At 29.6% G+C, this 72,089-nt stretch overlaps 2 protein-coding genes, 1 long non-coding RNA gene and 1 pseudogene across 3 annotated transcripts in view; 1 reads left to right on the top strand and 3 right to left on the bottom strand.

Moving 5' to 3' along the window:
- LOC129307877 (gamma-glutamyl peptidase 5-like) overlaps positions 1–612 on the bottom strand; it is a 1,387-nt gene extending 775 nt beyond the window's left edge. Inside the window, exons 1-2 of the mRNA XM_054948816.1 lie at positions 196–612; positions 1–39 (exon numbers count right to left, since the gene is read on the bottom strand). The exon at positions 1–39 is cut by the window's left edge and continues 315 nt beyond it. Coding sequence (XP_054804791.1) covers positions 1–39; positions 196–519 — 363 coding nt within the window. The 5' untranslated portion in view covers positions 520–612. The remainder of the gene's footprint in view (positions 40–195) is intronic.
- A 22,518-nt stretch (positions 613–23,130) lies between these two features.
- LOC129309573 (uncharacterized) lies at positions 23,131–33,537 on the top strand. The gene is made up of 3 exons (XR_008592930.1): positions 23,131–23,543; positions 23,679–23,826; positions 32,147–33,537. It is a non-coding gene; the product is annotated as an uncharacterized LOC129309573 (long non-coding RNA).
- Positions 33,538–36,061: 2,524 nt separating this feature from the next.
- Positions 36,062–41,435, bottom strand: LOC129308850 (putative GDP-L-fucose synthase 2; annotated as a pseudogene).
- Positions 41,436–41,489: 54 nt separating this feature from the next.
- On the bottom strand, positions 41,490–43,576 carry LOC129309251 (S-adenosylmethionine decarboxylase proenzyme-like). Its single transcript, XM_054950737.1, has 3 exons — positions 43,435–43,576; positions 43,162–43,312; positions 41,490–42,922 (listed from the first exon to the last, which is right to left on the bottom strand). The coding sequence occupies exon 3, from the start codon at positions 42,872–42,874 to the stop codon at positions 41,702–41,704; it is 1,173 nt and encodes a 390-aa protein (XP_054806712.1). The 5' UTR covers positions 42,875–42,922; positions 43,162–43,312; positions 43,435–43,576; the 3' UTR covers positions 41,490–41,701.
- Between the last annotated feature and the right edge of the window lie 28,513 nt (positions 43,577–72,089).

Raw genomic sequence — 72,089 nt, 5'->3', positions numbered from 1 at the left:
TGCTCTTCCCACCCTTCCTCCCAAAGCCCTGCAAAGTACCTGCAAAACTATCTTGTTAGGAACAGGGAGCGATCATCCGGAAACGAGATAAGAGAACAAATGAGTAATAATAGTAATAAAAGGACACTTAAACATCCTAGCATATCTGATATCTGATTACCGACTAATCTGGGTTTAGGAGATTTGAATTGTTACCTGGTGGCCGAAGCAGATGCCGAGGACATTCTTGTGCATGGCGTCGAGGGTTTGAAGGAGGAGGCAGAGTTTGAGGACCCAGAGGTCATTTGAATGAGCGTCATGGGCACTTCCGGTAACTACAAAGCCATGGTACTTGTGAAGCTGAGTGAAGTCTGGGAATTCTCCTTCATACACTTTGAATAAATCCCATCTCTGTCCTTCTTCTCCGAAAGCTTCCATGTACACGTTCAGGTATCCTCCATACACTTTCTTCACATACTCCGAGTCCTTAGCTGCCTGCAGAAGACCGAATCGCCTTTCATCTCCAACCTTCATCTTCATCTTTTCTCAATTCAGCAGGATCTGATTTAGAAAACAAAAGCTTCAATGGAAGAAAATATATAATGGTTAGAGGGAGAGTATAGAAAGAAAGAAGTCAACGATTTTGGGGCATGTTTTGTTTGAAGAAGGACAAGACCTTATATAGAGATGACTTGCTTGCTTAATTAGTTTCCGGTCATCAGTAGCTGGCTAGTGGAATTGTTGTGGGTCCCTATCCATAAATTATAAAATTAATTAACAAAATGAAATTTCTTTTATGCTTATACTAACAGCTGTTGCAGATCTTTTATTTTTCTCATGCATGTGAAATGCTTTGCTAAAATTAAATTAGCCATTTTTTAGAAAAATAATAATTAAATGCTTATTTGCAGAATAATCTACTGGTAATAAGGGAAAGAAAAATTAATTCTCAAAAGTAAACTTGGAAAAAAATTTGATTTAAAACATATTTAATAAAATAAACTAAATTTAACTAATCCTCTGAATATATATAAAATAGTAGGTAATTATCACTAAATTATTAATAAACATATGATATTAGTACAACTTCTATTTGATAATTCCGTTGACAATTTTTTTTTTTGGAAGCAAGTTTGAATGTTTGATATCAGTAAACTATTTGAATATACTCCCTTTATTTAAAAATATAATTGAATGTTACTCCCTAATAAAATAATTACCTACTTTTAAACTAATCCTATCTTTTTATATTTATCCTTATTAGATACCCTATAATAAATATAAAGTCATTGTTAATAGAAGCACTTTTGAAAAACAGACAATGATTAAACTTCAAAAAATGAAAAATACTTTATATTTTTTAATATCTAATTTTTTAAAAAATATTTTATATTTTTGAATGAAAGAAATACAACAAACAAGCATTTTGAAACATCTATGAAATACAAAAAAAAAAGGCATTAAATATAGAGAAAATGACAAAAAAATTCATTTAAATTATGTTTCCCTCATCAGGGAATTATAAAAAATGATACTTTTGCCCTTTATTCATATTAAAAAATTCACAACTTTTCATTTACAATTTTTGTTTATATATTAATAAATTTTTTTTCTAAATTCACAATAATTTAATAACTATTCACAAGTCTTGATCTGCAAGTCCTGGTGTGCGTTGAGTGTTGAAAATTCTCAACTTTTCATTAACAACTTTTATTCTTATATTAACAAATTTTATCTCTAAATTTGCAACAATTTAATAGTTATTCGCAACTTCATATCTATAGATCTTGATATATATTAGGTATTAAAAATTTGTAACTTTTCATTCATAACTTTTGTTCCTATAATAACAACTTTTATTTCTAAATTCACAACAATTTAATTGTTATTCGCAACTCTGCATCTGCAAATCTTGATATACATCAAGTATTGAAAATTTGTAACTTTTTATTTACAACTTTTATTCTCATATTAACAACATTTGTTTCTAAATTCATAATAATTCAATAATCATTCACAATTCTACATATGCAGGTCCTGGTATGTATCAGATGTTGAAAATTTATAACTTTTCATTTACAATTTTTGTTTTTAAATTCACAACAATTTAATTGTCATTGGCAACTCTAAGAATTTTTATTTTATTTGAGGACAATTGGATCATTTTTTTTAACTCCCTAATGATAAAATCTCACAGGATTCCAGGAGAATTATGTCATTTCATACGACTAATTTATCATTTACATAATTTAAATAAATTTTTCTATCATTTTCCTTTAAATATATTAATGTTTCTGTTTTTTTTTTTGGACAAAATATTAATGTTACTGTTAAAGACGCGGTGCTTTGAATCTTTGTGACTTTGCCCTTGGATACTGCGAGCGCATTATAATTCACGTGCTTATTCCAAGGATAGCACGTGGCCTATTCAATTCCAACCACCACGCGATGAAATAATAAATAACTCCAATAATTAACCGGAATTGTCTGAATTGTTTTTCACTAATTTAACGTGTTTCAAAATTGTTGGTTTTTTTAAAAAATAAACTGTTTAAATATCGAATCTTTGAACAAAATAATAGTCAACCCGCGGGCGATATGAGAAGTCAAACGGATTATAAGAAGATTCGACTTTAGTACTCTGTGTTAGTAGTATTTGGCCAAAAAAAAAAAGGAATACTGGTGTTATTTGGAGAGAAATTAAAATTCAATCCATCTGGATTCTGACTTTATTAATATTTAATTATAAGACTAAAAGGAACATAGAATTAAAAGTAGAAATGAATAAAATAAGTAATCTTGTAATTCATGGAAAACGTGCGTTGCACTGCCCGTTTGGTTCACAGAATTAATGCTAATGTATTGTAATGCAATAATAGGGAATAGAATATAATGTAATGTAATGTTAGTTACATGAGTTTACTTGGTATGAAATTTGGGAAATGGTAAAATAAAATCTATTTTAATATTTTGTTAAATTCAAATAAAATTAAAAATACAAAAATACCCTTTAAGAAAAACCTCCCCCTGTTATCTTCACCACCATCGCCCTTGCACAAACATAAGCCACGGCTTCCTTGCACAAAAAATCAGAAATCATACATACAACAACAATGAAGCTTTTGAAAACCTTCAAAAGTTGAGCTTAATTGAACAAGTGCTGTTGTCGTGAATTAGTTTTGGTTCAAATGGTGTGGTGTTGTTGATGGCGGTCGCCAATGGCAAGGAGTAAATGTCGTTGCTGCCAAGGTTGAGGAAGGAGGCACACCAAGAAGGAAGTTCAAGTTTAGTGATAATGGGAAGGAAGGAGGGTGAGGTTGTCGATGGTGTGTTGCGGCCTTGCACAACGATGAAGATGAGGAGGATAGAAAAGTTAGAAGGCAATGAGAATGGGGATTCCATAAGTCTAGTAATGTAATCCCTAATACATCATTTGAAGCAATCCCTTTTACATTACAATGGACCAACCAAACAATATGAATGGAAAGAGTACATCAGGATTACATGTTATTCTCTTGCAATGCATGCATTGAACCAAACGGCCCATTAATATGTTGAAAAAGCAACAACAATTAACAAGGATGAATTTTGATCGGCTAAATTCTGTGATAAATTAATAGTATTACTCATTATGTACTCCCTCAATTACAAATCTTATGAGACATTAATCAGTTGATATTTTGAATTATTGAAATATCATGGAAGGGGTCATGATCTTTATTTATAATTAAAAAATGAATACTCATTTTATTTAAAAATATAAGATATTTTTAATTGAATAACACCCCAATTTGTTAGTTGTAAATTATTTGTAAATATATATCATCTTTTTGTGTTCGTTTTTATTCAATAGTGTGTCTCACTTAAAGGTGAAGGATTGAATGATTTAATTATTAAGGGTATTCTTAAAAAAAACTCATTAATTACACATTTAAGAATATACAATGTCTTATATTTTTTAACATTTAACCTAAGAAAAAATGATTTATATTTTTCAATAGGGGAAATAATTGTTAAAGTAAATAATAGAATGTAACTCATGAATTTAAGTAAAGTTAGTTTCTAATTTAAATGAATGTTACTTGTGAATCTATAGAAAGTCAATTGTGAATGGAAAAATAATTTTATGAACGGATGAGACTTAGGTATTTATGCATGTGTTAATTAAGACGAGTAAGTTTTTATGCATGTGTTAATTAATACTCCCTCCGTCCTAAATTAACAATTTTAGAAAAGATTCAGCATCTCAAAATATGACACATTTTGACAAAAATAAGGATTCATTAATTATATTTTTTTAATATTACCCTAGAGTATTAAATGAAGGACATTTTAAAAGTTTATTTTTTTGTCTTGAAAAAAAAAAACAGGTTGTAAAGTGTATTTAATGAGTTTTATTAGTATGTGAGATTTTGTCTAAAAGTGTATTATAATTTAAAAAGGAGGATGTAATATTAATAACAAGAATTTGTTATGAAATACATAATCTATAAAAAAAGTCATATATCTTCATTTAATAAATACTTTAACTATATAAGTTTTTCCCCTTATGATTTATGTATCATTAACTTATGAATTTTAAAGATAGTCACTTGTGAATTTTAAGAAGGTCATACCAGTACAAAATTTATCATTTACAAAAAACTTTTTACATGAATTAAAAGGTACTCTCTATTAAAAGTAGAAATAGTGGCATTTTTATAATATTTACTGCCATTATAGGTGTAATACCTCTATTAATTAAACACATAGTTAGCATAGAAATTAACCTTAAGGTAAAGATTCATTCTAACTAATTAAATCAATAATAAGAAATATCATGAAAACAAAAAGATTAATCTTGGCAAGATAAAAACTCAAAAGGTTAAGTAAGGAAAATGTTGTAGAGATAAGATCACATTGATTATTTAATCTCAAAGCCAAGTTTAAAAGATTATTTAAACACTATAAATTAAATTAAAAAGTATTCGAGAAGCATGAATATCAATTAGAGTTAAAAACAAGTTAAAATAAAGTGAAAAAGATTATGTTTGCATAACAAGGGTACTTAGCTGCGGCCAGAGCATAACAAGCTATGACTAACACTTTTGGTAAAGACTTGGCTATAGCCAATTCCCTTTTGACTGTAGCCAAAAGCTCTCGGCCACCTTTTAGCTACGGCAAACATTCTTTAAACCGCGGCCAAGACTTCATGACAGCATCTATCATAACAGCTACCAACCATGAACTTTCGATATGCATAACTTTTGACTTAGACCTCCAATTAAGGTGATTCAAGTGCCCACACGCCAAAAATTTTATAATCTAACTAATAATTTTGGTTTTATATCAATCCGACATCAAATGAAGAATTTGAAGACCTAGAACTGAAACTTCACATTTTTACCTCTAAACCATCAATAAAGTGTCCAAATTCCAAATCATAAGCCATTAGCCAATACAAGGGCTTGAACTACACTCAATAGTCCTAATACACTTGTCCAAATGGTCATAAGCATCAAATCGCCCTTAATACAAGAATTGACCACTCAACCTCTATAAGACACATAATGAGGGGGTAAAAATGTATATTTTTGCATTCAAACTAAATAATCACTCAAAATATGTAAAACACATTTAACTTATTAAAATATACTTGTTTAAGCTATCTTGGCCCACTACCGTAGTCAGTTTAGGGGTTGGGACCCTACTATGGCCAAGACAATCCAAAAATGCCTAAGATTAAAGTTTAAGGCAACAATTACAAGTGAATTTCAAATAAACATAAATCAATATGAAAAACCCCTAGTGTTGGAAAAATAAGGTCAATTACACATATATTAACTAGAGACTTTACAAGATAAGCTCTAGTTCTTCGGCGTCAATGCCTTCCCTTTTTCCTTATCCTTATCATCTCCTGTAATGATATTAACAAACATGAGTGAGATTAAACAATCTCAGTAACCAAGAAACTTAATTAAATCATATTAAAGTGTGGCACGTATAAACAAATAAATCAATTTATATCACATAAGTCAATCATACATTAATCATATTATAACACAAGATAGTATTCCACATGATCAATGCATCTACCTTATATCTTATGACTAAACCCATAGGCTAACAACTCATAAAGGTCTATTCTGTGCAATTGGATTAGCCTCGCTCTCCAATTATGAGGGTTCACCTAGCTAAAGGCTCCAGTACTCACTCTTAGACCATGGGTTCTCCTTACTTGAATTTCAAGATGTCATAAGTGCTCGACCCCTACCATCCAATTCAAGATCAATGATATTGAGCATCGTGCCTGACCCATGCTATACCCGTAGGTTGTTGACAATATTAAGCACATATAATAATGAAATATGCCAACCACTGTGCACAAACTTAGTAAAGGTCACACCACGTTGATTTACCATTCTAATCTTCTACTGTTTTAGGGTGAACTCTCACCCATCATGATCATGCAAGCTCAGTCAACATATATAAATATATATTCATACATATCTTAATAACTCAACATATTCATAAACAAAATTTACAGGCTATCACGTGGCCATAAAGCATTTTTATCACTATTAGGCTTGTTTATCGAATAACATTAACTCAAAGTTATTATATTAATGAACTTGTCCATATTACCTATCTCAAGCCAATGATAACTCAACATAACTTACAGTTGCAAACATTATAATGTACAATAATTAAAATTTTTAGTTACCTCAATTCTTGATTTACTAACCAAAAAGTACCCATGAATATTAAATAGAGCCTCAAATAAGCTCAATAGCACCAATAATAATCAATCTACAATCAAATACACCAATAGTCATTAATGACTAATTATTCGTAATTAACTTTAATCAAAGCCTAAATGCAAAAGTCCTATTGTAGTCATCTACCCACAACCAAATATAATTTTAAGTTCCATTAGTTCACTTAGACTTTTATTAGTCTAATCAACACCATTAATAAATCATAATCTTCCTAGCTCAATAGTTAGCTCTAGGGTTTACTCCAAACCCCACCTTGAATTCCCAAAACAATAATAGCATCATAATTTAAAAGTTAGACACTTAAATAAACTCTCATTAATCCCATTAAAGTTAGAATTTTAGGTAAACTCACAACTCATTTTTGAATTCCCAAAGAACTACCCAAAAACTATGGTGAAAATGCACAAGAGAGGAAGACGAGAGGTTATAAGTACTTATCCAAGTGATTAAAACCTCCAAATAGACTCAATTAGATGTTTACAACAAACCCTAACAAAGCCCTTTTCATTCTCCTTTGAACTCCTACTCAAAGCTCTAATTTTTTAATCTAAAAAGCAAGTCTGGCAGCTTAAAAATCAACTCTTGGCTATAGCCAAGGATTGAAATTTCAAATTTCAGACATTGTCCATCTAATTAAGTCAAAATATGGCCCAATACCACTTAGGGTCTAATTCTAAGTCATAATTAGAATTCGATATAATCATTAGCCATTCATACATTATTATTATTATTATTTAGTCCAAGTTAACTTTCAATTGTCTAATTTATCTTTAATTACTCAATTATTCTTAAGTTAAATTTTCTGAGATGTTACAATAGGACTTTCAAAATCAAGTTACATTTAAACCGCTATAGAAAATACTTTTAACATTGAGTGTCCATTAACCCAATGTTAAAAGTTTTAAAAATTAAAAAAATAAAATATAATACTTTCAACTTATTCATTATTGAAGGTTTAAAATTTTAAAAATTAAATATAATACTTTCAACAATAGGTGAGCTAGCACGAACCGTTGAAAGTATTCAAAATTATTAAAAAAGATAACGCATGCCACACCCTTATCTTCTTCATCAGTCTTGACCCCTTGAACTCCCTCCCTCACAGCCTCCCTCCCCCAATTCCCTCCATCTCGTCCCCCTTCCCCCAATTCTTTCCCTTCGTCTCGACCCTCGTCCCCAACTCCCCTCCTCTCGACCCCCCTCCCAATCCTCTAACTCGCCTTCCTCCCTCCTCCCCCTTCCCTCAGACTTCTCTCTTGGTGTGTCGGTCTTCTTCCTCCTTCTTTCCCCTTTATCCTCTAAATAGCTTGATTCTCTTTCTTTTCTTTTTTATTTTAATTTATATATTAATTATTTTTAATTTTAGTTTAATTTATTTTTAATTTTTGTTATATATTTCAGTTAATTACTTTTAATTATTTTTACATATAATTACTTATTGGAAATACTGTTAATAATTGCTTAATGCCCTAGATTATTGTATGCATGATCAAATTGTTGTTGTTTGAAATGTTTAGGAATAAAATTATTATTTTTTTTCTTGTAAATTTTTTTTGGATGTCTAATTTTTAGGAAAAAATATGCCAACATTTTGTTAGCTTCATTCTTTTCCCTAAATTGCTTCAAATTTAGTTAGTATTGATATTAAAAAGCTAATTTTATTATTATTTGATTTAGTTAATTACTTTTTTAACTGTAATTTTATACTTTAATTTATATGTTGACATTGTAGATCCATTCTCTGAAGAAAAGGTTGACGATATCCTCACACATTGGGCACAATATTTTGCAAAAGGCATGTAATATTTAGGTAGTTTTTTAAAAAAATTGTATAGGCCATTTGAGTTTTATATAATTTTTATAAAATTTTATATTAAAATTTGGATTGTTTATATGCACTGGAACTGGCTTGCTAGCTTTAAATTACATAAAATATTTTTATTTTTAGGAATTGGGAAATAAGTACAAATAGATTAATTTTTTTAAAAAATACTTTTAACAACAATTGTAACTAGACTTTTAACAGCAGTTATAGTCACAATTGTTGTTAAAAGTGTGACTTTTAACAGTGGTTCCTTCAATAACAGTTATTAAAAGTCTCACCTTTTTTTCAAAGATTCAAACGAAGGGCAGCTTTCAACAGTAAATTTAAAATAGCTGTTAAAAGTTATGACAGTAGCGATTCTATAACCGCTATTAAAATATTTTTTTACCTATTATTAAAAGCCTATTTTATAGTAGATCACTAGTCAATTTATGAAAATTTAACTATAAATGCATAGATAGTCTCATAAATTTATGCAACATTACTTGTGATTTAGGGATAGTTAATTATGAATTCAACGAGTGCTACTTGTGAATATACATACATACATACATACATACATACATATATATATATATATATGAAATATGAATCGTGGATGGATATAGCAGTCTTAATTATAAATAAGTGATTTTACCTTTTTATGTTTTTGAGTATCCATTCATAATTAAATGACTTTCTATAAATTTACAAGTAACTATTCTTAAACACTACTAAAAAAACATATTCATAACTGCCAAATCTATCACTAATATAGTGATTAGTAATGGACATGCCGGTCACTAATATGATGTCACTAATTTTTAGGTCATGGATAGTCATCCATCCCAAAGATCAATTATCTTTCAAATTACACATGCCTTAGTGTTTCAGAGAGTGAAAATTAAGAGTTGTCTATATCTAATATGAGTAGAAAAGGAGTTGTAAATTCAATTTATTACTTTATTTTTTTCAAATTATAAGATACTTTTAGGAGAAATTGAAAATTCTAAAATATAAGATACTTTGATAAAAATAAGAGTTTATTAAAGATATTTTTTTAATTGTACCCTTCTCATATATTCTCACTGATTAGTATTATTTCACCAATGAAGGATTAAATGAAAGATATTTTAAAATTTATATTTTTCTCATCAAAAAGTAAGGTTATAAAATGAATTTAATGAATTTTATTGGCAGATATAATTTTGTTTAAAGTGTCTTATAATTTGAGATAAAAAGAGTATTATTTTAGCATTGGATACTACAAGCAACCTTCCTTTTAGAAATTTCAATAGGTGTAGGAAATCAACAGAGAAACTTCCCACAAGTAATAATTTATTATAACATAGACAAAGACTTTTGAAAACATAATATGGAAACAGACCTGTGAGCTGTAAAGAGAGAAAAATCTAACAGTAAAACTTTCAAGCCAAAATTTTATTCAACTAAAAAAATCATGAAACATTGTAGAAGTGAAAATGAAAAAAGTTTCAACCACAGCTAATAAGATAAATGGCTGTTTGGGACTTCAAGAAACTGAAGATGACACTTTAGTCTAGTCACATTCAACTTTTTCTTGATTCAAGTCCCTTGCTATAATGCTCCAAGCCATGTTTAAGTGCATTCGAGTGTAATCATGTTTTTGGGGGGTCATTATCATGAATTCGTCTTGCTACTATACTAAGCTTAATAGGGATCAGAGTCTTTTGATTTTCGGATTTCAATCTCCTCCTATAACAGTAGAGACACACACACACACACACACACACAGCGCGCGAGGACAATAAACAAGTCACATGTTTTTTTTTTTTTTTTACTCGTGTGATAATCAGAGATGTAAAGCTTATTTTTTTGTCCCGTTTTTTCCTCTTACATACAGAAAGAAGTCTATGCTGCTGACATGTTTTCTATGTCTGATGATATAAATGCAGCATCCTATAGAAGAAGTAGAAAAATCAGAATAAGAACGGTATTTGCATATGCATAGTTATCAGTGCTTTTTGGTTAAACTTGTGGGATTTGACTGTAAATTATATGAGTTTGATGCATCCGAGCTACATATATGTAGACTTCAAAAGCTCATTAAATATTTTATTTCCATAAAGAAACTAACTTTCCTTGGTTTGTCACTCTTGGATTACTTTGCGTTGGCGTTAATTATTGTTTGGTGATAGCTGGATTGGATTTGCAGACTAGGGTTAAACACACCAATCTCAGAATTCCTTCAATGAATCACAACCATTACTGATGAATATCTCAATGTTGGAATATACATAATATTTTACTCTTTTAGGGTGGATTGACCTTTGTGTGTCCTTTTCCTTTGTGAAACTTTTTTTTTTTTTGGGAAAGCAAATGGGACTATAAATTAACAAAACTAACCAGAGTAAAAAGAGAAAACTACAAACTAAAAGAAAACCCTGCACTTTTCACCATCCACCACTCTTTGACAACTAAAAAGTTTAATGGTTAAAGGAGCCAAAAGAAACAGTACTAGCAGATCCAAGGTTTAGAACATTAAAAAGTGCTGTGCTATCATTACAAGAAAAGACTAAAGAGAAGTTCCAATGTGGAAGTGTCATTTCTCTAATGTCGCTCAGAATGTTGGAGCAACAAAAATGAGCATTTGTATTACTATTCCTAATGATTCAATTGTACGTAGCTTTAAGCACAGTGGACAATGACTTCAATATAATGATACCCTTTAGCCCAGCAAAATTGCAGACCCCTTTGTAGCACACTAAGTACTGCACATTCACTGGAGCTATGGTGTTGATTGCTATGTTCCCGAACTGTTGACTTATGTCACAATTTAGTGACCCATAATTAGTGAAGGGTTAACTAGTATTTGTCACAAAATATGGACTTTTAAAATAAATAGTAATGAATTTTATTATTGGTCATTAAACTTATGAGTGACATTTCATTGATTATTTTAAAAATTAGAAGTATTTGGTTAAAAATAAAGATCAGGTTCTTTCTATGACATTTCAATAATTCAAGGCCTTGAATTGTCAATAACATCTTTACTTTGTCTATAGTTATTATTTTTCCTATTAGTTACTCCCTCCAATCTTATACATAGAATTGTCAATAAAGGCTGAGTTTGTTCTTATAAATTCAGTCCATGTAAGTCCAACTTTTAAAAGCTCAAGTCCATAAGTATACACATCTTGAATTGACCATATTTTTAAAGCTCTGTTCTCATCTATAAGGTTTAGGGGTTTGACGTTCGAAAGCCAACATAATATTTATTTTTTATTTTTTATTTCAAATTTTTAGTTGTGTTAACACATGTAACAAACACAGCGAAAGGAGAGGTTCCTTCATCAAAACGTTACATTTGATTATATGGTTTATTCTTAATGAATCCAGCGATCGATTCCTGGAGGTGTGTATGAAAAAACATTATTTGAGAGAAAATAACCCTTTAAATGGTATTCAAATTTCTCGAGAGATTAGTTTCATGGTAATCATAAGAATAACTTGAGCAACAAAAAAATAAAATTGGCCCAACAAAGTTAAAAATATGGCCAACAATCATGTATATTTTATTATTTAAATATGTTATGGCTAGAAAGAAAGATTCCCTGGAATTAAATCAAAACATATAGAATCACACAATTCTGTAAAGGAAAAATAGTGCAAGTGTCCAACCGCCCAACTAATTAGGATGCTTCTGAAATCTGAATCGGCATGAAATTTAAGGCTATTGTGCGTAGATATGGATCATAGAAACAGATCACATATCTTGACTTTCACAATCAATAGTAATTCCATGCCAGCTACATCTTCATGCTAATTAATTGTTATTGGAAAAAGTTTTTGACAAAAAAAAAAGTGGAATAAGAAAACCAATGAAATTTAAAAAAAAAAAAAAGGGATTCTGATTACCATAAAGTCCCATGACGAAATGTATAAAATGCTACTCTCAAGTTTCAGATCCCTTATTTATAAATATGTTTTATGTACATTTATCAAAATGTGTTTTTCTTTTTTTTTTAAGGGAGAATTGCACTGCAAGCCCTAAAACAACACAAAATGTCACTTTAGACCCAATACATTTTGATATTACACTACAGGTTTAAAGGCCCTTGTTTCAAATTTTCTTGAGAGTGAAAGTATAATTTTTTCCTTATGTAATTTAAAAACTCATATTATGTACAATACAATGTCCATAAATGCACAATATGATATCTATGGATACACAATACAATGTTGACTATATTTATTTGCATGTACAACACGATATCCATGGATGCACAACACAATATTCATAAATTTTTAAAACAATGTTCATGTATCTCCACGCATAGACATTTAGTTGAGAATACATAAACAATTTGTTATACATCCATAAGATTGTGTTGTATATTGTGTATGTCGCTTATTATTAAGCTTACTGATCAATTAGAAATGCATGAATATTATGTTGTGTGCTTTCACTCTCAAGAAAAATTATAACAACGGCCTTTGGGCTTATAGTGCAATAACATAATCTATTGAGCCTACAATGCATTTTTTGGCTCTTTTGATTCTTGCAATGTGATTTCCCCTAAAAAAATCTAACACATTCACAACCAATCATTAGATCTCTAGAGGTTGGCAACAGTTGTCAAGCTCTTGAAGACCGGCCAAAACTCCAATGACTATGGGGGGTGTATTTAATTTTAAAAATAAAAAATAAAAAATGGGTATTCTAATAATTGTAAGTGTTGGCAAATGGGTGGCTTGATCCATATATGGGTTCTGTTGCCATGGGCTTAGGCCTAAAAACCTAATTACCATAAAAGTGGTTCTTTCGTCAAGCTCAACTTTTATTGATCTAGCTTAGGATAACAGTTATATAATGAAGGTGACCTCAATGTAGTCCAATATAAGCTTATTTTTAATTTTTTTTAATTATTTAAAAAATTAATTTTTATATTATAATATTACATGTTTTCTTTAAAATACAAATTATAATGCTCAAAAATTTAAAATAAGTAATATAAGTTCTAATTTTAAATATAAATATATATTTTAAAGTCTTTTAAAAATTGAAAACATTTTATTTTAAAAAAGTAAAATATAAAAACAAGCCTAAATGGACCACCGAGCCTATTTTTATAGGACCTAACAAAACTAGGCTTTAAAGTTTGGTTACACAAAAATTTTATAATATTTCAAGCCCAACTCTTCTAAAAATAGTTTTAAACGGGCAGAAGCCCAACTTGTATTTCTAATTCTAATAATTATATGTAAAGCATGTTTATGAATATATATTTTATGGGACCTTGTGGTAATTAAAATTCTCATGAGGGACTTTGCAGTGATTTTCCTTTAATTTTTTGGATTTAATCAAAGACAACTTTTTTATAGTGGCTAGCTAAAATTCAATATTAATTATTTAATAAGAAGCTAGTTCGATTCTTTACATGGAAATGAACATGTGATTTTGCATAAAAATTCATGCCTTTATTCCTCTTGGAACTTACAAGTCGTGTTCAAAGAGCCACCACGTCTTTTTTAAGAGGCATGTTTTATTCATATGCAGTGTTAAGATTCTACTTGATCTCAATTAAAGTCTCTCTCTCTCTCTCTCCTCTCTCTCTCTCTCTCTCTCTGCTTTTTCTTTTTTAAGAGAGATATGTGAAGATGGAGATACTTGTAGTTGCATCATGAAGGTGACCTCAACATGAACACGCAAACTATATATGATCCTTTTTCATCCATCATCTCTTAATTCATGATTCATCTCTTGTGGGGAAAATCAAGCTAAACCTTCCTCCTTATCTATATTAAAGCAAATGTTCAATTAACATAATCTAAACAATTAACTTCTTCACATAATTATAAAAAGAAAACATTTATTTTTCACAAAATTTGAAGTTTTGTGATCTAATAACTTGTAACATGTGAAAATTTATTAATAATAAACATTTTATATATTATTTATATTTTTATGGTCAATATAACAGATATGTAAAATACTCTTTAATTTTTGTCAACGTTATAAAATTATATGAAATAATTAATATGAATATCAAGAAATTAAATAAACTACATATGTAATATATGTTTATAACATTAAAATACTTGCCCCACTTAATATTTACGCTGGTTCTGATCCTATGTTAATTTGTTCCTCAACTTTTTTTTCCCATGTGTGCTAGGCACCCTCAGGTCAAGAGTACGATAGTGTAATGTTGTTCCTCATATATTAAAGTTGCAGCAATATGGTCTCTCCATTATATATCTATTAGTTTAACCGTGAGGTGACTCATAAAATTATAAAGAATGATTTAAAAAATTACAAAAAATGACTTATAAAATTAAATAAGAAGACCTTACAAGGTCTCAATTTTATTAAATGAGCTTTTATTTAATTCATCATATATCAACACATGAATAAGCACACATGACTTCCTATCACAAGAACATCAACATACAAAGAAATGAAGACAAATCAGATACTATATAGTTTTCCCCCCAAACATCGATCATCTAAGCTATATATCAAGATATTGAGTGTACATTGGCTATATTTTCCTAACCGCCCCAATATATTAATCCACATGATTTTCATATTCTTTAATTCTATTTTGTAAGAATGATAATTTTATACACTTTGATAAATTCTCCAATCTTTTATATGCTAGAAATAGCTAGTGGCAAATGGATTTAGATTCGGTGAACAATTTAAGTCCACACATTTAATAAATATCTTTGATGACGGAGCCACATGTATATAAAATTTTGGTAGAAGCTACAAGAATGTAGTATATATTTTGTTATTTTACCCTTTCTAGCCACAAAATGTTGTGCCCCTACAGATCTAGAACTTTTTTTTTTGTGAATGTTTTAATTTAAATCTACTAAATCCAAAACTCTAATATGGTTTTTATAAAAGATTACACTTAATTATTTTATTTTTAATGTTCTTGGTGAAGCATCATCATCCTCGTCACCATAGATAAATAATATCATATGGAAGGAAACATTTGTAATAACATTTGACAAAAGAAAGGAAATAATAGTATTATTTTTAAATTATTATTTTTAAAAATTAATTTGCACCCCTAACATAAGGTTCTGACTCTATCATTGAATGTCTCAAATATAACCATTTGTTTTCATCATTACTTAAAAACTATCATGATACATTTTCCTTCAAAAATTTAAAATAATCAAAGCACACAGCATCCTCTCCAAAAATTTGAAATCTAGTATTTTCCAAATATATATGATAAAAATTTTTATATTCATTCAATTAAATCAAACAGTTATTATCGTGCTACATGAAACGTTCATCAAGTGAGTAAACTTAAATCACTTACCATATCTAAATCTGTGGCATATTTGTCAAATCTTTCCATTTTCACAAATGTTTTATGAGAAGAATTCAGATCTCCAAGGTATGAAATACAAATTCGATTGTTTATAACTTATGTATAATGCATTATTACATTTTGGTATAGACTCTTTAATATTTTGATAAGTTGAATACTTGTACATGCCTCTTTTCAACGCCATCAAAAGAATCAAGGAGTTGATCATAAAAGATTGGATTGTGACTTATGATGTCTTTTGGTGTAGAGATCTCTTATTAAAAGATCTGACTTAGTTTTTGTTTCTTTCGCACAATTTTACTATAGTTTTGTATTAAAAAAAGAATTTTTTTTTTTACATGAACATTTTTTTTCTACACATTTGTTCATGAAAATTGTCTTTGAAATTTTATAGTGAAGCCCTATGGACCTGAGGTCTGGGCCTATGGATTTACGAATTCCTTAAAACCGAGGTTACAGGCCCAAATCAAAAGTGGTCCCAAAGTGTTTAAACCTTCATATTATTTCATAGGTTTTCAAGGTAGTTCTGTAACTTAGGTAAAAGAAGGGACAATCGGGCATTAGTGGTTTTAGGAATTAACTATTAGTCACAGGCTGATAGTGACACTATCACTTTCTTGTTTGGATTTTTTTTTTTTAACCACAAGTTTGTCAATAAAGGTTTAGAAATGTTACTCCTATTTTTTTCAAAAGGTTAAATGTTTAAAACAAATTGATAGCAAACAATTAATGGCCATATTAAATTGCCTTCTAATTTCATGGGACTAACATTGTCAAAGGGAAAATTGCTTGCGAGTCATGAGGATCCAATGATGACAAACCTATTGTGATTAAGAACCTCAAATTTACATAGTTAATAATAAAAACCATACGAATCAACAATCAATTTAAATTGTAAAATGGCATCTTTACAAGTGGTCTTACATAATTTACTAGAGAATTTTGCGTAGTTTACAAGTTTTATTTCATGATTTATGAAAAGTTTAGTAGAAAGTTAAAATATTTGGATCCTTAAAAAAAAGAAATTGAGTAAATAAGAAAATTACACCTTGATTTTAGATCTAGTAATATTATAAATCCTTAATTCGTTTATGATGTAAATTATTCTCTCAATTTTTAAAAACAGTGCAATTTAGTTTATGCTGTGAATGAAAAAGTTAACTTTAACTGTTAAAGATATCAAAATTATAGAAAATGAAAAAAAAAAATTGGTCCTTGTTCTGCAATTATTTAATTTGGATCCTTATCTGTAATTATTGAGTTTTTTATTGTAATTTTTAATGTTCTTTTTTGTCAATCTCTGACCAACCAACAATTAAAATTAACTTTTATTAACAGTAAAAGCCATATAGTATTGTTTTTAAAAATTCAAAGAATAATTTACATAATAAATAAGTTTAGAGTCTATAGTGCTATTGATAAACCTAAAAATTAAAAGGTAGTTTAATCATTTACAAAAAAAATTACAAAAGATTTTGCGTGGAAGATCTCTTGTAAACTATGCAAGGTTTCTTGTAAAAATTACTAATTAAATTATGCAAAGACCTTTTGTAAACATTTTTGGATCCAAATGCTTTCAACCTTGTGCAAAATTGATATGTGTAAATTATATAAGGTTAATATATAATTTGGATTCTAAACTATAGATCCAGGGCGATTTGAACCTTATAAACAATCAGACTTTATCCATCCTACCCCCACTGTTAATTTGGCCTAATGTCCGTTAATAAAAAGATTAAATGGCAATGCAAACCCTAAACTATAGGCCTATGGTATAATTTAAACTATCAACAATTAAATTTGGATCAATCTCACCCTACCATTAATTTAGAATTAACATCCATTTGCCTTAAGCATAATGGGGCCTATGCTTTTTTATTTTTGACACCATGTTTACCCTTATCCTGCTTCTTCCCTTGCCCTCTGTTCCTAACCCATGCTTCTTGTTGATAGTTAGTGGTAAATTGTAAAATCTGTGAGGTTGGCTGGAAGTGTAATTATATAATTTTTAATTATTAATTGGACTCCATAACAAATTAAATTAAAATCAGCATAAACACATGAATTCAAATAACCTATATTAGAAATCAATCTCTAATTTACCAAATTAACAGAAAATAAATTATAAACAAACCTTGCATGTTTATCTATGAATTTGACTCCTTTGTAAGCGATTAACATGTCAATTATTTGGGCCCACACTTAAAATAATGAACATTTGTACCATTTTAATAGTTGGAACTAAATTGTCTCAAGTATAATTGTTTAGAGTTTAAAATGTATCAAAAATAAGTTTAAGGTTCAAATAGCGCCTAGAATTATAGTTTAGTGTAGAGTCAGTAATTTAAGCTGGTTGGGCTTATTCAAGTTATGCTCTATTTGAATTGGGCTTAAGTGTTCTACCTTCTTAAAAAACTCATATAGTCAAATTTGATTCTAAATTTTTTGGTTAGATTCCAGCTAGCTCATTAAGCTTGACCAAAATTATTGACTCTACATACATATAGAGCCAGAAATTCTAACAGTTGGGCTTATTAGGTTGGGCTCAATTTGGGCCAATTTATTTGAATCAAATTTAAAGTATCATACCCTTTTAAAAAAGCCCATATATCTAATGAATAGCAATTTTATATATTTTTAACCTTTTAATTTAAACTTTAAATATTTATTTGAGGCTAATTGAGTTTAATTGAATATTATTTAATTTTATTAGCCAATCTTTAACTTTTGAATTTTAACTGACTAAATCTTAAGTTTTAAAATATAATAGATGTTATCTTTGATTTTTTGTATAGTTGCTATTTAATTTTATTTTATTTGCGTAGATCTTCTAAATTTAATTTAAAAGACATTTATAAAAATTATTTTAAATAAAAAATATAAATACATTTAAAGATCAAGTTAAGAATTAAATTTTTTAAAACATTGTTTATATATTTTTTAGATTTTTTAGTGTAATTTTTATTTAAGAATATTTAAAATAGTTTTATTATTTTATTAAATTATTAGGTTTTGCTTCTGTGAGAGACGCACAACTTTTCATATATAAAGGACGCAGCTGTAGAGAACGCATCACTGGAGAATTGACAAAAGAATCAAAGTAGGCGGCGAGGAACCGGAGTTCTGGCACAAGCGACCGTCATTCTTCTTTCCTTTAATACAGGCGATGGGTTGTCATATTCTCATCTTATATTGTTTAATTTTTAATTATATAAAAAATTAAATTTTTAATATAATTAATTATAAATTATAATCTTAAATTTTAATTAAAACTTTTGATATTCAAAAAAATTTTATTTTAATTTTTTTAACTTTTTTTCTACCTGTAAATTTCATGATTTAGTTGTTATTATTGATTAGAATAACATTATTAAATAATTTTTAAACTATAAATTTTATTTGAGTTTTTACTTGCTATAGTTGATTGATATAATAATAAAAGAATAATTTGGTTCGGCTTGAGTGGTTACTCATTGTTGATGTGACTAACATAAAACAATTGTTAAGTTATGAATTAAAGAAAAATTTAATTAATTTATAACTTACTTTCTTATTTAATTCTTGAATGATAATTTGAAAAATATGTAATCAGATCAGAATAATAAAGTTAAATAAAATTAATTTATTTTGTAGACAAAAAAGATTAAATTTAGGTGATTGGCTTGTAATTGATTGCGCTGCTTGTTTTTCTTTATTTATTTAATTTTAATTTATTTTTTAAATTAATTTCATCATAAAAAATCCCTCCACTATTTAACTTTTTATAATGCTAATTTAAATAGTTAATCTATTAACTCTTAGGGAGATAACCTAGGTTGTGTTTCACCGCAAAATTTAGTTTTTATTAATTTTAATACTATTCAACAATAGTGTCAATAGTGAAGGCCAACCCCAACTTTTTTTCAACAGGCTTCGGGTTGACTCGTCAGACTTAGCTCGAATTAGTGACTTTAGTTTAGTGTTTCAACTACTATTTAACCAAAAACTTTATTAAAAGACATTAGGACCAAATTAACAGTGGGCGTAAGTATGCTCTCAATTTAATTGTTTAGAGTTTAAAATATATCAATTATAAATATAGGTTCAAATCACTCTTGAATTTATAGTTTATAGTCCAAATTGCATATTAACCCAATTATATGTTATACCTCTATAATTTTTTAGGATCCAAATGTTTCTAAATTTTGCATCAAAGTTTTTTGTAAATTATAGAAGATCAGTTATGAAGAAAGACCTCTCATAAACTAACATAAAATAGTTGTTAAGTTATGAATTAAAGAAGAATTTAATTAATTTATAATTTATTTTCTTATTTAATTCTTGAATGATAATTTAAAAAATATGTAATAAGATCAGAATAATAAAGTTAAATAAAATTAATTTATTTTGTAGACAAAAAAGATTAAGTTTAGGTGATTAGCTTGTAATTGATTGCACTGCTTGTTTTTATTTATTTATTTAATTTTAATTTATTTTTTAAATTAATTTGTCATAAAAAATCCCTCCACTATTTAACTTTTCATAATGCTAATTTACATAGTTAATCTATTAACTCTTAGGGAGATGACCTAGATTGTGTTTTACTGTAAAATCTAGTTTTTATTAATTTTAATACTATTCGACAATAGTGTCAATAGCAAAGGCCAACCCCAACATTTTTTCAAGAGGCTTCGGGATGACCTATCAGACTTAGCTCAAATTACTGACTTTAGTTTAGGGTTTCAACTACTATTTAACTAAAAACTTTATTAAAAGACATTAGGACCAAATTAGCAGTGGGCGTAAGTATGCTCCCAATTTAATTGTTTAGAGTTTAAAATATATTAATTATAAATATAGGGTTCAAATCACTCTTGAATTTATAGTTTATAGTCCAAATTACATATTAACCCAATTATATGTTATACCTCTATAATTTTTTAGGATCCAAATGTTTCTAAATTTTGCATCAAAGTTTTTTGTAAATTATAGAAGATCAGTTATGAAGAAAGATCTCTCATAAACTAATACCTTTTTATAGATGGGAGAATTACATAGAAAATCTCACTCAACATAATTAATTGCTCTCATATATTATCATTTTTTTAAATTCAGTTATCAATGAACATGAGAATAATTACTTGTCTTAAGTAAGATTTTAAAGTAATTCTCCCTTTATAAATTGATTTCATGATCCAACTTATGAATGATTCTCAAAGTATGAGGTCTTAAGTATGTTTTTGGAAATCTTATATTTTAGGAAGAATTTCTTTGCTCACGTAATGGATTCTTCCTCTCAGAATGATTTGTTCTAGAGACTTTATTTCACTTCTCAATAATTTCAACGGTGTCGCTTTCCATGAAAAAAATCTCAACGTCCATTCTAAATCTTTTTTGATACTTTATCATTAGTGACTTTATCTTTGTAGCTTTTATTCACTTATTTATATATTGATTATTTTATAAGAAGGGTTAAATAATAAATTAACCTTAAAACTATACATTCAGTAGCATCTCAACTTGTAAGCTCATTTTTAATGCAATGTGTACCTTCAACTTTTGAACATAGTATAATGCTACCTTTACCATTAATAAAAGATAACTTTAACCTTTAGTTGATTAAGAAAATTTTATTAGTCCTTTTGTATAATTTTTTTGTTAGCCAATGATCGAAGTTAACATTTGTTAACTTGGAAGTATATTGCACCATTTTAAAATCTTAAAGGATAATATTACCTCAAAAATAAGTTGAAGATCCCAAAAATTCTTATACTCATAGTTTAGAGGCCAATTTGTCATTTAACCCTATAGAACAAATAATGAAAGATAGCTTGGAATCTAAGCCAAACCTCTTGTACATTACTCACTCTATTAAAAAGATGCAAGGCATTTTAGATCTTTTAAAAATTAATAATATTTTTAAAAAATACCTTTAATTAGGCATATAATTAATAAGATTTTTTAATGAAAATACTTTATTAAGTAAGAATAAATATAAAAAGAATGTAATTTTAAAGATAATTAACTAAATGTGATTTGATTAAAAATGCTTTATATTTTTTTTAAAGAAGGGAGCATGCAATACCACTGCTTATAAGAAACATTTTGGTTAATCATGAGGATGTTTTGGTCATTTTACAAAATTCAAATTAATTGCTGATAAGAATCTTGGTCCTTTTTATAAATCATGCAAATTTGAAGTCTTGAGTAACAATTATGTTTGTCATTTGGTCCCTATGAGCAATTTCTCCAAATGCAATTAGTTGAAAAACATTATTCAATGGCAATTGATTGATGACCACTAAAAAGGAAGGATGAATCATGAAAGTTGAAAACGTAGTTTTCTCTTAATTAAAGTGTGCTTTAAGATTTGTTTATGATACTTTATGCCCAAAAGAAAAAGGTTGGAGACCCATTTCTGCATTAAGTAAGAAAATGAGAGACAACAACTTTCACATGAGATTTTCAGCAAGGGGGAAATTAGAATGCGACTGTAAGGAAAAACATCTACTTTTGCTTTTTCGTTCCCATTTTAGCATCATGCATAAAAAACAACTGGTCTATCGTAATTATAACATCTTAATCCAAGGAAATAAAATAATAGTACTTCCCCTAGTTGAAAGGGTTTTATCAAGGTATTAAAAATTAAAGAGGTCATTAAATTGATTGAGATATTAAATTAATAATTAAAACTATAATTGAATCATAATTAAATTGATCGTAAATGAAGCATCTTATTAAATTAGTTAAGATAGTGAGTTAATATTTTACCGATTCAATTGAGTGAGTTGGCTCATATTTTTATATTATAAATTTTACCCTTTCCTATCAATATCCAAGGAAAGATAAATCTTTACTCTTAGCTATTCTCTATACTTTCAAAATAATAATAATAATACTCTTAATTGGGAGGGTTCTACCCTTTTTCTTATGGATGCAGAAATTTTACATTTTATTATTATCATTTTCCCTTAATTTTTCTAATTATAACTATTAATATCACTGCATTAAGTGAATATGCTTTAGATTTAAATTTGATAAATGGTTACGTTTACGATAGTAGAAGAAAAAAAATGATAAAGAAATGGAGAGGCTTTGAATTCTTTTTCATAGTATCTCAACAGAAATAATGTGTTATTAATGGAATTTATTCCTTGTAATTTAAAAAAAAAATTAAAGTAATGCCTTAAAAAGCTCCTTGACATCTGGCTAACACTTTGCATTATATATAACCATGAATTGCGCTTCATTTTAAAGCTTTGAATCATCCAGAAGACCCTTCATTGTTCTCGATCACTTCTCACCTATATGAAAGAAACACAACTTGCGGATCCATGTTAAGGTCTCATTGTTAATGCTGAGTCGGCCTTCTGATTCTGAATTAGCAAGGTTGTTTTTGTGTTTGCGCGTGTGTGTGATGTTGTTTGTTCCTGTCTGTACTGAACTGCTATTCTAGTTTTTGCTCTCTCTCTCTCTCTCTCTCTCAGTTCTTAGTGTTTTTCATAGAAAACAAGAAAGCTATGCGCCATCTCTCTCTCTCTCTCTCTCTCTCTGTAAATTTGCAGAACCCTAAGACGAACTGATATATATATATATATATATATATGCAAATTGCTGAGAACAAGAAAGAAGCCCTTTTTCTTCATTTGAACAATAGCAGAAACATTTTCAGCCACAGCCAAGCTTGAGGTGATTCAGTGTTTTAGAGTTTCTTCATTATATTTGATCACGAGCATCATACATATATATATATATATATATTTGGGTGAAAGATCTGAGTGTTTAATTGAATAAGGCAGTTCCAAGCGGTGTTCGTTGATGCAGGTGCTTTGATTTGCGGATGATGAGACAAGAAAAGAAAAGAGGAAGTTGAAGAAGAAGAATGAATCAGAGCCGTCGGATGAAGAGATGAGAGATTCGTGCAAATGAAAAGGAGATGATAGATGGCAGAGCTGGCCTACTTTCTCTTCAGGTACCTTTCTCTCTCTCATCTCTGAGAAAAAATCGCATCATCTTTCTCTGACTGTCTGAGCTTTTTTCTCAGACATTCTGTCTCTTTGCTGTTCTCTCTATCTTATGTCATCACAGCCTCTCTCACAACCCAGATCTCTCTCTCTCGCTAATCAACTTCACATGTAAACTCTTGATGACCATATCATAATCGAAGTGAAGAAATTCCTACACATCTATGGGAAAGTAATATTTTCCCCTCAGCCAATATATGTGCAAGTAAAGTAGGTAATTTAGACAAGATAAGTTTATTTAGACTAGCCTGAATTTTTTGAACTTATTCAAACTAATCATACAATATTTTTATGAAAAAATTAATTTTTTTAATCTTTTAATTTTTAATTTACTTATAATTTAATCTTGCAATTATGACTCGTTGAGATCCAATTTTTTAACTATTGACTCACTATAATTCAGTCCATTAATTTTTGACTTACTTATAATTCAGTGCCTCAACTTTTGTTAGCTCTCTCTTTTCATGTTAATTTAAATCTCACATCAAAGAGTAAGATGAGGGTATTTTAAAATAAAATATGAGCATTTCTTTTATTTCTCTTATTTGATAAGAATAATTTTTTAAGAAAATTAAAAAATAAAGACCATGTAATAAGGGAGTCAAAAGTTAAATGATTGAGTCTGAGTCAAAATTGAGGAATTGAATTACAAATAAGGTAAAAGTTAAGTGATTAAAAAATTAATTTTTCCTCTTTTTTATTTTATTTTATTTGGGCTAATCTAAATTATCACATCTGTCTATGCAAGCCCATATGTTTTTTATTGCTATGACAAAAGAACAGTTTTCTGGTGGTCAAGGGGGAGAAAAAAATTACAATCAACTGCATTTGTTATTATTGTTGCTATTATTATGTAACAAGAACTACTTTCAATCATACAACATGACTAATATATATATATAATATTATATATATTACTAATGCTAATTAAAAATTGCGTATTAATAATTATCAATATAAGTGTAAAATTTTTATAAAATCACACTTTTCATACTTTACAAATAGTGTAACTTTATTTTAATGTTTTCTCCGCACATTTTATTGGACTACATACAAACTTCCTTTATTCTTTCAAATTTTTATACATTTCAACAAACTTTTGTTAAATGAAAATTGTACTATAATTATTATATATCCGGTACAAAATAATGGAAATATATCTAGCCTTTTCGTTTGGGCCAGAATAAATCTAGCTAGTTGCACATAAAACTAAATAAAACTTGAAATGTTAGATATGCAGGATAGGTGTCACTTAATGAATATAAAATACTTTTTTTATTTAAAAATAGAAAAAAAAAATTATTTTTATTTTTTAAGGTATAATCATTATTTTTAAAAAAAAAGTGCTCGTATTAAACACTCCTTCCATTCAAAAAATATAAAATATTTTTAACTAAATCTCACTTCCTAATAAAGTAATTACTTAATTTCAAACTAACTTTATATTTTCATATTTATTCATATTAAACACTCTACAATAAATATAAAGTCAATATCAATAGGGATATTTTTTTAAAATATAATGTTTACACCTTGAAAGACAAAAAATATCTTAAATTTTTTAACATATATTTTCTCAAAAAATAATTTACATTTTTAAACGGAGGTAGTAAATTACTTTATATTTATTTTAAAGTGAAACACTCTATTAAATAAATAAATATAAAAAGATAAAATTAGTTTGAACTTTATTAGAGCAAAATTTAATTAAAACTGTCCTGTATTTGTTATTGGAGGGAGAATATATTCTTCGTGCTTGGACATTGGGATGATTTTCTTGTGATACCCGACAAAAGAAAAAGAAAGATGAAAAAGGTCTTGATTGTAAATCTCAGCTACATACTTAGGAAAAAAGACACTTTTTTCAGATATGGGAAGCAATAAAGAATTTAATAATAATAATATAGTATATGTATGATTTGGTTTAGTATATTATTCGAAAATGTTCCAGAAGAAGGTTTTGATTTCAGAACAACAATAGAGAGGAGCGGGCATATGCTTAGAAACGAAAACACCTTGGATAAGATTTAGGTATTTAGTTCTATATATTTGATAGATTTATATCCAATCAAATCATAATAAACAGATTTTAATAGGTTAATTAACTTAAATAACTCATAAACAGATTTTTTCAGATTATGGCTTCATAATCTTAGGGAAGGAGGCTACCAAATAGGCTTCAAAGCCAATTTTAGATACCTCTAAGTAACAAAAATTTTGAATATTTGAATAAAAATTATTATTTTTTAATTATTTATTTTCTTTAGTTTTATGATCACTTCAGATATACTCCCTCTAATTGTATTCATAAAGCATATTCTAAAAAGTGCATTTAATTTTATTTATAAGTTATGGTGTGATTTTTTAGGTAATATTTAAAATGTATTTTTAAAATTACCCTTCATAAAAGAAAAAAATAATATGACATTACTTTTTAAATTTATTATATAAAGATATATTTAAAATTTTACATAATTTCATTCCTTTTACTTTTTTATATTAATATTAATAATCAGTAAAAATGACTTTATATATTACTTTGATCTCATTTATAAGTTACATTTTAAAAGGTTTATTTAATCTCATTTATAAGTTAAAATGCATTTTTTTAAGTAATATTTAAAATGTATTTTCTAAATTACCCTTTATAATAGAGAAAAATAATATGATATTACTTTTTAAATTTATTATACATATTTAAAATTTTATATACTTTTATTTTTTTATATTTTTTATATTAATATTGATAAAATTGGCATAAATAAGTTACAAAAGAGCCAAAGCAGCATATGAGAATATGCATGTATGTATGTGGAACTAGAAGTGCATGAATTTGTATGGCCAGAAATAGGGGGCGTGAGGGGTGATAGAGCCGTCAATTAGGGCCGAGCTCGTAGGGCCGGCCCTTTTAGGCTCGAAAAAATTGAGGACCAGGCTTCCATTTTATCTTTAAAAATGTAAATCGGGCCTAAAAGGGCTGGCCCTTTTAGGCCCGAAAATAAAAGGGCCGGCCCTTTAGGGCCAGGGCCGGCCCTTTTAGGCATGTTTATAATTTTTTTTAAATTATAATATAAAAAAATAAAAGATTAAATACATAATTCAAAGAAATGAACATATTAAATACATTCATTCATCCCTTATTTATTTATTATGATAATATTAGTTAAGTTTAATTTTTATTGGTATTCACTTTGATGTTGCTATTTGATATTAGACCTAAATATTTTAGTTTTCTTTATTGTTGTGGTGTAAATTAATTTAAATTTATTTTCTTAAACTTAATTTTATGAATAATAACTTTTTTTATAATTATAAATATATATTTTATAATTTTTAATTGAAAAAATAATTTTAAAAAAATAGGGCCGAGGCCCTGAGGGCCGGCCCTTTAGCCCTGAAGGCTAGGGCCGGGCCTTAAAAAATGAAACCCTGACATGTAATCGGGCTTATTAGGACCAGCCCGTTTAGGCCCTGACCCTTCAAGGGCCGGCCCTTTAGGGCCGGGCTGGCCCTAATTGACAGCTCTAAGGGGTGATACTTGAAGTTGACTACATGAAAGACGCGAAGAGGTACATCCCAGGACCTATAATGTTATGCCCTGTTTGGTCCCTATACTTTTTATTGTTTAAACGAGAATGGCATGCTTTCTTGTATTAAGATAATTCGGTTCTCTTTATAAATTATATCTATTAATCTCATCAATATCAATATAAAAAATATAAAAAATAAAAATATATAAAATTTTAAATATATTTTCATATCATAAATTTAAAAAGTAATGTCATATTATTTTCTCTCTCTTATAAATAATAATTTTAAAAATATTTTTTAAATATTATCTAAAAAATTATACTATAATTTATAAATAAGATGAAATAAATCTTTTAAAATGTGCCTTGCAAATGAGATTGGAGGGAGTATATGTTTGATGCAAATTCTCTTCTTCACCAATACGTTCTTTGTTATTATTATGTTTTTAATAATGACAAAAAATGTTTTTTTAATTATTAAAACTCTGATGACAAATGACTTAATATCTAACCTATATACAAATGGTCAAATTTAAATAAATACTCCCTCCGGTTCTATTTATAAGTTATTTCTACCAACCTCATCAATACCAATACAATAAAAGTATAAGGAATAAAAGTAAGTAAAATTCCAAACATGTCTCTATATAACAAATCTAAAAAATAATGTCATGTTACTTTTTCTCTCTTATGAAGGGTAATTTTAAAAATACCTCTCAAATATTATCTAAAAAGACGCACCATGACTTATAAATGGGATCAAATGAACCTTCTAAAATGAGACTTACAAATGAGACCAGAGGGAGTAAAGGATAATATTTCAAATATTTTTTCATTTACAAGATATGAATTCTTGATAAACTTTTTTATTTTGGACAAAGAGTTCTTGATAAACTTGATAGATATAAAGCCATTTCCACACATTATAGCCCACCTTTGTTCTTGCTAAACTATTTTAGCTGTTCCACACTAAACATTATTTATTTTGAATTAAAAAAATTAATATACATGTCTGTATAGTTTTTCTCAATTTTAAATTAAGCCCTTGTAGTTTGATTCATTAAATATGTTAATTGTTAAAATTTAAAATCATTGATTAACTTTGTCCAAATAAAAATACTTTTGAAATTGATAAAAAAAATTGATTTAATACTCTTGGCAAAAAAATTGATTAAATACAATATTTTTATTTTTATTATTTTTTAGTAAAAATTCTATATGTATAAAAGCTATTTAGGAAACATAATAAAAAAACATATAAATTTTGAGTTATAATAATTATGTAATTATTTCAAAAGTTATATAATCTTATAATAAACATATAAAATTATTAATTTTATTTAAAAAAAATCAAAGAATTTAACCTTTAATAATTAACAAATCTAAATAATAAAACTATAAAAATTGGATTAAAACAAAATAAATTATAAAAAATTAATTTAAATTGAGAGAAATTATGAGGATATTAATTTTTTATTTTGATCTTATAATTAAATTTACTGTTCCACGTGAATTTTCCTAGTTGTCCATGTTTTATGTTTGGTATACGTAGGAATGAGTAGGCATGCCTAGGTAGGCCCGACGTGAATTTGGTTGGATTAACAAAGTTCCAATTGGTTAGGTAACATGGGGACGACTCTATCCACACACCCAAAAAAATAAAAATAAAAATAAACCATGAGGACGATCTTAATAACCAATTCTGTCTTGGCTCATTAATATTTTATATTTTAGCTTTTAATTATTTCTATTCACATTAGTTAATATCTAATATTTCAACTCAAATTTGTTGCAATATCATTGTTCAAGTTTTGGTGGAATGACTATAATTTTCTCATCCTTAATTACTTTTAAAAAACATGTTAATTTTCTTTTAAACCATGATAAATACTCTCTCTATTAAAAAATATAAGATATTTTTAATCAAATATCACCCCTTAATAAAGTAGTCACCTACTTTTTAACTAATCCTATCTTTTCATATTTATTCTTGTTAAACATCCTATAATAAATATAAAGTTATTATTAATAGGGGTATTTTAAAAAAAAGCAATGATTACACTTTGAAAAAGTAAAAATACCTTATATTTTTGAGCATCTAACTCTTTAAAAAATACCTTATAATTTTTAAGGGAGAAACTATATTCTCGTATTGACAAGAAGCTTAGTTAATGCTTAATTGTGATAATAGATCAAATTAGTCTAGACTTTAACTAAACATGCCTGATCTATATATAAATATACTAAAAGTATATGTATAAATAACACACACACACAAAGATTTACCTGTATTTATACAAGGAAGGGAATGATAAAGTAAAGTAATATATAAAACATAAAGTGAAGTTTTCCCTTGTTAGTTTAATTTTCAAATTATAAATATAAAATTTTAAAATAAATTAATATAATTCACATTAATTATATTTTTATTTATATCAATTTATATATCACTTAATATATATATGTGTGTGTGTGTATCTATACATACTATATAATATAAACTTATAAATAGCTACAGTTGGTAGGCTTATCGGCCAATTTTTTTTTTTTTTTTTAAAGTGAATTGACTTAAACATGCTTGGTTGTAGGCCTGAACTTAACTCTTTTTACCTAAATAGAGCATGCCAAGTCATGACTCAATAAGGCTAGGTCATCAGCAGGGCTTCGAAACCTATTTCCACCAATGTTTGAATTAACTTAAACTCAAGTGAATAAGAGAAGTTATAGGTTTTCAAAATAAAATGAGCTGTGAAAGTATTATCAAGCCATGATTATCCATGTGTACATGTCTATATGTTATTTAAAATTGTGAAAAAAAAAACATATTATCTGCAATACCCTATTGAATATCTGTGTAATTCTGTAATTCACCTGAAACTTGTTTTAATTTTGTCAAATGATTGTTTTGGCTTGGTTTGTATAAATTTGTCTAAAATTGTACATGAATGAGATATACAAGCCTAATGAATTAAATAAATAAATAAATATATATATATATTTATTTATTTTTAAAAAATCACAATATATAAAATACCTATAATTATAAATTAATATGTCAACTTATAAATAAGTTCGAAAATTTGATGGACTAATCTTATATCATGTATGTGCTCATTGATATTTAACAATTTAAGACAAGTCTTTCTGCAAGTGGAATATAAATTATTTAGAAACAGCTTGATATATACCAAGCACAAATTCTTGTGATAATTTCTCAAGCACAGGCACATATTAGATGAAGCGAAAAATCTAAAGCACGCCAATCCTTGCATCAAATCCTAGAACATGGTTGACACAAAGTATCTAACAAGGTTATGAGAAAAAACACAAGTCTTATCTATGGGTATGGCTTCAATTCCCCCTAATATTATCTCAATGTTTTGTATTGGTGAACGACTCTTCGTTTTGAGAGATCTCCTACCATCTGAGGACAATCTTAACAAGTTCTATGGGTGGTATTAGAACCACCAACTCAGTGTTATGAACCCTAACCAATAAATTTTGTTGGGTGCCTCCCCTAACTATCATTTCTATTAAAAGAAAATTAAAACAAGTTTCCATGGTATGGGGAAAAAAAAATTATTTTCTAGTATGTTACGCCGCCGTGCAACATGAAAGAGTTTTTGATAAAAATAGAAGATGAGATGAAAGAGGAAAAGAAAGTGAAGTGAAAATAAAATTTTTAAATTATGTTTGATATGTACATAAAAATGAGTAATTTTTTGTGAAAGAATTAAAGAAATAAGTGGGTTCTATGAGTATGAAAGTGGGAATAAGTTCCATCAATTTTGATGGAACATAATTCTTTGAAGAAGTGGGATCCATACTAACAAATAGAACATTAATAAAGAGGCCATTCTCTATTATAGATAGTTGGATTGAATTTGATGGCTTGAGTTTAATAACTTTTTAAAAGTATAGATTAACACAATATCATTCAAATTTGCATAACTGCATTAGCAGAGAAGTAGCTGAGAGAAAGTTACCAGTAATTTAGTAGATAGAAACCAAGCCAAGGAAAGAAAAGTGAAGCTTTTGAGAAGGGCAGTGGTGGTATTAAAGTGATTGATGAAGGTTAGGAAAGGAAGAAAAAAGAGAAGAGGGAGGTTGGTTGCGCAAATCTAGCTAAGCTGGGCATCAGTGGGGAAGCAATAAAAGGAGCAAAATAGATTTGAGAGTTGTGTGAGGGAGAGAGAGAGAGAGCGCCACTCACTGAGGAACATCAGAACCCCTCTCCCCATGCCCCAACCGTACACACACAGACACAGTCCCACCCACCCACCTCCCTCTCCTCACACCTACACCAACCATTCATTCCCTCCTCACTTCTCTCTCTCTCTCTCTCTCTTCAACTCAGCCCACATTATATGTTTGGGACACACAGACACAATCTCAGTGCACCAGGACCAACCCAAAGCTTGACGTCTTATAACCCTTTTCCCTCCCCCCCCCCCCCCCCCCAAAAAAAAAAAAAAAACTGCAAATTTCTTGTTTACTGATGATAGGACAAGAAGAGCCCCATCATCGCAGGGCGGTTCCAAAAAGTAGAGAGAGAAAATTGTACAGCTTTTCTTTTCTTCCACTCTGCTTTTTTTTATTTTGAGCATTATTCATGTTCACTTTGACCAATATACACCCACCCCATCCTCGCCCCACTAGCACTATCTATCTATCTAGTTTTCCTTCTGAGATCTTCTAAGAATCCCATCTTTGCTTTTTCTTCTTGTGGTGGTGGCAGCTGAAGCAGAGGCAATAAAGAAAGTGGAATATGGTGAGGGCCATGGCTGCTGCAGCTTATGGGGTCGAACAAGAACTGCTCGTCTCCTTTCTCGTGAGAATGCTTGAAAAGGAGGAAAAGGTTCTGCTCAGCCCAAGAACAGAGTGGGCTATTTGCAGTAGAAACTACCCTGTTTCTCAAGTCCAGTGCTTGCTCGCGCCTCTGTTCTTCTTCTGCTTCGCCTGTTGATATGGTGCTGATGCTGGTGATATTGGCTTGAAGGCTCAATCTAGTAGCTTAGTGATATAATTTCTATATAAATTTGTATTTTTTTTTCCTTTTCTTATCCTCTTTGGTGGATATTCAAATCAAATGTTGCTCTACCACAGGTTTGATTTCCTCTCTGATCTTGACAAATCCTTGAAATGAAGGCCATTTTCCTGGGGAAGCATGAGAGGAGAAAAGAGACGTTTCTTGAATTGATCCCTTGGGTTTCTACATTTTGCAGTAAATGGGATGCAACTAATCCTGTAGGAAATTTGGTCAGTGGTGCTTTAAATTTCTTGGGGGTCCCCTAAGGTACAGAGCCTTCAACATCCGAATACTGTTTTATTACCGTTTCAAATTTAATGTCAGTCCTCTGCTTCTGTCTCTTTTACAACAAAACTTTATTAGTTTTTTTTTTAATTTTCCTCCTTCTTGGGAAACGTGGAGATCCATGATAGTATACTAACAAAAATGTCTCAACTTCAAAATCCAAAAAAGGACCCGTCATCTTCTACGTGTAGCAAGGTACTTTGAACTTTGAAGAACTATTATTTAATCAGAATTTACTGTTGGGGTTGTTCTGTTCATTGTTCAAGTTGCAGTTTTTCTTGCTTTAAAATTGTGGTTTAAGATTATTGAAGAATCATGCGGCCCATAGGACCTTGTGTTGGGTACGATCATTAAATTTTGCTTTCTTTCTTTCTCGTGTGGAAAAAGTATGAACAAGAAAAACAGGAAGAAAGACAAGGGATGTTTGGGTGTAAGTGACGAATGATCTCTTAGAACATGGAAGTGTCCAATCAAGTATGCTTTGCAACTTTTTCCTTTTCTTTCTTCTACTTTTAGCATGCATGTGAAAGCATGGAAGCGCAGAGCCCCATCCAAGAAGAATGAAGAAAAAGCAGGGGGGAAAAAAAGGAGGATATGATCTTTTCCTAGGATTGGCTTTATTAGAGCTTTGTTTAGACAGCATAATTTCCTTTTGATTTTGTTAAACTTGTTTTACTCAACCATCCCGTGACACTACTTCACAGAATTGGTCAATATCAGAGTCAGAATTGAAATACTGACTGTATAATTATATCTATATTACTTCTATCCTTCTAAGCAACATAAAACCGATAATTCTTGAGTTTTATAGTCAATCTTTCATATTGTCGTGTCTCTTCTATTTGGAGCTTGGTTATTTACTTTGTATTTTTCTATTCACCAATGTAGTCCAATGGCGACAGATACTAGGGATCTCATATATGACTCTTAGTCTATTAGAGAATATAAGAATAACAATAAGAGCTTTTTTTCTCCCAACGAAACAAGTGGGTAGGGTCACATCAATTATTATAAATGCAAAAGATTATAGACATACCTTGTCTCCATATTTAGCTCGCTTCCTGCTTCTCTTTATCTTTTTGTCCCAAGTGGAACGAAAATAAATGTTCACATCCCCCTAGCTTTGAGTAAAAAACGAATGATTTTCCAAAATCATATTGCTAACAAAAGAAAGAAAGAAACATGTGAAAAACCATAAAGCTAATATAAAGTTTCAATGACTATTAGAATCAGCACATACTTTTTTCCATTTAATCAAATTACCTTCAAAATCAGCAATACAATAGCAAAACAATTTGAGCACTTTACATGGCAAATATATATTGCTAGTAAGGTATGTGCTTATTCTACTTACCGCAGCAAGTTTTCTAGGAGCACCAAAGTTCGCTTTCTGGGAGGTTCAAGGTGATATCTGTATGCTAGCACAAGTTGCTAGGGAATCACCGAACATTCTGCAAGAGATTCTTTTCACCCCAGTTGTGGGGATATTTTTAAATAGACAGTACTTAGTAGGCACCTACAAATAAATAAGTGAGAAGTGAAATGCATCTTCTGATGTATCATGTGTATGAGACTCCTCTTTTAGTTTTATTATGTATGTAGGCACTGTTTCCTCAAGAAATTCGTATTGGTGGGCTGGGTTATATAGCAATAGCACCCCAGTTCGTTCCTATCAACACTACACCAGCAAGCATTTCAAGAATAGCTTTTTGGTTTTCCAAAATTTTTAAACTTAAGCATGCCAAGGGAATAAGAGTATGAGGGTGAAATCAAATGTAATAAAATAAGAACATAGAAAACTAATACAACTTCAGGCAGACAAGCATACTCTCCAAATTTCAAAGCAGCTAATAAACAAGTGAACTGAACAAAAAGGGAACAGGACAGGACCATGACCATGACCATGAGCCTCCCATTTTTTTTGTGCCCAGGGGAAACATGATAATAGGAAGTGAATTCTGTAACAAAAACAGGCGTGCATAGTTAATAGCCTGAAGCTGAGCCACGAAAAGCATTTTAGCACGAAATAGTATGGTCCCCACCCCAAGTAAACAAGATGGTACTTTTCAGGTCAAAAATAAAAAGAAAAAAAAAATCTAAACACCACCCAAAAGCATTAATGACAGCACTTTACTATCGACCATAAAAATGACAAAACCCAACCTACTTTTCTAAATTTTCTTGATTAAATTTGCAAAGGAATGGACAATAATGGTTCAAGTATGAACTGACTGTACAGTTGGATAATTAAGATGCAGCAGAAATTCAGAGGGCACTCGGTACAACATGCTTTATCAGTATAGAGCACTGTATAGCCTTGACAAGTTGATGGAGAATGCCCTCATACCATATACTGTACTGGTTGCGGGACCAAAAAAATAATAAGAAGAAGAAAGAAAGGAAGAAAAAGAAGTTCTCCTTCATTTGTTTTAGGATACTAACAAAGATTACTCTTCTGTTGGACAAAATGATTCCAATTTCTTCAACTACGTTCTCCATGAAGTCACTGACAGATTTCCCCCTCTGACCCTTCACCGATTAAACCACCTGAGGCAGGACGATTCTCAAGAATTCCTTGGTATGCAACAGAGACACAAAAAAGATTTCCTCTCCATATCACAGTTCAAACTCCAGATATCTATTGACTCCTCCACCCTAATATCTCAGATCTCCAGATTGACTGTTGATCGAGCAGCTTCAGTTTTAAAATCAAAAGTTCCAACTTGAGAAGCATAACTACCGGTAAAACCATTGCAACGCTTGAAATAGCTTAGAGAATTTGCTAGCTGAAAGGAGTCAAAGAAACAATCTAATAGCATATTGTTGGTCTTGACTAGATATCAATTCTGTCACACGGTTGCATATTCTCATCCACAAGGCATCCAACTCAATCAACAGAAGAGGTAATCGCAAGACATCAAGTATACAGAAACTATTAAGTAAGAAGCACTCAAGGGAAGCGTGCTAATTGTGCCATTTTATCATTATGCATTGGTTATGATTATGAGTTTATGACCCATTCTCTATACCCAAGAAATTATAGATTAAAAATGAAAGGAGAATTTCACCCCGAAAAAATAAAAGGATAAAAATTATTAACGACCCAAATTTAGTAAGCGAATCTCAGATATAACAAAGACGCAATCTAAAATTACAGTAAAAGAATACTAAAGAAAGTAGTGGACACCAAATAGATAGAATGAAACTTTTTCTAACTGGAAACTAGGAAAGAATTATAACAGTTTTGTAACTATTATCATGTCAGAATCTAAAGAAGATGGGATGAAGAAAACTGCTGATAGAGATAAACAAGCGGAAACAGATAACTAATGAAGCGTGTGTTTGCAGTCCTAACAGAAAATCTCTTCTACAAAATAACAAGTCTCCGTCCGTAGCATTTAGCACAGGCTCATCTGATCCTTGCGTGACCTCTATAGATAAACAACACGGCTTTACGATAATCATTCCACGTAATGGACACAGGATCAGTGATCACACCTTTCTATAAAAATTAAAAACAGATCTTTATGCTGACGTCAAACTACCTATAAATTTTTACATGCATGGCACACTCTAGACCGGATTTATTATAGCTTGACGTTATCCAAGAACCATTTGTAGGTATCAACAAGTCCGTCCTTGAGCGAAATGGGTGACCAACCCAGCCCTGCAAGTTCGGAAGTATCCATAAGATTCCTTGGATTCCCATCAGGCTTCTTAGTACCCCAAACAATATCCCCCTCGAGTTCCACAACTTCCTTCATCAATTGAGCCAGCTCCTTAATGGACACCTCCTTGCCACTCCCTACGTTCACACGCTCCAATCTATTGTACTTCTCCATCAAGATCACAACCGCATTGGCCAGATCGTCTAGGTGCAAGAACTCCCACAATGGACTTAGGTTCCCCACACCGCATCACCTTTGCACCATTCACCGTTGCCTCATGAAACCTTCCCATCAAAGCGGGTAAAACATGCAAATTTTCAGGATGAAAGTAATCGTTGGGTCCATATAGTTCGTAGGCACCCCGGAAATCGCATCCCAGGTATGCTGAATCCTGTAAGGCTGGCACATTTTGATCCCAGCAATCTTCGCAATGGCATACCATTCGTTCATGGGCTCTAAGGGGCCAGTTAGCAAAGCATTTTCAGGGATGGGTTGTGGTGCGAATTTGGGGAAATGCAAGAAGATCCTAGAAGTAAGAGCTGCTTAGTGTCATTTCGATAGGTGGAATCGATTATGTTAGTCTGGATTTGGAGGTTGATGGATATGAAATCAGCAGGTAGGTGTTGTTGGCGTGGATGCCGCCCACTATGGTCGCTGCCCGCGGAGACAATGACGAATTGAGGCCTCTCGGAAGCAAAGAAGGATTCGACGTCGGATTGGCGAGTGAGGTCGAGCTCGGCATGAGTGCGTAGGAGCATATCAGTGAAGCCGAGTTGGGTGAGTTTCCGGACGATGGCTGAGCCGACTAGGCCCCGGTGACCGGCAATGACTACTTTGCCGATTTGTAGAGAAGGGATGAATCTGATGCCGGCGCTCCTGCATAAATAATGGAGGGAAATCCGATTCAGGATTCGGATACAGGAAATGAAGGGCAAATGACAAGTATTTTGAAAGTTTGGAAGGGAAGATTAAACAGAGAAAGGTAAGGGAAGAGGAGAGAATACCGTTGTCGGGGCTTCCCGCGTGTAGATGGAGAATGGAGGGAAATTTGTCCCTTGGTGTCTGGTTGATGCGGCAGCGCTACCTCGTCAATGGAAAATTTTGAAACTCTTGTGAAGATCAAATGGAAGTTGATCAAGTGAACTGTGGGCTGGGAGCTTCAAAAGAAGTTGGTTATAAGATTCAAAAAGATTTAGAAGCACTGTTTTGAAAATTAAACCAGACCGGACCGGCCGATCGAACCGTTGATCAGTCTAGTTTTAATTTGGTTTTAAAAAAAATTATTTTAAGAGTTGAGTCAGTTTGAGCCGTTTTGAACCGGCAGTCGGATCGAAAATCGGATCCGGTTTTCAAAAACCGAACTGTTCAAAAAAAACTTTTTTATTTTTTATCAAATTTAAAAAAAATGACTAATTTTTTTAATCATTTGATATTATATTATATTATTTGACTTGTTAAGTCATGATAAACTTAAAATATTTAATTTTTTTAAATTAAATAGCAATTTTATATGTATTTCTTATATTTAAATTATTATATACATATGAAATTATTATATACATATTTCTTATACTTAAAATATTTAATTTTTTTTAATTTAATTATTACGTTATTGGTTGGACCATTGATTCAATTGATTGAACCATACAAACTGTAAATCACTGATTTTTTTGATTTAACGTTCAATTCGGTTCCGAAAACATTGTTTAGAAGGAAAAGTGAGGAACGGTCTGGATTTTGGTCTTGAAGGCCCGTATGATGAATGATAATACCCATCTTCACTTAACGGACTGTGATTATTACGTACGCCCTCGTCCTAAGCGCCTTTTTTTTTTTTTCGTTTTCAATTTTTTTTATCCTTTTCAACATACATTCGTGAGTTAATTTTACTACTCCCTCCATTTCAGTTTATAAGAATGTTTTTTTTAATAAAATTATTCACTTCAATAAAATTTATTAAATATATTTTATAATTTTATTTTTTAAAAATATAATAAGAAAGGAAGGGTACAGTTGGAGCAATATAATTAATAAAACTTTATTATTTATTAAAGTGCTTTATATTTTAAAATATCCAGATAACTCTAAAAATATCTTATAAATTAAAATGGATGGAGTATTATGTATAAAGAGGTTTACTAGTTGGCCTTGAAAGAACTTAAAAGTTAAGTAATTTTTTGTTATGAAATTGAGAAAATTAAAATATTTAGTCTTATATACTTAATATAATTTTGTTTAATTACATTAAAACAATTGAATTTTGAAGCATTAAGAATATTAATAAAAAGAATTGTTACATGATAAATAATATAAAAAAATATAGATTTAAATGATAATTTAGCCCCTAAACTATAGATCTAAAAGTATTTGAGACTTCAAATTCATTTTTGATACAATATTTTATTTTAACTTTTAAAAATGATATGATGTCATTTTTGCCATTAATAAAAATTAGCTTTGATTATTAGTCGGTTAGAAAATAATAAGAAATAACCTAAAAAATTATAAAAAAAAATAGATCAAGAAATGTCAGTTGACTAGAAAATTTAAAAAACTTAAAAAATTATTTAAAAAAAGAACCAAGAAAATTCTCTTGGTTCATTTGTATAATTTTTTTTATCATTATTTATAATTTTTAGATCATTTTTTATAATTTTTAAATTTTTTATCATTTTTTCATGAACTAAGGGTTAAAATTAACTTTTATTAAAGTAGGGGTAACATTACATTAAAAATAAAATTTAGGGTTTTAAACATTTTTGGGCCTATAATTTAAAAATTAAATTTCCTTTAACCCAAAATATATGTCTTGATTCGAGTGGAATCAAGAACTACAAGTATATGAGTTTTGAGAGTATGTGTGTGTAGATATAGAAATGGAAATTGAATTGGAAATGGAACTAGAGGCATGGATGTGGATATAAAAATGGAATTGATAAAATAAAACAAATGTTTGTTTGGTATGATGAAATTAAAAAATTCAATTCCACCAAAGTTAGTGGAATTAGCTTCTATAATTAAACATCAATTTTTTAGACACCATGTTTCATTTGTCATTTTTAACCCCTTCCTTTCTCATCTCTTGTTAGAGCTGAGGAAATGGGTTGACTCGACCCTGTAAGGTCGGCCCTTAATGGGCTTGGGCTTAAAAGGGTCAATCTATTTAAGCTTGAGTTTTTTTTATGATTTTAAAATTTAAAGTTCGGCTTTCGACATAGTGGGCTTAGGGTCGGCCTTGTGGGCTTTAAGCCCTTTTAACTATTTTTATTTTTTTTCAATTTTTTTTATCAAATAAAAAATTATTTCATTTCAATATAATATCCAATAAAAAAAACTACCTAAACAACATTTAAATGAATTAAAAATACAAATAAAATGACAACAAGGTACCAAGCAATAAATCAACTAAGCCAACATATAACCAATCTAAATCAAATAAGATTAATGGACTAACATATGAGATTAAGAGATCTAAATGAACTAGGGAATTTAGGGCTTTTTTTTTTTGCCTTTCTTCAACAAATATGGATTCATATGTGATGTGGAGTAAAATTTAGTTTAATTTTTTTCAAGTATAAAAAGAGTTAAAGTTATAAAAAAAAAAGTATACGTGGCCTTAAATAGGATAGTCCATTTAAGCCCAAAATTAAATGAGCCAACCTGTTTAAGTTTGATTTATTATTTTAATATCTAATTTATAAGCACAACTCTATTGTTATACGGGTTTAAACAGACTAGCTTGATGGAATCAGCCCGTTTTTCCTGTTCTATCTCTTGTCAACTTTATGGTAATTTTTCACTCATTTCTAGCTATAATTACCCACCAATCCTCTCATCGCCACCCTTGAGACTACCAAGCAAATCTCCAATCCCAAATCTACCCTTGCCTCTACAATTTAAACTTGATCATTCTCCCAGAGGAAGACGATATCCCTCTCGTACCAAGTTGATTTCTTAATCTAAACTTAATCAGTATTTAAAAAAGAAATTAATAAAAAAATTAATTTAATTAATTATATTTCTGAGTTGTTAATTAATATTTTGAATTATTGGAAAGCTCTAAATTGAGCCAAGATCATAGTTTGATCTAACAACGTCAGAACAAGTGCAAGGGTTTGGGTAAGTTAATTTCATTCACTTCAATTCAGAACAATCTTTCCCCCTCCAAACTTAATCGCAGCATATGACACATAAGCTACGACATGTCAGCCAATTGAGGCTGTGTTATTTTCTTGTCCTGTCTTCTGCTGTAGCTTGGTTTAAGTATTTCTATGCTTCTTCTACTTTAAAATATCTTTTGGTTTGTCAAACTATTAATTATAAAAGTTTTTCTTTGGATCCCACTTGGTCATCTAATAATTTCCAAATCTTTGTTTGAGTTTGAGCTCAGATTGTTTTGGGTCAATTTATCATGGATAAGGATTTCTTAGCTCCAACGATTACGGAACCAGAATCTGTAACCAACGACTTCCAGCTACCTCCAGTGATTTCTTGGGTTCACCTTTGACGGCGATTTCGCAATCTCTTCTGCCTTCTGCTTTGTCGTCTTCGTGATTTCTTCTTCTTCTTCTTCTTCTTCAAGTTTGGTCTTCTCGGTCTAAATAGTCAAAGAATTCAAGATCCCAATGAGAGTTTTTCTTCGTAGTGGCCTCCCTCGAAGCATCATGTTTAGAGTTTTCTCTTCGAACCTTACGTGGGCGTATTTTTTATGGGAGGAAGTGGCCAATGAGGAAGTGAGATCAATGACTGAATTAGAACAATCATTGGGCAGAAAATGAGGCCGGGAAGCAGGCAGCTTTCCCGGAACCCAAAATGATTTTTTTAAAAAGAAAAACCAAAACCCGTTGTCGTCTTTGCTTCCTTCTGTTTCTCACTGTGTCTATTATTTAACATTAATTTACTCCTGACCTTCAAGTGGCGTTGTACTTGCAGTGCAAGTAATATATATAGATAGGCACATTTCGCCTATTTCTTCACACTAATGTTAATGGCACGATTCATTTTTCTCACTTACTTTTATTGTTTACAACCTTGGACGGATCCATTTCGAAAATATAAAGATAGAATTGCCCCTAAAAATGGAGTACGCACACACCATATACACAGAACAGAGGGCCTTATATTAGATTGAATCATGATTAAGCCTTGTTTTATGCCGTACATGACATAATAAGCACTTAACGACTCTTGATCAAAGACGACATTAATACATTATTTAAAAAAAAAACACCAGAAGACAAGGATTTCACTAAATCACCAGAAAACGACACCACCCGATAGTAAAACGAAAAAGAGATCGAGAGATTCGCCGCTAAGCTGAATAGACGCAAGTAGGCACCACTGCCTCCTCCGACAACATTTTCTTGCACGACTTTTTCTTCTTTCTTGCTTTCTTGTGTGCGCGCACTGCGCACTCGCCTCCCTTGGCTCTGTAAATCCGGTACACTACGCACCCTTCACCTGGCACCTCCTGCTTCACCACGTTCCCGCACGCGTACCCCTCCACGTCAGCATCCCGCCTGGCCCACTCCTCCTCCTCGCCTGTCTTGCACGTGACCGCCACGCTCAGCTCCTTTGGTCCGAAGCACTTCACGACCTTATTCACCAGCGGACCCAAACCTATTGACTCGGGGTTCAAACCCATGGCTTCGTAACTGGCGTAACTGTATCCGTCCTCTGGGGTCACGTGTACTGTTGAATACGCTGCACCCTCGATCCCGTTCATCGAGTAACCGCACGGATCAAACTCGTGGTCGCAGATCACGTGACCCGGAATAATGCCCGAAATTCCGGACCTTTTGGTCATTTCACCGACGGAACCATCTCCTCCTTGTTTCTTGAAGAAAACGGACGCCTTTTCGCGGTCCAATCCAGTCATGCACACCTCTAAGATGATCTCCGCCGTCGCAGTCTGATTTCCGAGCAGTGGTGAATTGGCTGTCTCTTTGCAAGCCGAGTAAATGTGCCAATTACGATTCGGAACAGTAGGATCGCCGATGGCATAGGCCTTGGCGTTAAGGTCGCCAAAGTGGTCATTCAGAAAGGCGATTTCCTCGCAGAAGCTGCGGTGAGGGGAAGGCTGGTAGGTTGGGAAGATGAAGCTCCCGCGGGAGAACTTGACAGTGGAGACAGAGAGTGAGAGCGATTCCGCGAGCTTCAGGATAGGCTTGATGGACAAAAGAAGCTTCGTGGTGCCACAAGTTTTGAGAATGATCTTCAGAGGATACACGAACAGGCTCGATTCGGAGAGCACGTACGAGTCGAGTTCGGCGTTGGAAAGCTGGGACACGATGGTGCAGCAGGCTGGCTCGAGAATGGAATCGAGCTGACAGCGAGTCAGGGCTCGAAGGCCTTGTCCCTGAGGGTCCTTGAACATCGGTTGCTCGCAGAATGTAACCTCTAGACGTTTCTCAAAACCCTCAAATCCGATCGGAGATGGAGGAGATGCATCTGGTTCATTTGGAATCGCAGGCAAGACAGCCATAGCGACAGTTTATGGAGACCTGGATTGTGTTGGCTTGTCCTGATTGCTCTGCAAACGGCTTAGTCAGGAAGAATCAAATCCTCCGAATTCCTTGAAGAAAAGAACATGACAAGAAAAAAGAAAACTGAAAGCGGAAGTTCTAGTCTACTGATACAGCGGCATTAATTATCTGGAATTGTATCAGGATGGCTTCCTCAGGCACTGCAAGCATTGAAGATAAAAATGAAACGAGAACTGGAAAGCAGTGATGAAGAAGACCATGGCAGGTATCGGAGAAGTGAACTTACGTTGGAGTAAGCAGCAGAGCGGAACTTCTCAATGCCACCGTTGGGTCGAACGTCTTCGATGCTGTAGCCAAGAGGAGCTTCGTATTGTAAGGAACTACTAATGCTAGACTTCTTTTTCCCTCCTTTGATCTCCATCACAACATTCACGCTTCTGCGAAACAAGAAATGGCTATCTATGTGAACTCCGAAAGAAAACGGAAAACGAACTGAGACGATGGCCATGAATCAGAAGAGAAAACAGAAAAACAAGACAGCACTAGGAACACGCTTCACCTCAATTAATCTGTACACGGCGGCGGAGGAAGAAGGAAGAAACTACTGGGGAGAAGCGAAGTAAAAGTGGTAGACTGAGATTCTGTAGAGACGCAGAAACGAAAGGATTGCTTTTGTGGATGGGGGAGGAGGCTGAAGGGGCCTATTTATAGCGCCAGGAGCGCAATGAAGCGCTGGTTTTACAGGGTAAATGTACTGCAGCTCAAACATCTTTTTGAATTAACCTTGAACTTTCATTTTATTCTAAAATAATTTATTCCGATGATTTAAATTAATCTTTAAGTCTTTTTTTAATATCATATTTATTAATATAAGTTTACCAAAAAAAAATAATACTAAATTTTGAATTATCTAAAAATCTAAATGATCAATTTTTAAAATTACAAAAAATTTTAATATTAAAAAGGGCAATCCAATTCTATTTAAAAAACATCAGAAAATTTATAAAAACTATTTGAAAAATTAATTTTTAATTGGGCTGTCTAAATTAAATATGTACTAATTAGAATAGTGATGAATTTTTATTTTGATAAATATAAAATAAAATAATTTTTTTAAAATTTAAATGATCTAGATCTTATGAATAATGATAAATATCATGATGCTCATCCTCTTATCAACATGAAAGACAATCAAGATTTAGTATTAATTTTTTTATAATTTTTACATTAATAAATACAATGTTAAAAAATACCTTCACAATTAATTTAAGGAACAACAAAGAACATTTTAGAATAAAATGAAAAATCAAGATTGGCCTAGGAGCTAGTGATGAGCAGACTCCATAATTTTAAAAAAATTAGGTAATAATTGGAAATAGATTTAAATAGCATTTAAATTGATAGATTTAGATTTAAAATTTTAGATTTAAAATCTATATATTTAAAAATAGTAGTTTAAAAATTTTAAACAAATAAAAGCGATAAATTGAAATTTAAATGAAATCCAAATTTAAAAATTTTTATATATCCAAATGAAAAATTTAGTCTAAATACAAATTCTCATTAACCCAAATACACCATTAGCTAATTAAATCACTAGGAATGTCTTTCTAGATTTTATAAAATTAAAATCTCCTATTTTTTAAAAAATAAAAGTAAAAGTTTTGTTCTGAATTAAGATGAAGAAAAATCAAACGGGAATTCCAATTTCAAATGAAAAATTGATTTATTTTTTCTCCTTGGAGCGAAATTATGCGTTTCCATAGATAAAAATATAGAAATACAGAGGATCGGACTATTCAAGAACTATAAATGTCAAATGGTATGATTTTTTGGGTGAAAAAATAGTATGATTTTGTTTGTATTTATAATTTATAATCATTGTATACTGTAAATTAATATTATTAAATACTTTGTAATTGTAATTATAATCAATTCAGGATGGCTTTGTTGGCTGGATATTTTCGGTTTTCCAAGCAAGTGTTTATGAGGGTTTAATTCTTAACTCATAAATGTAAAGCATATCTAATCAAAAATGATGTATCATTTGCCTTCCACATGAGTACAAATTAGCGCAGGTTTATCTATTGCACAAAATATGAAGAATGAGCCATATTACATGATTTTTTTTTTGGGCGAAATACATTACATGAAATTTTATGTATATAAGATATGGAAATATCTATGATATAAATTGATGTCATTTGTAATTTGTAATACTTACCCTAATCATAACATATGGATTAAGGTGAGAAGGTTTTTTTTTTTTCACCTTCAAGTTCAAATTAGTTAACAATCTTAAGTTTTTTTTAAATATAATATTTTTTAATATTGTATTTATCAAAAAAATTTAATCTAGAATATACTTGAATAGTTAATTTATAAAAGTTATAAAAAAATTTTATATTAAATTTGACTATCTAAATTAAATTTATATTATCCAGATCAATGGTAAACATATTTTTATAAATTTTTATTTTAATAAATAAAAAATAAAAAATAACAAACTTTAAATTTAGACCACGTAAATTAAATTTGAATGATCCAGTGCTCATGAGGAGTGATGAGCATCCAAGATGAATTAAAGAATTGGAAATTGGATAGGGCATGAGATTGAGAGTGTAAATAAGCGTTAAAATCATAATTTGGATTCAAAAAATCCAACACTCAAATCAAACAAAAATTAAGTAAAAACACAATTATCCTCGTCTTTTTCCAATCTTGTAGTCCTCGACCTCATCTAAAAATCAAAGTGAAATCGGAGGAGACAAAGCTATTGAAAACCACTGAACCATACAGATAAAGAAAACGATGAAGACATGCATGTGAATGATGAAGACGTGTGAAAACGGAATCGATCTCACCATATTTGGAATAAGGAAACAACAAAGCACTAGTTGCTCAACCTTCACCATCTCCAACTTCCCCAACACTTGATTCCATCGTCACCAGATTTGGAACAAGAAAAGGGAATCGACCTCACCCACATAAGATTTTGATTTTGCCAACATTTGATTCTGCTTCTTCTTCAACTTTGCTAGTACGGTCGAAGGTCCATTGTCATGGTAGGTCTTAACCATCATCTTGCTTGTTTCTTATTTGCTATTGCTTCTGTCGAAGTTGTTGCCGGCATCGGAGGAAGGAGATGAAAATAATGATAGAGGGAGAGATGAGTGGCAATAGAGGGAGAAGAGCTATGGGCGGAGGGTAATTTGGTCTGAAAATATTCAATCCAAGACTGATTTCCTAATAACTGAAAAAAGTGGTATTGAGTAATTTTATGTAGATGGGATTGGAATTAATCTTTGAGAGAATGACAAAGAGGTCTCCTTCAACTTAAATCCTAAGTCTTAAATAAATTTGCAAGTTTAGCTTTAATTTTATGATTTTATTACTATAAATTGTAAACTTGTATTCTAAATTTTAACAAAGAAAATAAATTTATTTATTCTTCAACCATGTTAAAATTTAAAAAATAAGTTACAAATTCATCACAATAAAATTATAAAATTAAAAAAAAATTTGAAAATTTTTGAAGTTTGTGAGTTGAAATTTAAGTTGAATTAATTCATTCTTTTGAGATTTGTCTGTTATTCTTTCTTAATTTTTTCATTCCTTCATACCAAACATGAAAATTTGGTATTACCCAATCCTAATCATAGTCCCCAATCCCAGTTTCAACCCTTCAATACTTCGTACCAAATAAGACCTAATAGTACTTCTTTGCGGTTGATTATAAAGATATTTGTAATGTTGTTTACATGAAGAAAATTTGTAAATTTATTTTATTTATTTTAAAATATGTAAGTCTTTATATTCTTATTACTTAAATGAAAATAATGAGAGTCATTTTATTATTTTAAAAAAATCCATTTGAAAATAAAGGGATAAGATTAAAATATTATTTAATCTTTTCGCGATGCTTTATAATTAAAATTACTTTTATTTTTATATAATAACTTATAGATCGAACTCTAGTATTAATAAGAACCGCGCCTAAGCAAGTGAAAGCAAAAAAAAAAAAAAAAAAGACACAAACAAACAGTTACAAAACATTGTTACTTCATATTGCCTCACATATTTAAAATATCGAAACATTATTTTATAATTTAAAAAAATTAATTTTTAATACGCATTAAATTTTCTGAAATATTGTAATATTAATCTTTTTACTCTTAATCTTGAAAATAATTTTTAGATATAATAAAAAGATAAAAATTATATTTTCTTAGTTATAAGACATAGGAATGTAATCTTTTGACGTATATATAAACTCTAAGCAGAGATTAGACAGTAAATAATTGGGTATAAATCAGATAAAAGTACAATTAGAGATTATGTTTTATTTGGTATAACTAAAAAGGACTATATAAGTATATTAGTTTAAATATCTTTATTTATTTTTTTTTTGTAAATATAGATGCACATATCAAATATGTACCGTATCCCATATTTTTTTTAAAAAAATAAAAATATCAATATATCGTATCTAATTTATGTATCGTATCTGACATCATATAAATGGTAGAATAAAGGTGAAGAGACAAGGAAGGTATAAAGGTATAGATAAATGAACGGAGGTGGAGGTGTATAGATCGAACTCCAAGTGAGTGGGAACTTCAGAAATTAATTCGATCCTTAATCGGTGAGCCAAGCATCTTGTACTCCGGTCTCCACCTTTTTTTTCTTGGTTTTCTTTTTAAATAACATACTCCTTTCATTTAAAAATATAATATTTTTAATTAAATTTTACTCTTAATAAAATAATTATTTATTTTTAAAATAATAATATCTTTTCATATAGATCCCTGTGTAATATGGTATGTCATCCTAAAATAAATATAAAGTGATTATTTATTATAAATATTTTTAAAAAATGTAATAATTATACCTTATAATACTAAAAATATATTATATTTTTGAATATTTAACACATAAAAAATTTTTATATATTTGTAAATGGAGAGAGTAAATACTACCCCTCCCAGAATATAAGTTCAAGTACTAATACAAAATTTTAGATACTTCTTTCCTATAAAATTTTAAGATATTTTAATTAATTTTTATTTTTAAAAATATTTAATATTACTTAACATTGCATACTTTTTTCATGTCTATTCTTATTTAATAAGGTAACTTAATCCCAAATAAATATAAAATTTCATTAACTTTAAATATTTATTAAAGACATTTTTATAAATCTCATTATTTAGTTTTAAAAAATATCAAGTGTTTTATATTTTAAATACGGTATCTCTTAAAAAAAAAACGCTTGATAATTTTAAACGGAAGATTCAAAGATACCCGTTCTAGGTATTATTAATATCATTTTATAGTACTAACAAAGGTTGATCCTATTAAAATAAACTATAACCACTTAATTATAAGATATTGGGTTTGGATTTGTATGAATGTAAAAAACATCTTTTGGAGGGTTCAACAATACTTAAATTTAACTTATTCAGGTAGTTATATAAAAAATTACTAGTTTTTAGGAAGTTGAAATTTAAAATACTATGATATTAAATAAAGAGTAAAAATAAAAAATAATTTTAATGTAATACATAGACTTTAATAATTCACTTCGTTATCTTGTATGGTTTTAAATATTAACATTTGTATATCGAGAAATGGATGGATTAACCATTAGAGATAAAGTTTTAAACACTTTAATATTATTTGCCCAAAAAACAAAACACTTTAATGTTTTGGATTCTTGTTAATGATTCCCCTGCGATTACCGCCGTCCATATTGCTCTCTTCTTGACATGCGCCTCCCCCCTCTCGATTCTTTATTTCTTTTCTGTTTCCTTTTGAAAAACATTACATGTGAAAAGAAATGTTGGTGGAATCATCATAAAGCAACATAGAGCTATGAACTAGTGAGATGAAAATTCTTCTCCCAAAGAATTAATTTAATAGCATTCTTTTTTTTTTAAAATGTATATACAACAATTAGGTTTTGCCAACATAGAAAATATCTCTCTTGAGGTAGTGAAAGCATTAGATAGACTTCTCCAACTAAATTTTTACATACATTAGAATTTAAGTTCGGACTTTCAACCACTTGTTTGAATGATGAGAGTTCTAACTATTCATAATAACTTTAGTTGGTTATAAATTAAAAGTTTTGTTAGAACATAAGTTGCATATGTTAATCTAAACCATAAATTAAGCAATTAAACCTCACATATTATTCTCAGGGATTCACAACTAAAATTATTGTATTTACTCTACTTTTCTATGTTAACATTTACAATTTATATTTTAGTAAAATTTTTGTGATCCCATCATAATTAAATTATCATAATTAAATTATGTATAGTTTTGATAGCTATCTATCATTTTTCTAAAAAGAAAACCACATACAATTGTATATATGTGTGACTTTATTATATTTGCACTATAATTGTGTATAAACAACTTGATAGGCTTAGAATCGGATGGGGAAGGAAAGCCCCTTGTTCGTGCAATGTAATATAAATTAATTTAGATCAAGAATCTTTGTATATCATCAATAGAACCAATCAGGGGGAAAATGATTGGCAAGAACGTGTTTTTTTAATGGGCAGCCCGTGGCCCTATTGAATTGGAGTTAGAGATCACTACTACAAAATCACGTATATAGGATGCCTCATATATGATGGTTTTATAGAAACCGTCCTAAATCCAGCAGGTGGACTATTGGGCACATTTTTTTAAAAATTTTAAAAACCATATAGGACAGTTGTATAAAGAACCGTCCTCTATATTGAAATTATAAAGGACGATTCCAAGCTTAACCGTCTTATATTTGATTTTGATTTTCACAATTTTTTTTAAGAACATAAACTTATAGAGGACCGTTGTCATATATAACCGTCCTGTATATGGTTAATATAGAGGACGATTTTCATTTTAACCGTCCGTCCGATATAAGAAACCCTTTAACAGACCTGTTGCTTTGCTTCTTTGATCATTTTTGTTTGCTGCAAAACCAGAATTGCATGCATTCGTCATTACTCTCAGAAACCTAAAACTCCATCATCATTTTCGTCAGAAACCTAGAACCAAACTTACTAATCCTTCGAGTTCATCTTCGTTTGGGCTGTGAGTTCTAGAACTTTGTGTTCGTCTTTAACAACAACTTCTTAGCTTTAATTCATTGTAAACTCCTTCAACTTCTTGGGTGTGCTCTGTGTGTTTGTCTATGCTCGAATTAACTGGGCATTTTGTCTCTTTACTACTCACTTCTAAATTTATTGGGATGATATTTGGAGAGAAAAGAGATTAGATTTATATTGAACATTGGTGCACATAAGGTGTTCAATAAAATGTTTGAAATGAGAAAATTTGAACGTTATAAGCTTAGATTAAACCCAGCTAGTTGGTCAAGCAATTCTGCTTGAACTAGGCTTCAAATTAAACCTAGAATCACAGAGCTTGAAACTCAGAATTGTGCTTGTGCCTATGTATTTCGTCTTCTCCCTTCCTCCCTCATGCTCATGCTGCAACTGCTTCACCTAAATTTTTTTGTTCTATTTTCTAAATTCTATCATGCATTTGGTGTTCATTGTTTTTTCTTTTTAATTTTTCTTATGGGCAGCTTTAATTCTTGCTTGTGGTTGCCTTTCAAGCTTTAATCCTTACTTCCATGTCCTGCTTTAAGCTTTATAGGTACTTTAAGCTTTGTTTAGTTTAATTTATGGATTAAATTTTATGAGCTTCATCTTGAATTTGCTTCTATTACTTTTTGTGAGCTTGATGTTGATTTTAAATTTTAAAAAATAAACCTTGTGAGCTTTAATGGTTGAATTCTAGGAAGTGCATTCAAATTTTTGTACCAAATCAAAGAACTTTGTAATAGAAAAATTTGCATATCACCAAAAACAATTGTCAGATGTAACTAAAAGTGTAGAATATGAAGAGAGGGCTAAGTACCTGAGAAAGTTCTAATTTTAAGCCTTTATGTTGTCGAATTTTTGTTTAAGAGTACTAACAACTAGTTAGCACTCTTAAACAAAAAAAATATGGCCTTTAGACATACAATTTTAACCCATGGGCTTGGTTTTCCTATTTTACTCTTCTCAAACTATTCATCTTAATATTTTTTTATTCATATAGTATAATTTACTATCGATCTTTGACTCGTTAAAGAGAGGGGTTTGAGTTGTTGTTATTTATGATTGAATTAGGTTAAAATTAGATTATATAGCAATGAGTTTAAGTATGAAGAGAGGGCTAAGTACTTGGGAAAGTTTCAATTTTAAAATTAGATTAGGCACGAGAGAGACTTTTGTTTCGCGTGCTAGGCTTTTCATTTTAGCTCGGACAGACAAAAAGGGCATGATTACTTCTCTACATGTTTGGAAACTTGCTAAAAAAGTTATAAGTACAATCTTTAAATAATTTAAATATTTTAATTTAATATTTCCTTACTTAAATAACATATATATGTATATCTTCTATAGAGTGTCCTTTCAGAGGATGTCTCTAGAGGTGAGCTTCTAAAGAATGAAGATATTTTGGAAAAGGCATTGGGCAAGAAGGATCACTCCTGTCGTGTTAGGGGTGTCAGCATAGGTGTCGCTAGAAAATAAATTGTGGGTGAAAAAAAGGCTCCAAAAAAGGATGTCGATACTGAGCTTAAGGCATTAAAAGCACGAGTAGCGCAGTAAGAAGAATTTATAGTGATGATAATGAAGACTCATGGACTTGGAAAGTCAACCTCAAAGCCTGTCTATACTCAAAAAAGATAGCTGCACCGTGCTTTAGCCTTCTCCTCATCATCTCCCAAAGGTATTTAAATTATTTTACTTTCTTAATTACAGTCCACAATTATTATTTCCTTATTAACTTAAATTTCTTTTATGTTCAGGGTGAGGCCGAGTGTTCGTTTTGGGCCAATAGCCCAGGTAGACATAGAGTTGCCACGAAAAAAATGTACAATGTCTGGGGGCAACAAGTTTACAATGAGCTCGTGCTTGAGGGGTAGGTCAAAAGGCTGATTATCAAGCTTAATGATGCCAATTATAAACTGCTCAAACAAAACTATGAGTTAAAAATTATAGCAAACGTGGTTGGCTCTTATACTGTATGGCCGAAGCATCTCATCTGGTTAGGAGCAAAAGAAACTCCACCACAGGTATGTCATTAATTTGCACTATCTTAATTTAAATTTAAGTTACAATCAATTAAAATTTAAATTTTAATAATTGATGTTAATTGGCACTTAGTCTAAGGGGAATGACCCCCTAAACAATCAAGTTAGCTATTAAAGATCAGGAAACAATCGACCTCCGAGCCAGCACAAGTGGATGTTGCTCCTTCTTTGCCAAAGACAAATCAAAATATGTTGGCAAAGCATGTGCGATTGACCAAGAACACGGTGGCGTAGTTTGTACTTCCAAATGACGACATGTATCAAAAAGAGGTTAGTGAGATTATTGACTTTGACATCGTCAATGCCGTCCTGACATGTAATGAGGTCATCCACAGCCCAGTGAACATTTATATGAGGTACTTAATTACTCTTCCTATTCATATATCTAGATTACGGTTTTTATTCATGTTTACTTCTGTTAATTTCTTCATTTAGGTACTTGTATGATACCTTCATCATTCTTGGTAACTTGGGATAAGATTCGTGTTTGTCAATCCCCATGAGTTCCCAAGTTTTGAAGGCGATCAGAAGGATAAGCGTTTATAACAGCGATCTCAAACATTGACTACTTACTTCAAGAAAAGACCAGCTTTAAAGGGGATGTTATTTTTGATTCCTTATCTTAATGGGTTAATTACTTGGTTTTTTAAAACCTTGATTGCATTTTATTGTCTTTCTTAAATTTCAATTATAACATATATCATCCAATTCTCCTAAGGAACACTTGATAGTTATTATGATTGAGCCAGCAGATCCTAAAGCTCTAAAGGTGTACTATTTGGATTCAGCTCTTCATAGTAGGGATCCAACTAACCCATCAGATATGATGGAGCTATTTAATAAGCAAGTATATTTAGTAACTAATATTTTATTTGTTTTTAAAATTCTACATTTCTAACATGTTTGTCTTCCGTATATCAGGACTATTGTGTTATATCGCATTGATGCAAATCTTCCAAACAAGAGATCATTCAAGGACTATAAGGATGCCATTGAATGGAATTAATACAGGTATCTTTAAATTACCACCAATTACTCAATTGTTTTCATTTTTAATGTCAATAACATATATATTTATGGTTTTCTTCATGTAGTGCCCCCAACAAATCGACAACAATCATGATTGCGGCTATTGTGTGATGAGGTATGCTAAAGACATCATTACTCATAGGCAACCTACAATCCCCCTCACGGTATCTATAATTTGTGTAATATATTTTTTATATTATAATAAATATTAATTGTCATCAACTAAATTCATTTTTATGTATGTTGCAGTACTATCCAGATTGTGCTACACCTGATTTCTATGATACCTAAATTAATGAAGTTCTCGGAGAGTGGAATGAATATACCGATGAAAAGTACGTCACATCCAATATGAGGTGATAATATGTAGTTAGTCTAGGAATAGATTAGTTTATTTGTCAATATATAGTTTAGAGATAATTTAGGGACTGGTATTTTACCTCAAATTGATTGAATTATATCATTAAATTTTAAATTCAATACTTTTGATATAATTAAATTGTAAATATTATAGTTTTCAATTGAGTAGGGTATATCTTCTGGGCTGTTCTGGAGCATTGTTGAGTATATATGTTTTTGTATCGCAAGGGGGCTGTTGGAAAAGCAGCCAACCCTTTTAAAAAAACATGACATTAATATAACTGTCCTCTAAGGCCTATCTATTTTTAATTTTGACTAAAATTCAAATGTTATATAAGACTATTATTTAAAAATCGTTCTCTATTTATCTTCAATATAGTACCATTTTATAACCGTCCTATATGTCTTAGCAATAGAGGACGGTCGAATAGAGGGTCGTTGTCAACCATCCTCTATTATAAAAAACAACCGTCCTCTGTGGTCAGATTTGTTGTAGTGAATGTTGATATACATTAATTAATTATAGAAAAAGTTGGAAAAAAGGGACCTCATCATCAACAAGTTAATTAGAGGAAAGAACTAAAATAGAATTACAAAATAGGAAAGAAAAGGTGCAAAATCATGCATGGAAGATAAAAATGCAGATATTTATGAAGAAATTATAAATTTTGGATGACCAGGTCCTTTCCCCAATTAATTTGGTGATGAGGTACTTTTCTTCAATTTTCTCTTAACCTTCCTGCATGATTAGGGCTTGAGTGTTTATTCTTGTCACATCTTTGTCAGCCTGGCTCTGTTCCAATCATGTTGAAGTAGGTTTATCTCCACCGAAAAGAAAAACAGGATGGGACTTTATAAGACAAGATAAAAATGATCCAGGACAAATAGGACCGCCTCCAGGATGTCCTAAATATAAAATACATATTATTATTATTATTTTTCTTTTATTAATATGTAATAGTTTATTTATTCAATGCATATATTTTTATTAATAATATATATATTTTTATTAATATGCAATAGTTTCAAATATCTCAACTTAAGAAGAAGAATTGATAACTTAATGTTGTGTTAGGAAAGTTTATTTAAATTGTATAACTCAATGATTTTATTATTGTTGTAACTATAGCTTGGAGGTCATTTTGTGATTGTTACGTACTTAACTTTAAGTTGTGATTGTGTTCTTTTACTTTAAGTTATAACTCGATGATTAAATTTATATACTCAGGTTTTGGTTTTAGACTTTAGCAAGTTATATGATTTAACAAATGTTATTATTCAAGTCTCTCTTCCATGTTTTGTCTACTTTACCAAGATGTCCTATTTTCGATTTCAAATGAGAAGAGATGACTTTCAAGATAAGATGAGACATAGGATAAAAATTTAATTCCATTCATTTTTTATGATAGGATATGGGACAAGGTTTTTTCAATCCTTTCCTATCTTGTGAACGCCTTTAATTAGCAGTGGAACTAGAAGATGAGGGGTGGGGGCTAAGTTTTAATAAAAGTTATCATATATGTTGATGTTTTTACAAAAAATTTAATATTTAGAATAAAAAATATATTAAAATACTTTTATTATGAAAATATAATAAGATAAAATCACATAGAGTTATATAATTTTTAAAACATAAAAAAATAAAGTTAAGTCATAGCGTTTTTATACATATAATAGAAACTCTGAAAAATTACGTGCGAGGTGTTCTTAAACTAATATTAACCAATGCTATATGCAAGTTAAATAATAAAAAAATTATTTAAGTAATTATTCAATTTTTAAAACAATAATTTGTTCAAGGAAAATGATTTTTCAAACAACTAGTAAAAAACTAATATGTAGAATATAAATATTTATAGGGTGTCTTTAAAATTATAAGGTATTTTTAACTAAATTATACCCTCAATGAATTAGTTAATTTTTTTTAAAATTACATATTTTTCCTATGTCTCTCTTATTTAATAGGGTGTTTCAATTAAAAAAATCTTATTAATTACACCATCTAATTAAGGACATATTTGGAAAAATCTTATTAATTGTGACTTGAAAAATCTAAAATATCTTATATTTTTTAATATTTTACTTCATAAAAAATGTTTTATATTTTTGAAAGGATGGAGTATCATGTATTTTTGTTTAATATGTAGACAAGAAATTATATGTGTGTGTGAGAGAGGTGCTCCTCCCATCCAATTCTACATGTATGATATGATTATAGCATCATTATCACATTGATGCAGGGGAAAATAATTTAGGGAAAATAACAGTTAGATTCCAAATAATTGAATTAATGATAATTAAATTCTGACAAAATTTTCAAAAATGGAATGTAAATATCAATTTAAATAGTTGTAAATTTTTTTTATTACAATTTAAGAGTTATACTTGATAATTAAATACTTATTTATAATTGAAACTCTTAAATTTATAAATATTTGGATTGATATTTTTAAGTTATTAATTTTTTTAAAATTTATTGGGGACTTAATTATCATTCATTCAATATTATGGGACCTAACTATCATTCTCCTAATTATTTATATATATGAACAGAGGGGGTGTCTAATTTTAAATTTGTCATCAAATTATAAAACCTATTCCACCGTTGTATGGATATACATTTTCTTTACCAGCCAGATTCAATTCTCTCCCATGATCTCTTTTCCCTTTAATTTAAACCATATTCTGATCTCTTCAATGATTAATTTATTGTACTTATAATATAATTTAAAATTTAAAAAATATATTTAAAAAATCATGAAAATGACTACCATATTTGTAATGAAATTTAAAGTAAAAATAAAACCCCAAATAAACATGAAAATAAAATAAACTTAACAGTTTTTACTTTTTAGTCACTTGAATGTGTTTTTTTTTTTTATCCATAGGATCCTAATATTAAACGTAATCGTGTTTGAGACTCTATCAGTCATTAAATTTGGCTACCTCTCCCAATGGAGATAATATGTGTTTTTTTTTTTTAAGTATAGTATCAATGAGCAGTATATCCGCTTGTGCAATTCAATTCAATATATGCAAAAGCTTTTCCTAATTTTTAAATTTCCAACATGTGAAATCTCGTCGTTAAGTAGTATTAAATAATTTAAATCGTGTGTCTTGTGCACTTGTGTTAATTTATATTATTATTATTATTTTTTAATTGCATAAGTGGAAGAGAATACAATTTTGATTTGTTGACCTTGCGCAATTCAAAGGTGAAATGGGACTCGTGACTCATTGTCTAGATTTAGGGCATTATAAAAGCGAAAACAAGGATATGTATGTAAAGGGTCACGCGTTTGTGGATTAGGGAATCTAATATATGCCCTGCAAACACTACACAAAATAATTGTTACAAACGAGTATATAATAATTTTTAATTCCTCCTAGTTAAAGAAACCAATTATAGGAAATTCGGATGCCCCTAGTATATTAAAAAATAAACACCCTACTTGAATGATCTGAGCTATATTTTAAATTTAACAAATATTGATTTTTTATTTAGAAAAAAATAAAAAGGGGGAGTCATATCTTTTTTCGTTTTTACTTCCACTTAAATTTTTGAAAGGTCAAACATTTTTATTTAAAAACATGACTTTTAACTTATTCATTATAAAAATATATATGTTATAAAATAAAGAAATTTTAATAAGTATGTTTAAGCTTTTCAAATATAGTTTTTGTCTTTGATATTTAAAAAAATAAAAACAAAATCTTCGATTCCTAATGTTTAATATTTCACAAGTTAAAATTTTTTTCTTTCTCAAGAATAAAAAATTATTAATAAAATTAGTTACCCAGCCCCTCAAGACCACAATATATATATATATATATATATCATTGTTAATTAATTTACAGTTTATAAAAAATGTTAGTTGGATTTTATTAAAAAAAAGTTAGTTGGAACCTTGATTTCCTAAAAATATCCAAATCTTTTCATTTATACTCTTTCAAGAGTTACTAGTAACACATGCATATTCTTTAAATATGGAACATTTAAAGACAATAAATTAAAAAAAAGGTATAAATGAAAAAAGAAACATAAAGTTTACCCAGTGTTATATATTTTGGATCAAGAGATACTTCTAGAAAATGATTTAAATTATAGTTTAAAGAGTATAATATCAATTATATTGCTTTTAAAAGAGTATATTATTAAGATTTTAAATAAATTCCACTGTTGATTTTAATTATAAGGTTAAAATTTTGCCACCTAACTAGTTTTTGTGGTCCATTATATATGTATGTATGTATGTATATCACACAAATCTAAAGATGCATCTGATGTTATTACGGGGAATTTAAAGACAATTGATATATACTCTATGTTGTCAAGAGTCTAAGAAATAAACTATAGAGTATTATTCATTACTCATGCATGGTGACACTGACACTTGTGTTGACATTTTCATATTACACATAGATTGTGAGCCTACCTGTCTGATAGATTATTTAATAATTTTTAGTTTGTACTTACAGGATGAAGCCTACAAAGATGCCAAAAAAAATCCAGTTCCTTATTAGCTAATAATAAATTAATTGATCGGGATTTTGAATAGAACAACGCAAGAAAATCCCCAAATCAATCACCCATTTAAAAATGTGAAAAATTAATTTAGAAAATTCTTTATGATCTACGATGTATCATTATTGGCAATATTCCAAGCTGTTATCCATCTTGAAGATTCGTGTTTGGAGCAGACTCAGCATCCACTAGAGGCAGATTAAATATGCTTGTTATAAACAAATCAAGAAGAAGAGTTGGACAAGGTACTAGACAAAACAAATATTGTTCAAATGGAGAGAACAAAGCTTTGCACAGTGTTCATTATTTTTTGCGATTAATTATTGTTAAAATAACAATTTTAAAACGTATAAACAATTTTAATAGATTGTTATGAAGGCACCATTCAATTGGTTAATTGGTTGGTGCACAACCCTCAATATGATACACGAATTATTAATTTGTAGAGATTAGACTGGAAGGTTAACTAATACATGCAGAAGATATTTAAAGTAAATTTTAAAGATAAATTCACATGTCTTTTACCATTAAAAGCTAGCGGGTATTAAGATTCAGCATTATACACACATCTACTGTCCCACGCCAATGTGATGGAATCGTTATAAAGTCACATTAGTTATGAAGAATTAATCTGAAGTCTCTCACATTATAAAAAAAATATATTAATTGTCATCTTAGCTTTGTTGAGTTGTCAATATATATCTTGTAATATTTAATTATGTTGTGGATGTAAAAGTGCCCAAGAGGATGGAGTGAATTAGGTTAATTAAAAGTTTGACAAATAATATGTAAATAAAATGAGATTGAATAGGAACCATATCACCAAAATAATCAAACAATGAGCAAGAGAAGCTTGTACTCATGTTTATCCAAATTCAGCTCAAATCATTTAAGCCTACATTCAGTCCTTAAGCGATACTTGAGATTTTTTTTTTACCACTTATTTCACCAAAATTAATTTGGGTTTTTGATTTTCTCAATACAATGTAGAATACATATATGTATCATTTCTCTTTATAAAGATAATAATAAAATCCTTCTTAAGCTCGGTGAACTAAATTCCTCTATTCTAAGATAGGCAAACAGGGTAAAGTGAACTATTATTGCAAATATTCTCTTTAAGAATTGATTTACAATCAATATTTAAGTGCAAAAATCACTAAATAAAATATAAAAAAGGCTGGCAAAAAATTGAACGCATTGGTTTGTATAATAACTCTTCTGCATTCATCTTTATAAATATACCTATTTATGGCTGAAGTCAAGAATTAATCCATTAGACACATCCAAGTAGCCTTATGTTTGAGTTTCTCTAGAAAGTATGGTGTTTGCATATTACTTTTTCATAGAGCACTCACAACAAATCAATAAATAAACAATTATATGCATTTAATGTTCTAACAAAAGCTTAGTAAATGAATATTGGTAGAGCAAAATGCAATAGGGTAGAGAGAAAGAGTTTGATTTGATAAGTGTTTTAAACTATCCAAAGTTAAGTTTAGAAGAATTCTTGATGAATGAAAAAGACTAATTCAACTTACTCGAATGAAAAGAATTGATTGAAACTATAAAACGAAGTTTTTTGAAATGAATTAGAAACATAGAGCCTCTTAATGTCTCATTAATATATACCGGTAGAAAGCTGATAATACCAATAGTGACACTCTAAAGATGATAAAGATACATGTAGTATCTCAAGAATATGGATAGAGCTATCATAGTAGCACCTATAGTGTTAAAGCACTATCGGTAATGTTCATCATAAAAGATGTTAACTCAAACTTCAAACAATATCGGAAATGGATAGACAATAACGCTAGTAAGGGTATAATACATGTAGTGATGAAGCAATACCAATAGAGACGCAATGTATATATGAAACGAATAAGACCTTGAGGAAGTGAGCACAACAGATAGTGACAGTACCTGTAGAGAGACACTAATGCCAGTAGTGTCGGGCATGAAAATGAAATGCTCACTAAGTCTTCAATACTGATAGAAAAGGTTGAATACCCCAACAGATATGAAATTATAGTGAAGTTCAATACCAATAAACAGACTTTTCACCCAAAAAGATAAGGAAATGATAGAAATAAACCTTGGAAAGAATTTGGGTGTATGTCAAATACATTATCTAAAAGAAAACTGAGAATCAAAAGCTTTAGATTGGAAAATGTTCATATTAGTATCGGTAGTATCATACTAATACCGGTAATGATACTTTAGAAAAATGAAAATCAAAGTTTAATGCATTCAAGCTCATTTATACCTTCAGTTCCCTTTCCTTAAACATAATTTAACTTGTTAAATAAAATCTTCATTAATTTATTATCATCAAAATCAGAGTTTAATTGTATTAGTATGATACTAATACAATTAAAAGACTTGAATGTACTTTTTTCTATTCATTAAACTATTTTTAAGTAGATCACGGATTGGAAGGATGCATGAGATCTAGATATAATGAAATAAAATTGAGATTATTATGTTCAGGTCTCCAATAACACAATTAAATACGTACAAAAAGATCACAACTATTTTAGTGCATGTTTGGGATCCCATTTAGTCGGTCCAAGCTGTCATTTGCAGGCCAAAAGCTAGTTAGAGATATATATATATATATATATATATATATACTCTCCCATTTAAAAATGTAAGACATTTTTAACAGAATCTCACCCCTAATAAAATAGTTACTTACTTTTGAATTAATTTTATCTTTTCATATCTACCCCTAATAAACATCCTACAGTAAATATAAATATATTTATTAATAGGAGTACTTTTGAAAAAAGAGTAATAATTAAATCTTAAAAAACTAAAAATATTTTATATTTTTGAACATTTAATTTTTCAAAAAATGCCTTATATTTTTAAACGGAGTGAGTATATATTTGAGTAAGTATAGGTGGCAAATGATCATATTTCTTTCAAAAGTTTATTTAAGTTGGAAGTTGGCTTTCAAAGCTTTTACATTAGTTTGATTAAGATCTAATTGTTGATAGCATTTAATACATTTTAAAATTATTGAATCACACCCATTTACACTTTCCTTTCCCTTCAGCTATGGGCCGACCATTCTTGAATATTTATGATTTAGAAATCTAATTTTTTATTTTTTACTTTTATATTTATATCTAAATAGATCTAATTAAGTTTTCTAGTATTTACAAATATTTTTTACAATAATATATTAAACTTTTTTATTTTTATTTTTATCTTCAATAATTTTTATAATCATAATATTTTTCTTAAATTTAACAAATTGTATACTTATAAAACACACACACACACACACACACAACACACACAAAACTCATGTCTTTTTCCGTGATTATATATTTAAACTTGTTTTCTATATGTGATACTTAATTATGTTTGAGGGGGAATTAAGTGTAATTCTTTTCACAAAATTTATAGCATGTTCGGTATTGTGTTTTGGGTTTCCACGGCTGCGTTTGTGAAAATCACGTTTTAGGTACCAAAACACAGTTCCAAATCAGGCACAATTAGTCGCACTTGGAATATGTCCTCCATCACTAATGTAACAAAAGACCAGTACCACTGTAAATTCAGTTAAATTTGTGAAGACAAGATATATTAGTAATGTCAAGTCAAAGTTTATTATTTGTTAACAAGTGATTATAAAAATATATCAATATATAATTGAAACATAGAATACATGATAAGAGTTAGGAAAAATGCGTTTGTAAACATTTATAGGGGGGAAAAAACGGAATTGGATATGAAAAACTTTGACTCTTGGCGGAGGCATGAGGCATTAAATGATTAAATAAGTTATGAGAATAATAAAAAGAAAAGTAAAAGGGGAAGGGGTGCGTGTAAGTGTATTTTATTCTTGAGAATATGTTTAGACTTTTCCTCTATTCTTTTATAGTACAGTATCAACATTCAATTATTGATTCATTCATAAATAAATGCAATATTTCACTATCCATATGCTTCATGATGAGAATATGTTCTTTGAATTACGTTGTTGGACTTTGTTCATTAAATAAATTTTGAAATTTATGAGACAAGATTATTCTGACATTATTTTTGTTTTGATCAAATCCAATGGATTTTCAAAAACACACACCAATCTCCAAGAAATTGGGATCGTTGCATCTTTATATTAGTTTCAAAGCATTAGATTCTCATGGTTGATAACATTGCGTTCTAATTATGAGTGCAACCTTCAAACCAATACTTTATATTTTTATTCTCATTTAATCAAAGCAGTAGGAAAGTTAGATTCCCTTAATCAATAGGCATTGATTTTAGCAGAAGGAACTATAATGTTTAAACATGAAAAATCTTATGTTCAAATCCGTGTGGATGCAAAAAAGAAGAAAAGGCCCTTGTTAGCTGCTTCTAATAACATCCGGCCATGCTCAAATCTCATATAGTGAGATAGCCATATGAAAGTTAGATTCCCAAGAGACTAAATATGTTTTTTGTCAAAAGATTTATTCTTCAATTATTTTGAAAATTATAATCTTAATATTATATATACTGTTGCTATCCTTTTGTGAATCTGTCCACTGAACCACTCTCATCATTGGTGGCATCACTTTCCAATGATTGCCAACTCTATTATCTTTGATTTTTTAACATAATTTTATTATCTTTCTTAAATATTAATAAAAGAAAGTACATTATTAAAGAGTATATATGGAATATTTGATATGGATAACATTGTAAACTTATTATATTCTTAAAGAGTACATTTTTTTTTGATTCAGGTAAAACTTATCAAAAATAATTTATACTCTCTCGGTTAAAAAAAATAAAATATTTTATTTAATAAAGTAATTATTTATCGTCAAACTAACACCATTTTTTTAATATTTATTTTTATTTAATAGGATGTTTTATTGTAAAAAAAATATAAAGTAATTTATTTATAGAAATTTTTTTAAAAAAATACAATGATTATACTTTAAAACAATAAAAATGCCTTTTTTTTAATATTTAACTACTTAAAAAATAATGGGGGGGAGCATGGAGTTAGTATATGTCATTCAATCTTGAGATCTATATTTTTATCTTCATTTAATGTAAATATATATGATACCATAATTCAATTTAAAATTTATTTTTATAAAAATATTTTATTTTATTTGCAACATATGCACGCATGACACTTTCTTAAAAAATTATTATCAGTTTTAATTTTTATAAAAAATATATCATTTTCATAAAAAATGTTCTAATTAATGAATAAAATTTAAAATTAATATCAATATTTGATCATACAGTTTGCATGAAAATAATAGAATCGACAGAGACCAAATCACCAAGTCATCCCTCAACCAAACCCATAAAATTTAAAGCAACAACACCAACAAAACAAAAAAATAACAAATAGAGGATAATTAATTAATTATATCCGGTTTTGGATATAATTGAAAGTACAACATGGCATGTCAAAATCACTTTTTCTTCAATGGGATTAGATTTAGTGAAATATGTCAATCCTTTAAAAAGTAGGAATCAAAATTTGAATCTTTATTAAAAAAGTGTTAATATTTAGTGTTCAGTAATGTCTCAAATAGAATTATCTTCAATAGAATGATACATGTGGTAACAAATGATGAGATTTACGAAAAAACTCAGATTCAAGTGCTTATGGTATGACAAAATATACTTCAAGAAGCTCTACAATCATATATTTCATTTTTCTTTTACGGGTGCTCCTTAAGGAACTCGTTCACGCAATTTTTGAAATACACTTCATCTGGATCCATGGCCCATTACTCATGAACTGCTAAAGGCCATTTTTGAAATACACTTCATCTGGATCCATGGCCCATTACTCATGAACTGCTAAACTTATAAATTCTGGCCCATTTCTCTGCCATCTATGCAAATAAAAAAAAAAAAGGAGACAAATCACATTCAAGAACACATAAAAAGAATATTCACAAACAAAAATTAATAAAAAATGAATTGTTATTAAAATGGAATTATGAACTTATTTTTTTTTAATGGTGACTTGTTATTAGTTTTTATATACAAATAATTTTCTTTTCAAGTCTTTAGATGTGATTTTCGGAAAAATTTATATTTAATTTGATCCAATTATTGAATATACATATAAATATGCGTTGATATGCATAGACTTTCATTTTAACATTATATCACCTATTATATCCCCGTGTTATGCGTTAATAAAGGCAATCGCAAATAGCCGGCAAATAAAAAAGTAATCATAAATAAATTGAAAAAAACGGATTGACATAAAGATTACAAGGCCAATCCCAGCAATCGAAAGATGACAATCAATGTTGATAAATAAATGAAAATAACAATTACCAATTCAATTAATGATTAATCATATAAATGCATTAATTTGTAAATCATATAATTTATTTTCCTTTCACGAGCTCATTCATGCACTTTTTGAAGTATATATATATATATATTTCATCTGGATTAATAATCCTCCCAATATTACTCATGAACTGCTAAATAAATTTATAAATTACTGCAATCAGACTGTTATCATGTACAAGGCATATTACTATTGTTTACTACGAAAAACAAATTCAAGTGAAGGGACGCACTATGGCCATCACCAGCGAAAAACCGATTCTCCTCAACATGAACAGTGGGCTAAGGCAGATCATAAAAAACTGAGAATCTATTGTAATAAATGTCAATTTGATTGATAAATTCAACCCGCGCATACTTATAATAATAATGCAGAACCTATTCTTAATTAGAAAGGACGATGAATTCGATAACATCATCATCATAAAAACCAAACCAAAAGGAACTGGGAAGGTCAACCACATAAAGTTTCTTATTGTTGGGCGTATCACAGCAATTCCAGTCAATCGCTTGTCAACCTATAATCATACATCTAAAGAATCCCATCATCCACAACAGTGGTGCAAGCTGCCGATTCTAATGGTGGACGACAGGGCAAGCAGGTTGTGTAAGAACTTTTACACGTTCTTCAACTATTTGCTGTCATCAATATCCACAGCAGTACGACAAAAAAAAAAAAAAAAAGCAACCACTGATCGTCGCCAACAGCAGATTCATCAGCATCACTTCGATCGAGGAAATGGTCATGTGAAGCAAGTCCTCCAACCATCTTTCGGATTTACGAGTGTTCAGACATCGTATCACTGCAGAAGCATGAACACTATAGGGATGACAGTATTCGCCGTGCTGACACACGACATTGAGCCCACCGATCACATAAATGCAGGAACCAATCACTTCAAGAGCATTACATGGGTAATTCAGTTGATTTATATCTTCAAAAACTCGCGACATTCCAACACCATCACCATCACCGTACCGCTTCTTTGTTTGATCGCATACCAATCGTTTGTTGCGTCCGCGAGACCTGAATCGGAACATCTAACTTGAGAGATTATCCCCTCCTAAGGGCGTGAAGATAAATCAACTTCTCCATCCCTGCCCCCACTCTCCTCTGATGGATGAAGACGACTACGACAAAACTTTAGGCGATGCGGCTTGGTTTCTCAGATGAGGGATTCGATTCATTAGTATATACAGTGACGGGCGGGTCTGTTAAGGTATTCATAGTATATAATAATTAAAATTTACCGATCACGGGTGTTGGATGTAGTAAAAGAGATGAGTTTTTCACTACATGATGAATAAGTTTTGATAAAGTTTTATTTTATTAAAAGAAATGTCTATATTTACTATTCATACTTTGAATAGGATTGTAAAATACCTTTATTATTTAATTATTTTAAAATTTTATAATATTTTTGTGTATCTTTATATTTTTAGGACATTGAACCTGTTAGTTTACGTTTTATTCATGAAAAAATCACTTTTTTTAAAATCTATTTTTTAAAGTTTTATGGTGTTTATTTAAACTTTTATAAATAATTAGAATCATGAAAAAAAAGAAAATTTATGATTATTTTGAGAAGCTATTTTGAAATAGCTTTTGAAAATAATACAATACGCTAGAAGAGAGAAAATGTCATAAAAATGAAGAGATGCCACCATTAAGTGAGTTTTGGGGTATTTAGATTAAACTTTGAAAAAGAGAAAACTCAAATTGAACCTTAGAACAAGTAGCTTGGGATTAATTTAGCTCATTTTTTTTAGAACACGAATGTATTCATTGGATTCGGGCAATCCTCACTAGTGTAAAATTTGTCTTTTATAGGAAACTTTTAACATCAATTAAAAATTATCTGTTGCTAAAAGTAGATGCAGTGATATTTTTATAATATTCACTGTCACTGTAGGACTTTTAACATTGGGTTCAAATTAACTATTGTAGAAAATACTTTTAACATTGAGTGTCATTTAATCAAATATGAAAATTTTTAAAAAATAAAAAAAATATTACACTTTCAACAGCAGGTGATAAGGCATCGGCTGTTGAAAGTTGAAAAATTTTGAAAAAAGAAAGAAAATATCTCACTTTCAATAGCGGGTACCACATCACCTATTGTTGAAAGTGAGTGGCACCCCCTATTGAAAGTATTTGAAAATATTAAAAAAAAAAAACAAACCAATGCCTCCCCTCACTTCATCTTCTCCAGCGTGACCCTCCCTCTCCCTCCATCTGAATCATCTCGGCCCCTCCCCCAACTCCCCCCCCTCCCCCAACTCCCCTCCTCCTCGCCTCGCCTTCATTCCTCCCTCTCATCACTTAGCCTCCACCCCTTAGGTCCTCCTTCTTCTTTCCTCTTTGTGGTTCAGGTATGATCCAACATTTAATACCTTTGATTCGTTATAGGGCATTAGAGAATTAATAATTAGATCTAGAGCTAAGAGGATGAAAAAATCCTAAATTCATTAATTAGGAATATTCTAAATGATCAAGAAGTCTTGAAGGCAAATGGAGTTTTAAAAGATCAAAGAAAGACTCATAGCATATTGGGCCTAACCCAAGACACTCAGGCCTATAAGTCCAAACTAGTTTAGTTATTATTTTCTTCTTAAATTTAGAAAATTAGTTTATCTTATTTTTATTCTAAATTTAAGTTTAGGAAAATTAGTTTATTTTGTTTTAGTTTAAATAAGGATATAATATATCCATTAAGGATATGATCTATCCATTTGAAATCCTAGATTAATCAGGGCTGCATCATTTAGGTTTTAAAAGTCTATTTAAATAGTTAAGTCATATTTTTCATACTTTGATTTAAGTTTATAAATTGAATTGTTCAATTGTGAGGCTATTTTGATTAGTGTTGTTCCCTGTGAGATAAAACATCATGGGATTTTGGATAATTATGAGTTATTGTTCGATTGCCCTGTATCATTTGGTATTCAGAACCTTAGTTGCCTTTTCAAGTTGTGTCCTTCCATTTGATTTTCCTTTATACTCTTCATTATTTACCATTTTTGTCTTTCTCATTCGTTCATTTTTCCTTTCATATATCATTCATTTTTGTTGTGTTATTTATTATTTACTATATTCATTCTTCTTATTTATTCATCATTGCTTCCATATATAATTATTTTTCATCGTGTTTTTTCTATTATTTATCATATTCATCTTTGTCATTCATTCATCCTTTTTTTTTATATCATTCAACATTTTTTTTCATCTATTCATCTACTTTTTTTTCCTTCCGTTCTCTTATTAAAAAAAACTCTTTTGATTTGTTATTGATTTTTGAATCTCTTTCCCTTGTAGATTCAGATTGAAACAAAAGGCAATGTACTTTAAGGGAAAAGCCAGCATTATTATTAAAAAAAGAAAAAATTATGCAAAAAAAAGATGAGGGTGCAAAAAAAAATTGAAAGAGAGAGAGAGAGAGAGTTGAAAAGAAAAATTAATAAAGAAATAATTAAAAAAATAAAGAAAGAGCAGAGATTCAATTTTATAAAGAATAGAGTTTATATGTTTTTTTAATTTGGTGAATCTTATCATATCTTATCAACCATGTCTTCTATTATCTCATCTTATTTTATCAAATCATATCTCATCTAATCTCATATCCCATCTAATCTTATTTTATTTCACCTACCTTATTATGTCTCATCTTTACACTTCCTATATAACTTAATGTTAGTTTCACCGTAATTGTTATCTCACAATGTCGTTTCTCACCTAGAACTTTGCTAAAGCAAATTTGAGTGAAAAGTGTTTAATTATACATTAACAAAATGATAAACACGAGTGATATTCTATTGAGTGAAACATGTGAGTGAGTGTACGATGTTCAAATTTTGTTATTTTGCTATAGGTACATCATGAGTGAGTATTCCTACTAAAGGGAAACATTTTCCCAAAAACCTAAAGTTGATTGTGTTGAGGCTCTCTAGGAGAAGCTTACCAAAATGGAAAAAGAATTTAGAGAAATGAAAGTCATAGCTTCATAAAGAGATGAAAGCTGTTCTTATTATAATGAAGAAGAAGTTTAGTCTACTAATAGGAGGAAGAAACCTTAAGCTAAATTTGACCTTTCTAACTAAAAGATTAAATATCCACCATTCAAGGATAATTCAAATTTAGATGTCTATCTCGATTGGGAACTTAAAATGAAGCAAATCTTTCAATTTGATGATATACCCGGTAAAAAAGATGAATGGCTACCTTTCAATTTTCTAAGTATGCACTGATATGGTGGGAAGATTTCTTGATGAAGCATCAACTCCAACACAAGAAGCCTCTAAAATCTTGGACGAAGCTTAAGAGAAGTACATGAGAAACAAGTATGTACTCAGCTATTACTACATGGAGTTGAATAGAAAACTTTGAACTTTTGATCAAGGAAGCATGTCTGTGGTTAAATACGTACATGAACTTGATAAAATGAGAGCTGGAGTGCAAGAAGATGATCAAGCATCTATCACTCACATTCTTGATGGATTGAGGCCCAAAATTTGATGAAACATTGACATTCATCTTTTGTTGATAAAGAAGAGCTAATCTATAAAGCAATGATGATAGAAAGAAACTTGAAGGAAAAGAAGGCTAAATATTCTACTACATGGAGAGACTCTAAATTTACATCCAAATGGAAGAATTCTAAGGCCACTAAAGATCTCAAGCCAAGGGCTAAGGAGGAATTCAGGGTAAAGTCTCTAATTCTAAACCTTCATATTCTGATAAGATCTCTATTATTGAATGCTTTAAATATAAAGGAAGAGGTCACAAATCTGCTCAATGTCTTAATAAGTGCACTATTATTATACTTGAAAATAGAGGTTATGATAGTGAGCATTTTGATTGCAATTATGATGATTCTGATGAAAATATAAATGACTCCCTTGATGGATAAGAAGGCCTCACTACTAGAAAGGTCTTAGTTACTTTACGTGCCCTTAATGCACAACCACAGTTTGATGCTGAAACTAAATAAAGAGAGTAAATATTTCATACTCATTGCTACATTCAGGAAAATATTTGTAGTGTTATCTTTGACAGTGGTAGTCAAGTGAATTTGGCTAACACTATTCTTGTCAATAAGTTGAACTTGAAGACCACTGATCATCCTGTAACATCCTAATATTTTTAAACTGATTTTTCGTAAATTATTAGTTCAATAAATTACTTTTACATCATTGAACCCTTATCATGGTAGAAAGAAATTCTTTCTACCATCATAATAAATAACAAAACTTCTTTTAAAACTTTACTATGGTAAAAAAGAGTTTATCATATAAATAAAATATTTTATAAATAGCCTACCATAGTAGAAAGAATTTAACATGATGCATAAGTTTATCATATAAATAAAACATTTTATAAATAGCCTACCATAGTAGAAAGAATTTAACATGATGCATAATCTCTACCATGATAATTGAAAATACATTTATAATAAAATTTTACCTAATGGAAAACAATGTAAAAAATTTCATATCAAAGAAAATAATTTTTTAAATTAGCATTTAGCGTAGAAGCCTATCCCAAGATGGCAGAATCCCAAACAATTCCTAAATATAATTTTTTTGATGTTATGTGACCCAGGTGTATATCCAAAACAATATACTATAAGTCTTGTTTAAGTATAAGTACTAACACTTTCTAAAGAATACTGGTTCAACAATACCCAAAATGGGTCTGCATAACCTCTACCATAATCCAACACTTATCCTTCACAAAATATAATTATAGAATGTACAATTGTTCATATTATAAATACCTTTTTACTCAATACTCAATGCTTCCAAGTAAATTTGGTTATGTTATTAATATCCCAAAAAGCAATTAGAACCATGAGAGACAGATAGGATCCTCATGGCATGATTTTTAAATTAGTCAAGGATCAAGAGGGACAGACATGATCCTCTTGATCATATAAATGAATTTAATAAAAAGGATTAGAGGTTCTATACTCTACAAAATAAGGTATGTCCTAAGTTGGTATTAGATACATTGCATAATCCAAAATAAGAGGCAACGTAAAAAGTGGTGTCTCATACACCAAAGTTACACCTCTGGTACTTTCTCAGTTGGATTCGCTCTTGTAAAAATATTAACCACAGGAAATAAGACTTAAAAGTCTCAATAACCAAAAATTAATATGTAATGATGCATATGGATGTAATTAATCATGCGACTGCTAAGTGGGCACACAAAAACATTTAACCAAAAATATTTCCAAATAAACCAAACAAATATTTAATTGCATGACTATACCTTATATCCTCCTTTTGCCATGCCTAGATGCCAAATCACTAGACCGAAGGTGACTTGGACTAAGCTACATGCCACTTATTGAGTCTAATAAGGGCTTATCACATGGTAATAATTAACTAGAAAGAAATTTCTAATAATATCATATATTTAAATACCCTGACAAGTCATGCATCATTTAAACATTCGAACAAGAATATAACCGAATAATAATATCTCATCATAATAAATAAATACAAATTTTTAACTTTCTTAGCAATGATTCCAAACAAGTATATATACCGGTGTTTATTTCCAACAACTCATAATTTTTCCAAATAACAGAAGAATGCATAACCAATCACACACACATCCATTACAACATATTAATAACGGTTACCTTGTGTCTTGAATAACATGTTTCCCTTCACAACTCCTCTTTCACCACCCTCTTTATCAATACAATCTACATAATTATTCCATAATACTATATATTAATTTTACATTAAAATTAATAAATAACTCTAATTTAATGAGTTAGAAAGTCTTAGGCCTAAGATCCATATTAACACTAATTTAAGATTTATGTCTCATTTAACTTTTCAAATTCTTTTCTAGAATTCTCATACCCTAACAAACTATATTTAAGCCTCAAATTACTTCTAATATCACAATTTCATCAATCTATATTCTAAAAATTCATTCAAAAATAAATTAAAAATTAAAGTATTACCCTGAAGCCTCAAATCACCATTCTATAGCCTTAGAAATACCTATTTATACTTAAATAAATATTTAATAATCAAAGATTCATCCCTACATCTCAAATTCACCATAAATTTAACCATACAGATCTAGAGTCTAACTCAAAAATTCTTAAATATGAGTTTCAACTTCAAGGAAATATTCTATAATATTTATTATATCCCTAACAACTTCAACATGTATTTTTAATTCATCATATCATCAAATTAACTATTTTATAGAAAAATTCTAATAAGAATATTTGTTTTACTCTACAAAATAATCACATCATTAGAAAGCTAATATTATTTAGAAAATAATTATGAAATTAATTTTGTAATTAAATAATTTTTTAAATGCTAATCTAAACTAAAAAGTTGGAGCTTGCCTAAAAAAAGGAAATAAACACCCCTTGAATGAGAAGATGAAGCAACGTGAGATGGAGAGAGAGATGGGAGAAAAATAATATAAAAATAAAATTTTGAATTCCACAATTATATTAAAAAGAGACTATAAGTTTGAATTTAATTATTCAAACTCTTAGGTCATTAGTTGTAATTTTTTTCAAATTGCATCTTAGCCACTTTTTGGCTCCTGATACATGCCCTTTTTATATATGAAAAAATATTTTCTCTTCCCACATCTAATCGATATGAGACCTAAAAGAAGCCTTCCACCTCTTTCTCTCTTTTTTTTATTACCTACCCACACACACAAAAAATTATTTATATATTCTAAATTTTAAAATTATATCTTAACTAAACATTTCTTATGTGATTTTAAACCTAAATTTTTAATTCATAATTAAATGCCTAACCGTATTATTATTTT

Source organism: Prosopis cineraria, unplaced genomic scaffold, assembly GCF_029017545.1.
Source record: "Prosopis cineraria cultivar Desert tree isolate PC_DT_omini unplaced genomic scaffold, ASM2901754v1 PC4, whole genome shotgun sequence".
NCBI classification, from domain to species: Eukaryota; Viridiplantae; Streptophyta; class Magnoliopsida; order Fabales; family Fabaceae; genus Prosopis; species Prosopis cineraria.
Note: the sequence above shows the minus strand (reverse complement) of the source record. Positions and strands in the feature narration are given on the sequence as shown.

Coding starts and splice junctions, on each gene's coding strand:
- LOC129309251 (XM_054950737.1), bottom strand. CDS start 42,874: ATGGCTGTCTTGCCTGCGATTCCAAATGAACCAGATGCATCTCCTCCA.